The sequence below is a fragment of the Diceros bicornis genome, unplaced genomic scaffold, assembly GCF_020826845.1.
Source record: "Diceros bicornis minor isolate mBicDic1 unplaced genomic scaffold, mDicBic1.mat.cur scaffold_61_ctg1, whole genome shotgun sequence".
Taxonomy (NCBI): Eukaryota; Metazoa; Chordata; class Mammalia; order Perissodactyla; family Rhinocerotidae; genus Diceros; species Diceros bicornis.
Window position 1 is genome coordinate 2,642,441 of NW_026691491.1, and position 60,948 is coordinate 2,703,388.

Here is a 60,948-nt window from a genome sequence, read left to right on the forward strand (position 1 = left end):
ATATTTTTTCTTTTCATTCTGTTGCTTATATATTTTAAAGCTGTGTTATTAACTGCATACAAATTTAGTATTGTCATGTCTTCCTGTTGGATTGAACATTTTGTCGTTATGAAATGTTCCCCTTTATCTCATAATTTCTCATTCTTAAAGTCTATTTTGTCTGATATTAATGTAGCTATACCAGGTCTCTTTTTGTTAGTGTTTGCATGGTGTATTTTCCCAGAGTTTTATTTTCAACAATTCTGTGTCCTATTAGTAAAACTGTGTCACATTTAAGTAGCATATCATTGAATTTTTAATGCAATATGACAGTCTTGATTTTTAATTAAGACATTAGCCTGTTCGTATTTAACATATACACTAATATATATGGGTTTAAATCTACCGTCTTACTATTTGTTTTCTATTTGTCCTATCAATTCTTTGTGCTTTTTCTCTTCTTTCTTGCCCTTTTTGGGATTAATCAAATATCTTTATTATTCCATTTTTGCTCTCTGTTAGTAAGTTATACATTTTTTTATCATTCTTTTAGTGTCTGCCCTAGAGATTACAACTTGAACCTTGATTTATTAGATCTACTATAAATTAGTGCTGTTACCATTTCTTAGGCAGTTCAAAGATTTTAGAACACTTTACGTCCATTTATTCTCTCTGATTTTTTGTGCTACTATTAACTTTTATTTTTAATTAAGTATTTTAACACTATAAGACAATATTTTAGTTGTTCAATACAATCAATATTCATTTAAATCAGAGTTTCTCAATCTTGGCACTCAAATTTGATATTTTGGGTTGGTAATTCTTTGTTGTGGGGGGCTCACCAATGCATTATAAGATGCTTAGCAACATCCTTGGTCTGTACCTACTAGATGCCAGTAGCACTCCTCTCTGTTGTGAAAACCAAAAATGTTTCCACACAGCGCTAAATGTCCCCCAGAAGACAAAATTGCCTTCAGCTAAGAAGCACCAATTTACATTTCACATATATTTACCATTTCCAGTGCTCTTAATTTCTGTGTTTCTGTGCTTTTCTTTGGGATAATTTTTCTCTGCCTTCATTTTTTTTTTTTAAATATGATTCGTCTGGCAACAAATTATCTCCGTTTTTGCTTCCCTGAAAACATTACCTTTTCACATTCACTGTTAAGGATATTCTCACTGGGTACAAATTTGAGATAGGCAATTGTTTTCTTTTAGTGCTTTACCTTCAAAGGAGCAACAATTAAACTTATAGTTAATTTTTCAACAGAAACTGTGGAATGGTATTGTTAATGTATCTTCTCCCACCCTACTCCCGATCTACTTTCAAGATTTTCTCTTGGTTTTTAGTTTTCTTCAATTTTAGCATGATATCTGTAGGTATGGTTTCTTTGTATTCATTGTGCCTGACGTTCATAGGGCTTCTTAAATCTGTGGCCTGCTATCACTTATCAGCTTTGGAATATTCTCAGCCACAATCTCTTCAAATATTGCCTCTGCCCATCTTTCCCCCACTCCTCTGGGACTCCAAATCCACATGTTTAGAACTTTTTACTGTGTCCTATTTTGCATATTGCTTTATATGGGGCTTTTTGATTTTCAGCCTTACTTCTGGGTGATCGGGTGGGCTCTTTGTTTAGGATTTCTGCATTTATGTTCAAAACTTCAATATCCATATCTTTGAATATTTCCTTTGGGCCTGTTCAGATTTCCAGGAATGTAGTCTTCTAGTCTTCTATCTGGATGGAGAAGATTTGACTTATAGCTTTCTGGAAAGCTCCAAAAGAGGAGTGAGAATTTCAACATGTAGAACTTATAGGAATTTGATCAACAAATTCCTCTTTTCATTATGGTAATATTGTATTAATTGTACCTGGCATCCTCCAGCCCAGTGATCCCATTTTACACTCTCAAACAATGGCTTTATACTGAAGAAAATGAATTTAAAGTCTCCATCAAGTATAATGATTGCTGCAACTTTTGGTGTAAAATTTTTATCAACTCAAAGAAGTTCCCTTATGTTCCCAACTTGTTAAATTTATTATAAATAGGTGTCGAAACTTATCAAATGCTTTTTCTTCATTAATTAAGAAAACCCTATGATTTTCCCCTTCATTTTATTATTATAGTGAATGTACCATCCTTACTTTCCTAGGATAAATCCTACTTGATCCTGAAATATTTTAATTAACTATTGGATTCAGTTAACTGCTATTTTATTTAGGATTTCTGCATTTATGTTCATAAATGAAATGGACCTATGATCTTTCTTTGTACTGTCCTCCTTAAGTCTTAGAACCAAAATGATGCCATAAAAGGGATCAGGCAGGCTTTATTCTTTCCACTATTTTTCTGGAACACTTGTTTATACGAGAACTAGCTTCTCCTTGAAATTTTTTTCTTTTTTTTTTTTTTTGTGAGGAAGATCAGCCCTGAGCTAATATCCATGCCAATCCTCCTCTTTTTGCTGAGGAAGACTGGCCCTGAGCTAACATCTGTGCCTATCTTCCTCCACTTTATGTGGGATGCTGCCACAGCTTGGCCTGACAAGAGGTGCTTCGGTGCGCGCCCGGGATCTGAACCCGGGCCACCAGCAGCAGAGTGCACGCGCTTAACCACTACGCCACAGGGCCGGCCCCTGAAATTTTTTTTAAGAATTTGCTTTAACCATCTAGGCATGTGAGGTTTAGAAAAAAAGAGGTCTTTAACCATGATTTCAATTTATTTAATATTTATTGGTTATTCAAATTATTTCTTTTTATTTCTTTTTAAATTATTTCTATTCAAACAATTTTCTCTTAAAATTATTCAATTTGGGGATATTATACTTTGTCTAGGAATTTAACCATTTCAACATAGAATTTTAGGCCATTAAAATGATGAATTATTCATTAATGATGAATAATTAAAAATATTCTTCTACTTTATGTAAATTTCTGGTGTTTCTATAGTTGTTTGCATTTCATCATCATTTATTTGCAGAGGTCAGAGGTTGGCCTATCTTATCAACCTTTTCAAATAACTAGTTTTTAGTTTAAAACTCTTATGCATTTTTTTCTGTATTTCATGAATGTCTGCTATTTATTCCTTTCTTCTTTTGGACTTGTCCTGTTATGTTTTTTCCCCAAATTTTTTAGTTAAATATTTATTTATTATTAAACTTGCTGATTTCCTACTTAATGTATTTAAAAGCTTGAAAAACTCCTTGTAAGTGCCATGTTTAGCTATGAACCACAAATTTTGATAAGTAAGGTTTAATTATCATTCAATTCTAAATATTTTTTCATTTCTTTACTAATTTTTAACTCAAGGTTAATTAGCGATATGTTTTTAACATATAGACCTATCAGATTTTTTAGCTATCATCTGTTCTTCATTTCTAATTGATTCTATTATAGCAGAGAAAACAGCCATATACAGAAAATAAAAATGTTGGTTATTTGGAATGTATTGAGGTTTCCTTTATGACCTAATACATGGTTTGTTTTCAAAAATGTTCCATGTGCAATCAAGAAAAATCAATCTCTCTCTCTCTCTCTCTCTCTCTCTCTCTCTCTCTCTCTCACTCTCACTATAGAGCTCTATATATGTCTATGAACTCAAGCCGTACTGTACTGTTCAGATTTTTATATCTCTGCTTACTTTTGAACTACTCAGTCTAATAGTTTCTGAAAGGGCTGTATTGCAGCCCCAAAAACTACTGATAGTTTATCTAATTCTCTCTGCAGTTCTAGCAGTTGTTACTTGGTATATAAGGGCCATATGTAGTTAAGATGGATTTATATTTTTGTCTTATTATTCCTCTATAATTATATAACATTTTGTTTTGTTGTTAATGATATTTTGCCTTAAATTTTATTTTGTTGAATATTAAGATTGCTACATCAACTTTCTTTTTTTATTGAAGTATAATAGACATATAACCTTATATTAGTTTCAGATGTATAACATAATGATTCAATATTTGTATATATTATGAAATGATCATAATAAGTCTAGTTAGCATGTGTCATATACATAGTTACAGAACTTGTTTTTCTTGTGCTGAGAACTTTTAAGATTTACTCTCTTAGCAACTTTCAAATATGTAGTATAGTAGTATTAAGTATAGTTGCCATGCTGTACATTACATCCCCATGACTTATTTATTTTCACCAACTTTCTTTTGATTCACATTTTCCTGGTACAGCTTTTTCATCCTATTATTTTCTTTACCTTTCCATTTTAAGAGTGTCTTTTGTATATATCATTGGATTTTTAAACCAGTCTGAGGGTCTGTTTTTAAGTCACATAAATTTATTACAATTACTAATATATTAGAAGTTAGTCTATCTTTTTATTTTATATCTTCTAATTAGTGCTTTTTCTTTTCTTCTTTTTTTTTTCCTTTCTATCCAACAGATTAAATTTACTTCTGCTGATTTAAAATGAAATCTCTTCATTCTTTTTTATGGCTGCATATTATTCCATTGTGTGAATATGCTGTAATTTATTTAATTCATCCATTATTGATAGACATTCAAGTTGTTTCCAACTGTATTCCAGTTCTATTCTATTCTAAATAATGAAAAATCTTGTTCGTACTTCCCAATTGCAGCTTGTTTTTCAGGTTTACCTCTCCGAGTGCCTTTGGCTCCAAGAATTCATAGACCCTTTCATAGGTTCTGTCTTAGGCTTGGTTCTCCAGAAGCAGTCCCTAAGATGAGCATTCCTGTGAACATGGCTTATTAAGAACACAGCCCAGGAAAAACTGGTGGGAGAGTGGGGAAGGAGGACAGGGAAGGATGCCAGCCCAGGTACATATCAAGCAAACTACCTGAGAAGGTGACTTGGTTCAGTCCAACGGGGAGCTCTGGGGACAGTATAGGTCCCTCCTCAGCGTGTCCTGACCAGTGCAAGCATGCTCCTCCCATCTGACATCGTTACGGGCTGCCCCTAAGGAGACATAAATTCTAGCACCTCCACTGGCATCAGAGTAGAAGAGCCCTGAGGGCAGCCTGTGGACAAAAAGATACAAGCAATGGCTTTGGGGAGCTAGTGTGCACAAGACTGCCTGGGCAGACATGATGTCTGCCAGGGTGTCCTGGCCCTTGACTCAGTGCAGGCCAATGAAGAATCTGGAGGAGACACAAGGGAAGCACCCTAATCTCTGATTTTCAGCTTCAAAATAAACAATGGCCTTTAAAGCAAGGTGTGTCTAGGTTGACTCTTGTTTCCACCACTTATAGGTCATGTGACCTCAGGCAAGCCACCACTCAACCTTTTTAAGTCACATTTCCTCATCTGTAACTGTAAGAACTGACAGTTCTTACAACATAAAGCTTAGCACAGTGCCTGGTACAGAGTAAGTGGTGATCTGAGTTCCTGTCATTATTATTATTCAGCAGAACTTCTCTCAAACAATACCTGAGAGACTTTGAGCTGGTTAAACAACCACTAGAAAGCACCTTACAAAGCAAAGACGCCAGTTAATTTATTATTTATATAAAATACATAAATGGGAGGAAATCACATAAATCCTAAGTTGCTATTTTCCTTGGGGTCTATTATGTTATGAAAAACTGGATCATATTAAATTATTCAGGCCTTGGAAATTTGTAAACCTGTAAATTCCACATTGGAAATAACCATTTATATGTACTGTCACTTAAAGCACAAATTATGGTTTGTATAAAAGATTTTAATTCACCATAAATAACCCAGTAAAAACTGCATACCAGGAGAGTACTACTCAGGGCTTGCCACACGTATAAAGAGGCTACTGGAAGTTATCACAGTTGGTTAGAGTGATGAAGTATTGGGAATGGATGGTAAAAAGGGAAGGTTTTTTTTGTTGAGTTCCTCCAAAAGCAGACCCTGAGGCAAGGGCTTGGGTGTGGGCAGTTTATTTGGGAGGTGTATTAGTCAAGATTCTCCAGAGAAACAGAACCAATAGGAGATTATATGTATATAATAAGGAATTGGATCACAGGATTACAGAGGCTGAGAAGTCCCACGACTTGCTGCCTGCAAGCTAGAGATCCAGGAAGTCCGGTGGCATAATTCAGTCTTGAGTCCAAGGGCAGGAGAAGATGTGATGTCCCAGCTTAACAGCAAGGCAGGAAAAAAGGGGGCAAATTCCGTCTTCCTCCACCTTTTGTTTTGTTCAGGCCCTCAATGAGTTGGATGATGCCCACCCACATTGGGGAGGGCAATCCACTTTACTGAGTCCACCAATTCAAATGCTAATCCCATCAAAAACACCCTCACAAACACATCCAGAAATAATGTTTAGTCTGGGCACCCACCAGCCAGTCAACTTGACACGTAAAATTAAGCATCATAGGAGGTGAGCCCAGGAAACACAAGTGAGGGAGTCAAGAAGGGAGACAGGGAAGGGAGAAAAACCAATAAAGATAGCATTAACAAGCAGGTTACACTACAAACAAATGGTACTCCGTAGTGCTGGGGACCCTCTGTGAAACTGTGTGGAACGTACCCTCAGAATTGTCTATCCAAAAGATGGGGAAGCTGGGGTATTTCTCCACCACCTCCGCCTTTGGTTGAGACTTACCCCAGAGTTGTTGAATCCTTGACTCTTACAGGTTGCCCTACGAGTGGCTTGACCAAGCTTATGGGGGTGCTAAAGAAAGCATTTGGGAAGAAAAGCAGAGAGGTAAAGATGCTTGGGGGTGGGAAGTTGACAGTATATACAGGAACTGTCCACTGCAGCTGCAGGTGAACTAAGTGACCCAGGGAACACAGGGTGGGACATCCATAGCATTTGCTATAAATGTCTTGAAAATCTATCGTGACTCAGGACACAGTGAAACATATTATCATGTGAATCCATTTTAGAACCAAACTTTTATTACAGGAAGCAAAATGTCACTAAAATGTTATTGCTTCTAAAACTTCGTTCCATAAAAATGAACTCCAAAACTGTGCTCTTAGAGGGCTCTGGGAAATTATAAATAGTCATCTTTTCTCTTATAAAGAACTATTTCTTAATCCAATTCTCCTTAGCTGCATGAGAAAATCACTATATATATTTCAGTATATAATATACCCTGAGTCAATAGTCAAATGTATCATAAATTAATGCCAGCACCAGAAGAACATTTTGGTCACCGTATCTGTTACAGAAAAATCTAAATGTTAATACCATCCAATAATTCTGCCCTCAAGTTTTCCAGGCCATTTAATTATTAAATTTCTTTTTTGAAAGGGATCCCTATTGTAAGCAATTCAGCTTTTGGTGGATGGCAGGGTTTTTTTCCTGAGGTCACCAGAGCTTTTAACCACTGCCTAAAGTACATCCTGTGCTGATTACCATACCCCGGATTAACTAGATGTAGCATGCGGCAATCACACTCCATTCAGTAGGGCCCATCTCTGGTGAATCGTAGACATTAATGACAGTTGCAAGAGCTCAAATATTATATAATCACTAATTACATTCTGTGCAATTAGTGAAGCCTCATCAGTGTGAATCACTAATGGCTGATCACCCTGTTCTCTCTGGGAAGGAGTAGACAGCCTGCATAATTTTCTGATTGTATTAGCATAGACACAAATGCCATTAACAAAGTTGGGCGATCATGAAGAAGCTCAACGTCTGTGGTGGACAAAGGCAAGTGGCTCGGGCTGATGGGCATGGACCCTTCATTTTAAACCTCAAAGCCACGTGTGTGTGGTTTGTTGATGTGACTCATTCACTCTCCACTCCAAACGGAAAACAACATCCTGTCCAACCAATCACTAAAGACCTTGCATGCAAGGCCAGTTTTAAAAACACCCTGTGGATATTTCTTTTTCTTAAAATGGTTTTTGGAGAGCCAAGCTCTAAGGATTTGTGGAACATTAAAATATGAAGCAGGTGACAAAATAGAAGGCACACATCTGAAATGATGAAGAGCTTATCTGAATTTTTTTTTAACCCTCTATGTGCTGGGCCAGTGTTTTAGTCAGCTGAGGCTGCCAAAACAAAATACCACAGACTGGGGGGCTTAAACAACAGAAATTTATTTCCTCACACTTCTGGAGGCCGGAAGTCCGAGATCTAAAGAAGTATAAGAATGGTTTTCTGTTAAAAACAATTTTATTGTTTTAGTAGGGATACATTTCACATATTGAAAATTTAGTATCTCAATTGAGATATGCTATAAGTATGAAATATATACTGAAATTTGATACTTAGGATAGAAATATGTAAAATATATCATTAATAATTTTATATTGATTAGAATATTTTGAATATATTGGGTTAAATGAAATACATTATTAAAATTAATTTCACCTGTTTCTTTTTACTTTTATAATTTGGCTATAAGAAAATGTAAAATTACATGTCTGGCTTGCACTATATTTCTATTGGACAGCATTGAATTAGAACTTTAGTCCTCCAACATCTCTTTGCTCACCAAAGTTGAGTCAGTGGGTAAACTGAAAGATAAATTCCTTTTGCCAGAATGATTCAAGTTCCAGGTCCTTTTGTGTCCTCTGTACTCAGATTAAGATAACTGAAACCAACCATTCCTTCTTGGATACTAATATATTATTAAATGTCCCATTACTTGTCTCAATAATATTGTAAGTTTTCTCAATAATATTTTCAACACTAAAATCTTGTTAACACATGCCTATATTTAGGATTCTGGAATAATTTTTTTTCGTAATGAAAAGATTCTTATAAATTAATCCTGCTGTCCTGGTACCTCTGGCTTTTCCCCACAACACCCTGACTTCATTTGTCCTCCCATCCCTCTCTCTTTTTGTTCTGTCCTCCTGCCTCGGTTGCTAGGAAATCCTTGGGTAAGGAATCTGATATCCTTTCCGTATTTCTATTTAACACTTGCTGAAAACCCACTCTAACTTCTTCATCTGCAGTTGGGAAGAGCCATATTGTATAGTATTAAAAGTTAAAGAATTAAAAGTTAAAAATTCAAACAAAGCAATTATTTGATATTAGGTCAGAATAACTGGTTGGTTGTCTCTAACCCTCTTTAAGCAGTTTAATCCCCAAGTGTCAGAAAGAACAACTAACAAACAGCACACAGAACTTCTGAAAACCTGACCCCATGGTACAGTTTTCCTTAACCCACTCACCAGCCTGTCTTAGCCCCCAACAGGAGATGTTTAAAATTCCCTAAATGACCACAGAATTTGTCCAATATCACATCCTCATTCTAAAATACTGGATGGGGGGGGCAATAAAAGAGATGGGTTTTGCCTTATCTCTTTGTTCTTTCTGGCATCAATCAGCCTTTGGAAATAATGAAATCAATGCAAACATTTGTTGGAAGGATGCCCACTTTGAAGATCATTTGCTACCTGTCTTGGTCCTTTACACGGATCCCAGGGAGGATTTCAAAGAGTCTCTCACCCTTGTTACCCAGATAAAAGGAAGAATCAGGTGTTGAGTTTGGTTTTGTGTGTGTGTATGTGTGTGTGTGTGTGGTTTAATATTTGATGAGGCTTCCATTTCATACACACAAGGATTCCAATGTGAGTTTTATTTTTCTGTCGTTTAATGGAAGTGATGCAGATTGAATTAAAGATGAAAAATAAATTCAGATCTAAAATGGAAAGAATTTTTACAGCCATAAAAGTGACATATAAGTGTCTCTCTCATATACATAAAGCAAATGTTGTTTTTTCTGTGTATGCAGTAGCAGCAATACATGGCAGAGGGGCTTAAATTAGAAATAGGGAAAGAAAGATTGGTAAAGGTAACCAGCAGACAAATACAAAAGAACAACTTACCAAAACTAAGGGAGGGAAGAGAAGGAAAGCTCATACATGAACCAAATCCTCATGTAGAAGTTCAGTAGAAAATGGGAAAAGATCAAAAAAATCAAGAACTAGTTGGAGGCCATGTTATTATAGTTATGTAGACAACTACAGGAAGACAGAAAGTCAAAAAAAAAATCTTTGACCTCTTGGTTGGTTGTTCTGGAGTGTCTTGTTTAATTTCCACATATTTGTGAATTTTCCAGTTTTCCTCCTATTATTGATTTCTAGTTTCAATACCATTGTGATCAGAAAAGATACTTGGTATAATTTCAGTCTTTTTAAATTTGCTGAGACTTGTGTTGTGACCTAACATGATCTATCCTGGAGAACGCTCCATGTGCACTTGAGAAGAATGTGTATCCTGCTGCTGTTGAATGAAATGTTCTGTATGTGTCTGTTAGGTTCATTTGGTGTAAAGTATAGTTCAAGTCCAATGTTGCCTTACTGATTTTCTGTCTGGATGATCTATCCATTGTTGAAAGTGGGATGTTGAAGTCCCCTGCTATTATTGTATTGTTGTCTCTTTCTCCCCTCAGATCTGTTAGTATTTGTTTAATATATTTAGGTGTCCCAATGTTGGATGCATATATATTTACAATTGTTATATCCTCTTGATAAGTCAACCCCTTTGTCATTATATAATGACCTTCTTTGTCTCTTCTTACAGTTTTTGACTTAAAGCCTATTTTGTCTACACATAGCTACCCCTGCTTTCTTTTGGTTTCTCTTTGCATGGAATGTCTTTCTCTATCCCTTCACTTTGAGCCTATGTGTGTCCTTAAAGCTGAAGTGAATCTCTTGTAAGCAGCATATAGTTCGTTCTTGTTTTGTTTTTTTTTAATCCATTCAGCCACTCTATGCCTTTTGATTGGAGCATTTAATCCCTTTACACTTAAAGTAATTATTGATAAGTAAGGACTTACTATTGCCATCTTGTTCATTGTTTTTTGACTATTTTATAGTTTCTTTGTTCCTTTATTCCTCTCTTGCTGTCTTCCTTTCTGATTTGATGATTTTCCCTACTAGAATACTTTGGCTCTTTTCTCTTAATCTTGTGTGTATCTACTATAGGTTTTGGTTTTGCAGTTAGCCTGAGGCTTACTTGAAACATCTTATAGATATATCAGTCTATTTTAACCTGATGACAAATTAACTTTGTTCATACACAAAAACTCTACACTTTTATTGCCCCAAGGCACACATTTTATGTTTTTGATGTCACACTTTACATCTTTTTACATTGTGTATCCATTAACAAATCATCGTAATGGTAGCTATTTTTAATACTTTTGTCCTTCAACCTTTATACTAGAGTTAAGTGGTTAATACACCACCATGTTACAGTATTAGAGTATTCTGAAGCTTACTATATACTTGCCTTTATCAGCGTGTTGTTTATTTTCATATGTTTTCATGTTACTAAAAAAAAGTGGTCTTTCATTTCCACTTAAAGAATGCTTTTTAGCATTTATTGTAAGGCAGGTCCAACGGTGATAAACTCCCTCAACTTTTGCTTGCTTAGGAAAGTCTTTATCGAGACTTCATTTATGAAGGATAACTGCTAGGTACAGTATTCTTGGTTAGCAGTTCTTTCTTTCAGCATTTTGAATATATCATCTCGAGAAATCTGTATTTTAAAAAAATGAACCTTGACCCCTACCTTACACCATCCACAAAAATTAAGTCAAGATGGATCATAGAACTAAATGTGAAAGCTAAAATTATAAAGGACCTAAAAGAAAACATAGGAGACTATCATCATGAACTTGGGATAGGCAAAGATTCTTAAACAGGACACAAAAACTATAGACCACAGAAGAACAAAAGTGATAAATTGGACCTCATCAAATGTAAACCTATACTCATCAGGAGATATCATTAAGAAAGTGAAAAGGCAAGCCATACACTGGGAGGAAATATTCTCAACCTATATAACTGTCTTAGTCCATTTGGGCTGCTATAACAGACTGAGTAGCTTATAAACAACAGAAATTTATTTCTCACAGTTCTAGAGTCTGGGAAGTCCAAGTTCAAGGTGCTGGCATATTCACTGTCTGGTGAGGGCCCACTTTCTGGCTCATAGATGATGCTTTCTCACTGTGCCCTCACAAGGTAAAAGGGGGAGCTCTGTGGGACCTCTTTCACAAGGTCACTAATCTCAATCATGAGGGCCCCACCCTTGTCACCTACTAACCTCCCAAAGGCCCCACCTCCTAATATCATCAACTTGAGGTTAGGATTTCAACATATGAATTTGGGGGAGTGCAAACATTCAGAACATACCAATATCTAACAAAGGACTCATATACAGAATTTATAAATAACTCCTATAAATCAAGAAAAGAAAGTCAAATAACCCAATTTCTTAATGGACAAAATACTTGAACAGGCATTTTCAAAAGAATATATTCAAACAGAAAACAAGCATATAAATAGGAGCTCAATATAACTACTCACCAGGGAAATGTAACTGAGAACCACAATGATATACCTTGAGCCAGACTGCTCTATTCAGCTAAAGACAATTCCTAGTGAGGGACTCAGCTAAGAACTCCCAGCAACTGAGGACGGAGTGCCTCCATCTTGAAAGAGGGATCTGGGCAGTACAACACAGCATCCATTCTTAATCTTAAAATCTCAAAAACATTCTGTTGAGTAAAACAGCCAGATACAAAAGAATGAATTACTGTATGATTACATTTAGATGAAGTTCAAAAGTAGGCAAAACTAATCTATGGTAATAGAAGTTTGTAGTGGTTACCTCAGAGAAGGGGTATTGACTGGAAAGAGAGAACTTTCTGGGGTGGCAAAATGTTCTGTATATTGATTGGCAGTTACATGTACACACATATAAAATTCTATCAAGCTGCATACTTATGATTTGTGCATTTTACACTATGTAAATTATTTCTCCATTGAAATAAAAAGCAAAGCCTGTGAGATTGGATTATAAAATCCAGCTAGGGCAATTAGGCAAGAAAAAGAAACAAAAGGCATCCAGATTGGAAAGGAAGCAGTAAAACTATCTCCATTTGCAAACAACATGATGTTATATATAGAAAATCCTAAGGAATCCACAAAAACACTATTAGAACTAATAAACAAGTTCAGCAAGGTTGCAGAATGCAAGATCAATATATAAATGTCAGTTGTATTCTCTACATTAGCAGTGAAAATCCAAAAATGAAATTAAGAAAACAATTCCATTTACAACAGCATCAACAAAAATAAAATATTTAGTAATAAACTTAACAAAAGAAATATGACTTATACACTGAAAACTATAAGACAGTGTTGAAAGACATTAAGGAAGACCTAAATAAATGAAAAGACGTCCCATGTTTATGGATTGGAAGGCTTAATATTATTAAGATGGCAATACTCTTCAAACTGGTTTACAGATTCAACACTTTCCCTATCAAAATCCCAGCTGGCTTTTTTATGGAAAGTGACAGGTTGATTTTAAAGTTCATATGAAAATTCAAAGGACCAAAAATAGCCAAAACCACCTTGAGAAAGAAAAATAAATTTGAAAGACTCACACTTCCCAATTTCAAAACTTACTACAAAGCTAGAGATTACTCTAGACTGTGTGCTGCCAGCATAAGGATAGACATACAGATCAGTAGAACAGAATTTAGAGTCCAAAAATAAATCCCTACTTTTATGGTCAATTGATTTTTGAGAAGGGTGTAAGACCATTCAATGAGAGAAAGAATCATCTTTTGAATAAATGGTGATGGGGCGACTGGATAGCCACATGCAAAACAATGAATTTAGAGTCCTACCTCACACCATATACAAAAACTATCTCAAAATGGATCATAGGTCTAAATATAAGAATTAAAACTATAAAACTCTTAGAAAAAAACATTTGTGTAACATTGGATTGGGCAATGGTTTCTTAGCAATGACACCAAAAGCATGAACAATCAAATTAAAAACACATACATTGAACTTTATCAAAATTAAAAACTTCTGTGCTTCAAAGTACACTATCAGAAAAATAAAAAGATAACCCACAGAATGGGAGAAAATACTTGCAAATCATGTATCAGCTATGAGTCTAGTACCCAAAATATATAAAGACCTCCTACAACTCAACAAAAAAAGACAAGTAACCCAGATTTAAAAAATCTATATATACATATAGATATCTATATCTGGATTATTAAATAACATTGAATATATATACATTTTTAAACTGAATTCAAAATCTGAATTGAATTCAAAAATTGAATATACATATATATTCCTATAATAAGACACAATGCAAAGCAAACAACACAGGAAGTTTGCAAATAATGGGAATGAAAATATATATTATCTAAATGTAGTAAGGAAGGGAGGAGGGTTGGGTTGGGAGGGAGGAAAGAAAAGGACAGTAGAAATATTATTAGACCAAATATGATTAGAAAACTATATAAATAAAAAAACAAATAAGAAAAAGGTGTGTCCCATACCAATAACAGACAAAATCCATTCAGAAGACAATAGTTATAAACGTGTATATAACTCATAACAACTTCACAATACTTATAGGAAAACTCATAGAAACATAAGGAGATGGACTTAGCAGTTATTTTGACCAACTACCCTGAATAACATTCTGCTGCAAAGTAAGAATTCAGATAAACTTTCTAAAAACTTTTTCAAAGATGATGTATTAGTTTGCTAGGGCTGCCATAACAAAATACCACAGAGTAGTTGGCTTAAACAAAAGAAATTTATTTTCTCACACTTCTGGAGGCTGGCAGTCCGAGATCAGCATGTCGGTAGGTCTGGTTTCTCCTGTGGCCTCTCTCCTGGGCTTGCAGACGGCCACCTTCTCACTGCATCCTCACGTGGTCATTCCTCTGTGCACGTGCATCCCTGGTGTCTCTCCACGTGTCTAAGTTTCCCTTATAAGGATACTGGCCAGGTTGGATTAGGGCTGGATTAGCCCTACAGGCTTTATTTTACCTTATACCTCTTTAAAGGTCTGGTTTCTAAGTACAGTCACATCCTGAGGTACTTGGGGTTAGGGCTTCAACATATTGATTTGGGAGGGAAACAGTTCAGCCCATAACACACGAGTAAGAAAGCAACCAAAATCCTCAGGGGCCAAAACAAAGTGAAATCAGGAATCCAGAGTGATAAGTGAGCTTTGAAACCATCAGCTCACCTGAAGCCAGATGCCACCACCTGGTAGCACAAAGCTTTCATTTTGATAACTTGCCCACACAGACAGACAGCAGGGCCCACACGAGGTGGGGAATTAGAAATACCTCACATAAAACAGCATCTCCCAGGGGCTGGCCTGCCAAGTTCACACGTTCAGCTTCGGTGGCCAGGGGTTCGCAGGTTCGGATTCTGGGAGTGGACCAACGCACTGCTTGTCAAGCCATGCTGTGGTGGCATCCCACATAAAGCGGAGGAAGATGGGCACAGATGTTAGCCCGGCGCCAACCTTCCTCAACAAAAAGAAGAGTATTGGCAACGGATGCTGGCTCGGGGCTAATCTTCCTCACACAATACAAAAACAAAACAAAACAAAAAACAGCATGTCCCAAAAAGCCACACTTAGTAAAAGTAAATCAGAAAAGAAAATCTGCCCCATGTAAGTGGAAAGCAAAAAAATTACCTGTCTCAATATGGACAAAGGGCAGGAAAAAAAAAAAAACCTCCCCTGAAAATCCTTCCACAACCCAGCCTTAACCTAAATTTACACTTCTTTGAGAAGGGTTAATGTGTCCACAGCTGATCCCCGGAAGGTTGGCTTTCCAGAAGAGAGATTGCCTCCCAAACATTTTTAGGGCCCTTGGACTAACGTGACTTTGATACCCAAGGAACCAAAGCATCATTATGGAATCCCTATTAGATTGGAGCAGGTATAAGTAGAGTCCCGGCCAGGCTCTCAGTGGGTCCACTGCATCCATGGACTTATCTAATGGCATACAATGGATATATTTGGTAGTTAGCATAATCCCCACATTAGTTCCTCTGTCTATGGTGTAAGAGCTATCATATTGGGGAAAGCCAAGTCAAATGGCCCCTTCTGAAATAGCTCGCTCTGCTCTTAGTCAAGAGGTTACGTCAAAAACAATATCATATTCTAGGAGAATGACAAAAATTGTCGTCACTCTTAAAGATCTGAAGGAAGGAGGAGTTTTCTCCACTACGTCTTCATCTAATTCACCACTGTGGCCCTACAAAACCAAGACAGACACTGGAGGATGATTGTGAACTAAGTGCAAATGGAAGCAAGTCATAGCTGCAGTCACAGCTGGGCTGCATGTGGCATCTGCACAGCAGATCAACGTGCTTCAGGTGAGTGTCGTGCAGCCATTGCCTCGGAGGGTGTTTTCTTTCCCATGCTTATCAGGAATGAGGACCAGAAGCAGTTTCTATCTACCCACGATGGACAACGGCAGCCATCTGCAGTCTTGCCCCAAGGCTGTGTAAACTCTCCCTCCCTTAGACCCATGGACTAAGTACTCTATGGTCCATGGAGACTTTTACTGGTTGGATATCTAGCAGAACATCACATTGGTCCATGTGTATCCATGACATTAAGTTAATAGGACTAACTGAGCAAGAAATGGTAAAACAGAGAATGGGAGATGAACCCTATGAAGATTCAGGAAACTACCCATCATTGAAGTTTTTAGTGGGCTGAGGCATGACAGAACATCTTCTCCAAAGGAAAAAACAAATTATTGAATCTCAAGCAATGCCTGGTAAACTTATTCAGGTTCTGGTGGGAAATACTCGGGAATTCTTCTCCAACCCATCTACCAAGTGATGCAAAAGACTGCCAGCTTTGATGGGGCTCAGAGTAGCAAAGGGTTCTACAACAGGTCAGGCCTGCCTCTTGGGCCATACAATCTGACAGACCTTGTGGTATTAGAGGCATATGTGGTGGGAAGAGATGCCCAGTGGAGTTTATGTATCTCCCAGGAAAAGAATCACGATGTTAGACTCTAGAGTTCTAGAATAAGTCCATGACATCAGCAGTACAGAATTTTATACCATTCAAAAAAACACTTCCCCTCAAAATGTGATATACATATATAATAGAATATCATTCAGCCTTAAAAAGGAAGGAAATTCTGACATATACTGTAACATGAATGAACCTTGAGGACATTATGCTAAGTGAAATAAGCCAGATACAAAAGGACAAATACTATATGATTACACTTATATGAGGTACTTAGAGTAGTCAAATTCATAGAGACAGAAAGTAGAATTGTGGTTGCCAGGGACAGTGGGGAAGGGAGAATGGGAAAATCATTTAATGAGTACAGAATTTCGATTTTGCAGAATGAAAAGAGTTCTGGAGATGGATGGTGGGGATGGCTGCACAGCAATATAAATGTAGTTAATACCACTGAACTCACCACTTAAAAATGGTTAAGATGGTTAATTTTATGGTTTGCGTTTTTTATCAAAAAAAAAAAAAAGTAGGGTGGAAAAATTGCTCCTAATGGGAGCAATTTTTGGGCCCAGGCAAAAATTGCATACCCGACAGTGAAGCAGCAAGTGACTCTGCAGCCAGAATAGCCCATCATAAGCTGGATTCTGTCAGACCTGTAGAGTTTTAAGGAAGGGTGGACCCAATGGTAATCCCTTGTAAGATGGATGTGGTAGATCCAGGATGGAGCATGAGCAGGTTCACAAGGGGCAAGTAATTACATAACCAAGTGGCCAGACTTCCATGCGACCCACTACCAGTTTCTTTCCCTAAGGTAATATCTGAACCACACGGGTGGGTCCCTTGTGACCAGCTGACAGGGAAGGAAAAACACCAGTCTTTGTTCACAGATGGAGTGACTCAGTAGATGGGTGGAAGCAGAAAATGCACTACGGCCCCACTGAGGGGTAGCCCTAATAGTCAGAAAGTCCTCCCAATGAGCAGAGTTTTGGGGCAGTGCAAATGATCATCCACTTTGTGTAGAAAGAGAAGTGGCCCAAGGGAAGACTATATAAAAACTCACAGACAGAGGCAAATGACTTAGGTGGTTGATCAAAGGCCTGGAAGGAGCAAGATAAGAAGATGAAGATAGAGATAGAGGCACATGGATAGACATAATGAAGTTAGTATGAAGTATAAAGATCTTCATATCTCATGTTAATGCCCACCACAGAAAAGACACTAAAAAATCAAGTAAAGAAAATGACTCAGCCCTCCTCTATCATCAGCTATCTCAATGCTGGCAAAATAGGTGTATGTACTGAATGGGCATAATGGTAGGTATGGGGGTCATGCATAGGCCCAACAGCATGAGCTGTCACTCACCAGGGCTAATGCTGCTACTGAATGTCTAATATGCCAACCACAGAAACGAATGGTCCTATTACGGCACCATCCCTCAAGGAGACCAACCACTCACTTGATAGCAGGTTAATTACACTGGACCCCTTCCGCCCTGGAAGGAGTGGCCATTCCTCTTGACTGGAGTCAATATATATTCCAAGTATGAGTCTGCCTGTCCTGCCCTCAGGGTCTCAGACAGCACCACGCTTAAAGGGCTGACGGAGTATTTGATCCACCAACACAAGATCCCACATTATGTGACATTGGACTGAAGGGCGTACTTTATAGCAAACGTGGTCCACCAGTGGTCTCATGTCCATGGGGTGTACTAGTTCTGCTGCACTCAACACCACAAAGAAACTGCCAGCCTGGGCCTGCCCCGTGGCTTAGTGGTTAAGCGCGCGCGCTCCGCTGCCAGTGGCCTGGGTTCGGATCCCAGGCGCGCACCGATGCACCGCTTCTCCAGCCATGCTGAGGCCGCGTCCCACATACAGCAACTAGAAGGATGTGCAAATATGACATACAACTATCTACTGGGGCTTTGGGGGAAAAATAAATAAATAAAATTATAAAAAAAAAAAAAAAGAAACTGCCAGCCTGATAGAGTAAACAACCCATTCAAGGCACAGCCAATGTGCCAGCTAAGATATAATATCATGCAAAGATGGGCCTTTATCCTCCAGAATGTGGCGCACATTGTAAATCGATGACCATTACATGGTACTGAGTTCACAGTAGGTGAAATAAATAGGTCTGGGAACCAAGGAGTGAACATAGATGTGGCCCCACACACTATCATTTCCAGTGATTTATTGAAGAATCTGCACTTTCTATCTCTGCAGTTCTAGTTTCTGTGGTTCTAGACATCCTGGTTCCCAAGAAGGGGAAGACTTTCTCCAGGGGATGCAAGTGTCCCATTAAACTCTAAATTATAAAGGCCGGCTTTGGGCTTCTCCTGTCAAGAGACCAGCAAGCCAGGAGAGGAGTCACCATCCTGGCAGGGTAATTGACCCTGATCACTAGGAAGAGGTTGGGCTGCTGTTACACAATGGAGGCAGGGAGGAAAGTGTGTGGCACACAGGTGACCCATTAGCTGCCTCTTGGTCTTCCCCCGACCAGTTTGGATGGCAAATAGACAAGTGCAGCAGCCACAGTCTGCAAAGGGCAAGGAGACCAGAGGCTCAGACTCCTCAAGGATGACTCCCCCTGGGTCATCCCAACAGGTAAGCCACTTAGGCCAGGAGAGGTGCTGGCTGAGACTTAGGGAAGTGAAGAACAGATAGCAGGGGAGGGAGAAGATGAGTATCAACTGCAGTCCCAAGACAGCTGCAGCATCAGGTTCATCCCACTAACTTCCTCTTCTAATTATAGTTTCCCCAGGCAAAAACAAGGAGAATCCCAAAGGGGCGAATTGACATGCAGCAAGTGCACCTGAGAGACACAGGGACATTCTATGGTGGACGCTGTGAGACCACCCAGAGTCCCCCTTCAGGACAGAGGCACTCACTGCAGGTTGCATGGCAGGTTGCCTACTTAGGACTCACTGTTGAGTCCCTCCCCAGAAACAGTCCTTAGCTAAAGGGAGCTTCCTGGCCCAAGGTTCCACCCCTCCCTGGGGGCAGTCTACTTCCATTGACTGGTAACTGCAGGGGTACAACTTAAAAGATAGTTGGTCTTGAATCTAAGCATATTCCTTTGAGATAGCATCAATAAATTTAGATTTACAGAAGCAAATATTTATTAAGCATATACCGTGTATCTGAACTATTCCGGGAACTTGGTATACATCAGTGAACTAAACACACAAGCATTCCTGTCCTCACAGAGTTTACCTTCTAGTGGGAGGACACAGATCATAAACAACACACATGTTAAGGGAGTAAATTATATGGTATGCTATGAAAAAACAAGAGAGAGTAAGGTAAGAGAGATGAGTACAGGTGATACCGGCTCAATACAGGGTTGACATAAGGGAAGCCATATTGTAGAGGGGAAATCATATTGTGACTTGGAATGACCTCTGACTAACTCTGGACTTTATGGCCCCTCCCAGCTGCTATAAGTTGATAACTTTGTTCTTTTGAGATCCTTAGGAATGTGATGTGATGACCCCTGGGCAGAGAATCTATGCTGATAGCCATCATCAATGACAACAGAAAGATCAGGGCATAGGGTGTTGCTCCAGTCTCTGATGCATATCAAGTAAAACAGAAGACTGCCAGGAACTAAGACCGGATGGATGCCCCCACCCTGAGACCAGATGCCTCCACCCAGTAATCAGATGGATGCCCCCACCCTAGGACCAGATGACTCCCCTACTTGGAGACCAGCCCTCTATGTAACTGGCCTGTAGTCTTTGTTCTGTAAGATGGTTCTTTGAGACGTTAGTCGGCCATCTTCCCCCTTGCTAGCAAGCTGTAATAAACTGCCCTTTCTTTTCCACCATCTTGCCTCTTGACAATTGGCTTTTGTCTCTCGGCCAGCAGATCATGCCCTTTGTGCAGTAACACAGGGATGTGGAGAATAGTTGCAATTTTAAATAGCACCATCCAGTTAGACCTCCTTGAGAAGGTGACTCTGAGCAAACTTGAAGGAGGTGAGGGAGGGATCTATGCAATTATCTGGAGAAACGTACCCCAGACAGAGGGATCAACAGGCTCAGCCCTGGTGTGCTCAGGAGACAGCAAGGAGACCAGTGCAGCTGGAGGGAGTGAGTGACAGGGTGTGTAGGAGGAGATGAGGTCAAGTTGTAAACATGTGGGAGGCAGGGAACCAAGCATGGACTTGTGGGCCATTGTGTAAGGATCTTGACTTTTACTCTGAGGAAAATGGGAGAGCCATTAAAAGGTTTTGCTCAGAGGATTAACATGGTAACTTCCATTTTAAAAGGACTTTTCTTGTTGCTTTGCTGTGAAGAGACTGATGGGGGGAAGGTAGAAGGGTAGACACCTGGAGACAAACCAGGAAGCTCTGGCAGTAATTCAAGTGACACATGATGGTGGCTCAGGGGGGTAGCAGTGAGATGATGAGAATATTCTAGGTACATTTTAAAGGTAGAGCCAACCTATTCTCTAATGTATTGACAGGAATGTGACACGGAAAAAGAGGAGTCATGGATGACTCCAGTGTGTTTTGTGTAAGTCACGGGAAGGATGTACTTTGAGGATGGGAGTCAGGGGGAAGAGTGTCAGAAGTTTTGGACATGTTAAGTTTAAGATATGTACTAGACTCAGTAGCAGACTCTGCTGGTGATCCACTGCCAAGCTGGAAGCGCCTGGGAGTTTGTGTCCCCCAGAGAGCCACTCTTGGACAATGACTGATGAGTGCAGAAATATAATAGCCCAGCTCCAATTTCTTGCACTGGGACAAATTTCAAGGCATAACTCACACTCCAGAGCACCTTTTGTGGGGTCCAGTTGAAGCCACCCTCTGTGGAACTTTGCCTGATATTGCACTTTGCTTGATTTCCTCACCTTCTCTGTCTATCCTGCTTCCCCCAACTCCTTACTAGCATCTCCTAAGAGTAGCTCGTTATAGATTCTCTGTACACAAACCCTCATCTAAGGTCTGCTTCTGAGAAACCAGACCTAAAATGACATCCATGCAGAGATGTCAAGGAGGCAGATGGATATATGAATCTGGAGTTCATCAGAGGGGTTTTGCTTAGAAAAATAAACTTGGATGTCAACCAGATATAGATGGTACTTAAAGGTATGCAGCCGAATAAGGTCACCATGAGACTGAGCTGATGTTATTCTTTCATCATAGAGATGCTTTCATCTTGAAAGTAATTCAAGGGGGCAAAACGTTGGCCTATTTCTTTGTAAATATTATTAAATTGTAATTTAATTATAATTGCAATTACAATTAATAGATTGTAACTATAATGTAATTAGATATAAAATATATAATTTTATAAATAATTTAATTATAATGAAACGTCAGAAGTTGATACTTGTTAAAACTGGGCCATGGGTATATAGGGGATCATTATATCATTCTTTTTACTTGCATGCATGTTTGAAAATTTCTATAATAAAAATCACACAAGTAATATACAAATATGCTCTCCTTTAAAAAAGGAAATAACTGGGAGAATTGGAGGAAGGTGGTCAAAAGGTACAAGCTTCCAGTTATAAGATAAGGAAGTACTAGGGATATAATGCACTGTACGATGACTGTCGTTAACATTGCTGTATGATATACAGGAAAGTTGTTAAGAGAGCAAATCCTGAGAGTTCTCTTCACAAGGAAAAAAAATTTTTTCTTTTTCTGCTTTTTCTTTTTAATGTATCTATATGAGATGATGGATGCTAACTAAATTTTCTATGTAATCGCTTCACAATATATGTAAGTCAAACCATTATGCTATACCCCTTAAACTTACACAGTGATGTATGCAATTATATCTCAATAAAACTAGGGAAAAGAAGAAATCATTACATAGTAAAATACCTGAAATAATGCAATGTCCATCAACAATAGAATAGATATATAAATTGTGGTTTATTGACGGAGCACTGATTATGATGAACTACAACAATCTGTGATAATATCGATGAATCTTATAAGCATAATGTTGCAAGAAAGAATCCAGACACAAAAGAGTACGGATTGCATGATTCAATTTATGTAAAGTTCAAAAATAGGCAAAACTAACCCATGCTGCTAGCACGAGTGTGTTATCCTTGGGAGGGTATTGACTGAGGGAGACATCAATGAGATTTCTGTGACTCTGGTAACACTCTTTTTCTGGATCTGGTGCTAGTTACATGTATGAGTCCACTTTGTGAAAATTCATCAAACTGTCCTCTTAACGATACGTGTTCTTTTCAATACCTATGTTACATTTATGAGAACTGTGAAGGGGCTGAGAACTTAGCCTGCCATGATCTCACTGATGCTGGCAGAAAACAAGAGACTCCTGGATCAGAGACAAAGGACTTCATTATTCACAGGAATCATGAGCTTCACATTTGCATCAGTTCCCTTTGACTCTCAAGGACCATGGGGGTGACACGAAGGCGGGCCCAGGTGGATGCTACGCACACACTGGGTTTGCATCAGACATGAGGAACTCTGAGCTGAGGAAATCTCAGTCTTTAAAGGGCTGCAAGCAAATACTGCTCAAACTTGGTCCTTTAGGTGGACATTATCTTTATTATACTGGACAGCAACCAAACCCGCCCTTGCCTCAGAGGGAGACCCTCTCTCTGCCTTTGAAAGCTGTTGGCTGTGCAAACATCCTTGAACAGATATTCTGGAAGAAAAGCTGTCAGTGCCTCTGCTCACAAGACATGCAGTATAAATATGAGACCCATGGAGAATTGCCTCCCAACAATATTGCAATAAAAATGTACATTTAAAAAATCATTTAGATAAATCGTTATAGAGAAGGCCAAAGATAAAATTCTTTTGACCATTCCCCTGCTCTGAGTCCAGAGGTGATCATTATTTATTGTGTGCATTTCTTTCTAGATCATTAGCTATACAATTACAAGTATCTATATCTATCTATCTGTCTACATTTTTTTTTCAACCAAAAGATGAATACTGGCAAAAATCCTGAGAATGAGGATTGGACCAACTTGAATTAGGAACCTCTCTCTGAACAAATCCCCATGGCTGTCAGAACCTGGTGGATTGGTGGGACAAGCCCTGCTCAACTTCATGAATAAAATTTAGGGAAGATGCCAGAAGTATATACATACTTAACAAAAAGATGATTTTTGTTTAATCTGGAATTCTCTTTGCATATACATATACACAGAGAGAGACAGACAGACAGAGACAGAGAGAGAAAGAGTGATTTAGAGTACAGTGTGGAGTATGAGTTAAATATATGATATCACAGCCTACATGTCATCCTGCAGCTTATCGTTTTCACATAACAAGGTCTTGATATCTCTTCCCTTTCTTCTTTCCTTATCTCTACGTACACACAGATCTTCCTCATTCTTCTAATCTTCTGCATAATAAGCCATGGCATGGATGTACTATGGTTTAATTAAACATTCCTCTTTTGGATATTTTCAGTTTTTGTTGCTTTTGGATTTTTTCCTATTACAAGCAGTGCTTCAATTACCATCGTCAGACAGATCTTTTTATACATTTATGCAAATATTTCCCTACAGTGGATTCCAAGGAGAAGGATTGCTGCCAAATTGCCCTCCAAAAACACTGTCCCAGTAATCTCACTAGTAGTTTATGAGCGTGCTCATTTCCCCATGAACTTGCCAACATCGTACACTATTATTTATTTTAATTTTTGTCAGTTGGAAGGGAGAGAAAAAGGATATCCGTTTCGGGGTTTTAATTTGCATTTCCCTAATCTCTAGTAAGGCTGAGTATATTTTCATACCTCATTTTAGGTACCTTACCACATCTTAACATTTTCGTGCCAGAGACTGTAATGGGCACTTTACGTGAAACGCTTCATTTTATTCTCACAACCCTGGTATGGTAGTGAGGAAGGGGCCACTATTTTTTCCCATGTGAGAGATGAGTAAAGTGAGACTTAAAGAAGTTAGATAACTAGCTTGGATTCACACATCTAGTCAGTGTTTGTGGCAGCAAATTCTTCCTCCAATTAATTACACAATATCTGTTCTCTTCTTCCTTAGTAAGAGAACTCAGATTGTGGAGGCAGCAACAACATGTCAGCTTCAAATCTGCACTTCCCAGCCTTCTTTGCAAGTAGAAATAGCCATAGGAAAGTTCTTACCAATGAGCTGTAGACACAAGTTGAGGGGTAGAGCTGCCTCCTGCAAAGCTGCTTGGAAGGACAATGACTCACCTGGCTCTTTGCCTTGCCCTCCTCTTTTCCGCCTCCTTAAGATGAGACGACTGAAACTGCACAGCCATCATATGCCCATGAAGTGACCTGGAGATGAAATCGGTGTTCTAAAAAAGGTGGAATAGAAAAACAAATGGAACCTGGGACACTAAAAGCATCATGGGGCCTGTTTTCTTCCACCCTAGACTTCCTGAATTCCCATTACATGAGCGAGAAATGACCCACTCTCCTTTTCTGTTATTGCTGACACAGTGATAGAGCCAAGATTTGAACCAAAGCCAAGCCCAGGTTCTTGACCCTTAAATTATACTGAATCACTGCTTCTTATCCAGGCAACACTCTCCACACAATAAGGATGCTATTACTATAGTAGTCACCACCAGTGGCCATTAAAGAGTGGAAAAAATCTTGCTCTTGGCTATTCTTCCTCAGGACAATTGGAGTTGCACTTCCTGCTTCCAAGTCAGAACAATTTCAACCTCGTAACAGCAACAGAAGAGGTAGTACTTGTGAAGGATAAAAGTAGAAATAGCCTAATACTGCATAACTTTATCAAAAGTATCTACACAGGAGAATGTGGATTTATAGAAAAGAACACGATGGCAAATGTTTAAAACAGAAAGTTCTGATTCTGGCTTTACCACTGTATTTACTGTGTGACATCAGAAAAATCACATCATTTCTATCCCCTCCCATTTCTTACATGTTAATAAAATAGACTTTTGTGCCATAGGCTTGTGATGAGAGTCCAGTGAGGAAATACACATGAAAGCTTTTCAAAAAACTCAATACTGCACTGGACACAGAAGGAATCACTATATAAATACTGAATTCCTAGTGTACGTGTACATCATGCACAGACAGCCTGAGATTACCATTATTGCATTTTAGTGACCCCAATTTTCTCCCTCTTTTTTAGCCATTATGTCATGGGAGACCCCACGAGACACAGGAATAAAGTCAGAATGGAGCAACATTGTCACAGCGAGGGGTAGGTGTGCCTCTGTGTGTGTGTGTGTGTTTAAGATTTAACCTGTTTCTCACTGAGTTTCATTTATGTCATGCAAAAGATTGCTGAATATTCATTGACCTACCCAGTATCCACAAGTATCCACGCTATTAGAAATGCATTGCTTATCTATATTTTTGAAATGTTGAAATAATTCAGTGTTGATCCTCTGCAAGATAGGTTTGCTACCTTTAAACTGAAGTGACAATAACACCCCAGCCGTCTTCGGTTTCTCTCAAGTTGTGCTGATATCCTTGATGTCGCTAACAAACCAAAGACTGGCTGTGAGAATCCCGTATGTCGCCATTAAATTGAAAAAGGCCCAAAATATCGAAATCTCACTTCTGGTAGGGAAGAGAAGAGAGAAAAGAGCAAACTGAGGGTTATTCAGGAATCACTCCGGCCTGCCACGATAAATGCCACTGGCCTTGTTCTCCTCTTCTCCAGGCTTGTAATTTTCTTCCTGAAGGTGTTTCACCTGCACAGAAAGAACTGGGCTGGAGGGATGTCTAGTAAAAATGATTTTTAAAGCCTCTTAAAACACAAAAGGCTGTGTATGGGTTACGAGCCCTTCTTTTTGCATACGCAACACAACGTCCAATTAATCTCAGCAGACTGAAGAGAAGGGACTAAACCATTTATCGTGTTTGGTCTGGGGTTTTTTGACAACCCAGTAATGTTAAGAGAAAATGAAATAAATGCATGACGAAGAACTCTTTTAAAAGATTACAAGTGAATGGGTTCAGATTTGGGCTTCTATAGCAACATTAAACAGATTCACCATCCAAATATAGATTCTGCATGTAATGTAGGGAATATTCATGCCATTTCCACAGAAAAGGCCAGGATGGCATATTATTTGGAATGAAATACAGCAGTGCAAAAAGAACCAGGGAAAGCGTGGCTCCGGGGTGTTTTATTGTGGACTTCCGAATGTCCTTTCATTGTTTCAACAGGGAGTTGTCGTTGTCGCTGGCGCTGATGGGCAACGCTATGTGATGTGTTGGCAAACAATTTTACTGTTTCCCTCTCTCTCCTTATGAATGATCTTTATAGACTAAGAATTGCATTTGGTTCCGCTTGCCGAAACAGTTATCTTTCTGGGCGTGGATTAAATGTAGATCTGGGTGTTGAAAGACATTTACATAAGTGCTGTTTGTGAACAGGGAGGCCAGTTCTTCTATTATCGCCAGAACATTTAAATCTTAATGACTGGCATTGTTGTCTAAAAGACGATGTTTTTCCTGCTGAGAAACTGCATTAGATTCAAGAAACGGAGCTCATTTCCATTCTCTCAGCAGTCTCTCTAGAAATGACATGCAGTGCTTGAAACTGTTTATTTCCAAATTCAGGCCTCCCTCGCATCAGTCATCAGCTTCAATTACCAGTTTTCCGGAGCCGAGCCAACAGGCGGTCTGACACTGGGGTCCGGCCTAATTCCCACCTTCTCCAGAGTCAAGAGCATAATGTGCGGATGAAAAGGTGCAAAGTAGCCTGGACTTCATTAGCATGCAGGGCCTGGCTGTTCTTTTGCTGGCTGCGAGTGGAAGTTCTGACACTCGGAGCTGGCTGCAAAATGAGAAAAGTCCTCTTCAGGGGAGATGGGGTCCTCCGTGGTAAGGAAGGTCATCAAAAAGACAGCCACTGCCCTTGCTCCCTGCTCTCCAGGACTGCTTATTGATTCCAGGGACACCTCATTACACGCCGGATCAACATATTATTGCCATGTTCTGGGACTGAATTGTTTACAAGTGTCTTTATCACCGGCAAAGGCCTGCCCGGCAATGCATGACTACACTCATTTGGCTGTGACCCGCCAATTATGTGTTATCCGATATGTTGCTGGGTATCTTGATCTTTGCCCGGGTCTTCTCCCAGCATCAACACAGTCCCATTTACTACTTCTTTCTAACCACTCTTTGGGAAAGTAGCCATTAGCCTGTCAGTGTGTAAGTGTGTGTGTGTGTGTGTGTGTGTGTGTGTGTGTGTGTGTCCTCTGCTACAGGAAATCTGAGCATCGTTTCTCCATTGCTTGCTATGTATAAGGTTCATAATCAGTTGGGAGAATGAAATTCTCTATTTCTCTCTCTCTCTCTCTCTCTCTCTCTCTCTCTCACACACACACACACACACACACACACACACACACAAACACCTTGTTTTTATTATGGCATCGAGGAGAACCCACACAATTTGCAATCAGTATGCACAGCCGAAAGCATAATGCGGCTTGTTACCGAGCTCCCTCTGCTGACATACAGGCCCTAGGAGAGAGCTGTCATATTTTATTTGGGCACAGCCATTGCAAACCACTGCACAGAACCGTTTTAATCTTGCATTACAGACACTTCTACGGCTCCATAAAAGAAAGAGTGGAATAGCAACTTGGTTAAAAACTCAGTAAAGGGATTGTGCAGCCTCTCCTCGCTCCCCAAAGAGTGGAGGTGAAGCCATAGTTGTCAACAGAGAGCATTCTGCAATGCAGACCTGATTCCCATTCCCCTCCAACGGTGACTACTGACATCAATTTAATGATGTTGCATATTCACAACTTCGGTTTATTTTTATGAATACTGCTTGGAGAAAGTTTAATGACAGCCAAACATTTGGGCCATCTCAACCAAATACTAAAAGGGGGTGCATTTCATTTACATCTCCAGTTGCCATCAGGAATGGCTCTTTAATGAGTTTTCCAATGGGAGATATAGCAAAGCAAATGCCAAGAAATTTGCCTTTACTTTTCCTGGAAGAATACATCCTTGACAATGGGCACCGACTATAATGAGTGAAATAAAACTCAAGAATCTGACTGCCTTCAGAAAGGTGACATCAGTAAGTACATTCATTTCCAGCAATTTCTCAGATATATCTGGTATTTATCTTTAAATTAATTTGCTCCAGGCAATTTTTTTCTTCTTTCCAATTTTTGGAGAGGAGTTTTGTAAAGTTATCAAGTTCTTTTTGTTCTTTCTGAAATCCCTGGGTCCTGGCTTCCTGACAAATAGCTAAATAAAGACCCCTTGTCAGGGTGCTTCAGCTCAATTAAAGAGTTAATGCAAAGATGTTTGCTCCACCAAGCGTTTGAGGACACTGCAAATTCTTGGTGTCATCAACCAACAAATAGCCTTTGGAAGAGAAGATGATGATGGGAAGGATTGTTCTTAATTTTTTTTTTTTTTTTGAGACATGATTGCATGTGGAGAAGTTTGGTCAAGGGATAAAGATAGAACAAGTGGGACTGTTTACCAAGGCTCCCATCTGAGGAGCAAGTCTCAATGTGTTTGGGATTCAGAGAATGCAGAAAAGGATGACTCTCAAGATCTAGGGGTCATCCAAAAGGACAAGGGTTTCTTTACACATTTGTAAGAGATTTTAATAACGAAGCAGTGGGAAAGCCCAGTCAACAGGCAATTAGGGGTTGAATGTTCTAGGCAGAAGGAAGAGTTCCATCCAGGGGCTTCTGCCAATTTTTATAACCGGGTCATCTGTCATTTCAACCATAAAAAAGAATTTGTTTCTGTGATGGCTCTAAAATTTCATCTTCTTTATGAATCCCCCAAATTTGTGCCAAAAGGTTCTCTTCAATTAACAGGATGGCCAGTGATCCTAGATCCTCTGGATTTCTTCCCTGTCTTTAGGAATCACATATGCCTATGTATCTTTTCTGATGGTAAATGGAAAATGCATACATACTCTGCAAGCACAGTAGTATGGTGAAATGATCAGATGGTAAGTAACAAAAAAGAACCTTGTTTTAAAAGTCATTTATTATATATAACTTTGTGCCATGGAACTTTCTAGAAACTTAGCATATATTTACTTATTTATTACTCACAACAACCCTGTGACTTAGGTATTACTATTCCCACTTTCCAGATGAGGAAATCTTTTGACACATCTAATAGAATTTTCAAATGTTCTCAAGGTCACAAGGCTAGTGACAGAGGCAGAATTTAAACACAGATGTGACCCATGGCAGAGTCTATGCTCTGTTCTGCCTCTCCTAGAGCCAGCGTCCATTACAAATTTCCAAGAATCCAGTAAAGCACATTTTCTGCATGCCAGTCAACATCAGTGCACAAAAAGTTGCCAGTCCTGATAATGTGTTGAAACCGTCATCTTTTACACATCGATATCCTTAGCCATGAGGTGGGCTGAAACAAGCCTTTTTTGATTGATATAATAAAGACAGTTTTGATCCAAAAGGGCAATTCAGGACATTTAATAAAAAAGCGGGATGGGAGTTGCATGCTCAGGGAGCTTTAGAAGTGCCCCCACGAGTCACTAGGAGCAACAGAGGAAGTCTTGTCAATCTTTAGCACTTAGACTCATCCCAGTTGTCTGCTGATCTTCCTTTGCTGGTTCTACTAAAACACAACAACGATACTTATTCCACTTCCTGTGGACACCATGGGCCAGTTTTCCCACAGGCTTACTCTCCCTGTGGAAACCTAGTGACTAAAGACACAGTCACAACATAGATTAGATCCCAGAGTTTGGAGGGATGTCCATCCTCTGACTGCAAACCCACACAAACCTGCTCATAAGTTCTGGAATCCTCCTTTGGCTCATGTTTCCACTTTTCTCTGCTGTCCATGAGAATGCTACCCACTTTCTAATGCCCGGGACAATGCATTGTTCAGAATGTCCCCTCCTGGACAACTGGCCCTTCTGACATGAAGGGAGATGACTTGTCCACAGGTATCCTTCCTCTTCAGTTCTCCTTCCTTTAGCATCAGTAATCTCTAATCTTCCAGCACATTCATGCTGCCCCAGTTTCTTCTATGAGAGAAAAATAAACACTGCTCTTATCAGTTAATTTTGCACTATCAAAGATTCAAATTTCCACATCCCTCCTCCACTTCCCATTCCCTCTCCAACGGGTAGTACTTGCATTTTCAAAGATAGTACTTGCATTTTCAAAGAGGGCAATGCTTGACACAAGGGAACAGTACATCATGGAGAAGTGGTGTCTAAGAAGGGGAATTCTTCCAGGCACCTTTCGGGTGATCCATTCCAGTCACAAACACCGCTATTCCTGCATGTAGAGGTGTGTGTCACCTAAGCCTCCTGTAGGCTGGGAGGATTTCAGACTTACTTGATTTTCAGAATAAGCAGTTGATGACTCTAGCTAAATCTACTAGAAATGAGGTTGACTGATCTAGATCTCAGCCCAAAGGCATATGCATGCTGGTCACTCCCTCCACCCAGCCCTTACTTCTGTGTCCTCCCTTTGTCTTTGCACAGACACACATCGAGAGTCCGCTGTGTGCTCCCACTGTACAAATGTTCTGAAGTCTAACCTGCATTTTCTGCCCTCAAAGAGTCAGCAATAAGCAGCAGCAAAAAGTGTCACAAGACAGTAAATGACTAAGGACAAAACAACAAGTGTGTATAATAAGAGGTGCCCTAGGATTGCAGACAGGGCTAGACCCCAAAGGACTAGCATAATAGGAAAGGCCTCTTATATGAGGTAGGATAGGAGTATGTCTTAGAGATTTGAATAAGTGGAAAAGAACGGGTAGGCAAGATATAGTATCCAAATACGGCCATCTCAGTTCTTCCATTCCTTTACCACATGCAGCTCCTCTCTTCAGAGGAGGAGCCCATTTTCCATCCCCACCTTGTGACTGGCTTTAACCAACAGAATGAGATGGGAATGACATTTTGAGACTTCCAGTGGCACAGGCCTTAAAAGGACTAGTAGCTTCCACTTCTTCCCTCTTGGACCCCAGCTGCCATGTTGTGGGGAAGTCCAGGCTGGGCTACTGAATGATGAGAGTCCATGTGAAGAGAGGCCCTGGAAGATGAGAAGCCATCTTGGTCATTCTACATGAATAAGCCCAACTGACACTCCATGGAGAAGAAGTACCCAGCAAGTCTTGCCCAAATTCCTGACTCATGGAATTGTGAAAAATAATGAACCGTTGTTGTTTTAAGCCACTAAGTTTTAGGGTGGTTAGTTAAACAGCAATAGATAACTGATTCAATGGGGATAAAGGGGAGTACACGAGCATTGAGATGCTTTCCACGTGAAAGGATGGCGTAAATAAAATGAGAACGCATGCACATGGTATTTGGGGAGCCCTAAATTAAGCAAACCTATCTGGCTAGAGCGGACATTTCAGATTAGCAACTAGAAGAATACAGATTCATAAACTGGGCCCAGAGAACTTTAATGTGGGAAGGAGATCTTCAAGACTATTCATCAATGCCCTCTGTAGCAGATGCAGTCAGTGTCCTGTCCGGAGACCCTTGCCCTTATACTTCAGTGCGTACCAGCTCAATATCCAACCACCAGTACCTGCTTCTCATTGTCTGGGTGCTTTTTTTGGCCCCTGCAGCCCACTCTACCTATGCAACAGGCCAGAAGTGCTGGGGAAATAATGCCCATGAAGAGGAACCCTCAGCCAGTGACTAATGGGAACTGGGGTAGAAATACTCCAGCTCAGGTGGACTTACTCTAAGGCAGGTGTTCTACACAGTTCCCCAGAGTTTTCTCAGTAGAATCAAATCCCAGTTGCCCACAATGGTAACTTGCTTTATAATGCACTTTAATGGCCACCTCCCTTTCCCTGTCTCTCAACCCCACTCTTTTACTGGCGTTTCCTGAGATCACCTCCCAATAAACTGCTTGCTTTTGGGGAAACCCAAACTAAGATACTCTCATTTTACAGTTAAGAAAAATAAAACCAAGATGCAGATTTGGGGTGAGTGCTGTAACAAAGTGAACAAAAATACGCAGTTTTTCAAACACAATAGAAATTTATTTCTCCCCATTAAGAGAGGGTGAGAGGGTAGACTCTGCTCCAGGAAGTCATCTTGCAAACCCAGGTCATTGGAGGAGCTTTGTCATCCTCAATTTGTGGCCTCCATTAGCATCATTCCCAGACAGCAAGAAAGAACAGGAAGGTGCAAGGATGAGATGACAATTACACCCACCATTTCTGCTTGCAATCCATTGGTGAGAACTTAGTCACATGGGCTAAATGTAGCTGCAAGGGAGGCTGGGAAATGTAGTCCAGCTGGGCAGCCATGTGCCCAGCAAAAAGAGAATAAATTGGTGAGAAGTAGCATACAGGAGTCTCTGACACAGGAAGATTAGGTGATTGCCCAAGAGCTTGCAGCTAGTTAGTGGGCAACTAGAACTATAAGCCTTCTGCCTACCATTTTTTTTCTTTCTACCCCCACTGTGGCAAGTCTCAAATGTCACGCTTAAGAGTCTGATATTCTGGGGCCAGCCCGGTGGCAGAGTTGTTAAGTTCATGTGCTCCGCTTCAGCAGCCAGGGATTCACAGGCCCGGATCCCGGGTACAGACCTAGGCACCACTTATTGAGCCATGCTTTGGCAGGCGTCCCACATATAAAATGGAGGAAGATGGGCAGAGATGTTAGCTCAAGGCCAATCTTCCTCAGCAAAAAAAGGGGAGGATTGGCAACAGATGTTAGCTCAAGGCTAATCTTCCTCACCAAAAAAAAAAAAAAAAGCATCTGATAGTCTGCAGGATTCATCTCCCCTTATAAGAGAGCCAGCAAAGCAGAATAAGCCCTTGGAAACCCTCTCAAGTTCAGTCTACACGAGGGTGCTAGATTGGACTTTCTGGCCAAAGCAAATGGCATAGTCACTACTGCCCATGATCTTCCCCTTTAAGCAGAGCCAACCAGCCTCACTTGTAGCCCATGTTGCCCCTTGGTGAGTATTTTTTAAAACATAATAATGGCCCTCCTCCTCAAGGAACTTTACTGCCATACACCAGAACAGTGTCTTAAAAACCATACAAATCTACAATAACAGCAATGTGAAGGGTGCCCCTGGAGTCAGGTGAAGCTCGATCTGTCAGTACTAATCACAACTCCTGGCCAGGGGAGGGAGAGACAAGAACCATCAGACTGGCTGACATCCATGATGATCAGAGACATTTTACAGTCATCGTTGAAGAATCTGGACTTACTCTGTGGCTTGCAATTATCCACAGGCTAATAAGTGCTGAAGCTCTTTTTTTTTTTTTTTTTGAACCCCATATCAGGAATGGAGATGCTCACCTGGCATCAGCACCCAGCAAAGCTTATTTAAATATTGAAGTAGAGGAAAATGAGAGCAGACAGGTTTATCTAAGTGAATCCTGCTTATCTCTTATATGCTGACCCATATTTTTCAAATTCAGTTTTTGACTAGATTTGGGTTTAAGCTGGTCATATATGTAGAACTTGTCTTTTTTTTTTTGAAGAGCAATGGAAGCAAATGAATTGAAAGAATTTCTTCATTGGAAAAATTTGTTTAGTAGCTCTGCCCTGTTTTCCTCTCTCAAATTAAAAAAATAAAATCCTTTAACCTCGATAGAGATAGCACTGAGTTTTTAAATCATTATTCTGCCCCTTGGCCATTCTTCAACTTTTCCCAAGATAGAAGGTATATTTCTTTCATAATTAGGTTGGAAATAACCAGGGTATGTGTTGCTTAAGTTATTGAACATCACCTTTGTAGAGATTTGAACTCTACAAAGTAAGGTGGTACTCTAGATTTTTTCCCCAACAATTTTCTGTTATGCACAGCAAACCTCCCTCCAAACGCAGACCTCAGTCTCATTTAAGAGACCATGTTGAAAATATGTGTCTAATCACCAAGAGGCCCACCATTTATCAGGATAATCTTTCCAAACTCATCAACTTTAATGGTATCCAGACGGCTTTTCTGGAGAGGGCTCATCAGTAAAAAAAAAATCTCAAAATTTCAGTGTTCTGTGGCTTTACTTACATAGTCAAAAACATAATCAGAGTTCCCTGCCTTCTTGCTTAATAGTCATTTTCTGCCCATATACTACCTTGAAAAATAGTCAAACAAATGTAAAGAAGATAAATATCAAGCATAAAAGAACCACAGCCCAAGGAGATGGGTTGTGTGCATAAAAATGAGTAACATCAGAGCTGCAGATTAAGAAATGGAATATGTTGGTGTTTAAAATTAGAATGGTTCCCAAAAGAATTGATAATGTTCCATTTAAGAAAAGAAATGTTTCCAAATCAGCCCACTGAATAGAGAAGTCTGAATCAAAGTCAGAAATTAATAAAAAAGATGCAGACAGAGACCCCCCATCATAAAGAACAGAGACGATTTGTGTGCTTATAAAAGCCTGCAAGGCCCGGCGGTGTCCATAGTTCTAAGGGAAAAAAATATAATGAAATGCAAGAAGAAAATGTTAAAAACAGAAATGAATGTACCTGGTAGAAAAGCTATTGTCCTATTCTTGTGACACAATGACTTGTTTTCTGGAAAAGTAATTCTTCAATTGAGCCCAGGCAAGCACTGCATTCAGTGTAAAGTCGTATATTTAGACCTGAAGTCTGAAGGGTGTGCCTGTATTTAAAGCTCACTGCTACCCCAGGCTCATTAGAGTACAAGGACAAGGCTCTATCATATTACTGCTTCGACACTATTCAGAACTATGGGGTAGTTTACAGTGGCTTCAAGTACTTAGATTGTCAGCAGCGTAGGAAATAGAAAGTAGAATATTGAATAGGTGAGGTGTATACATCAGACATGAAGGAATGTATAGACAAAGATAAGAATCCTAGTGGAACAACCTACTATAGTGAAGTCCTGGCAGAACAATTCCAGGGTAAAAACAGACTTCTAGTAAATAGAGCTGCATTGCACAGGTTGCAAAAATTAGAGCAATCTGAGTCTCATTCAAGATCAAATGGTTCCTTTCTAGACTTTATATGAGGAACAGGGCTCTGCTATGGGTGGCGGAAAGATAAAGGAAGATAATCAGAGCCATGAAATCTTTAGTGCAGAGACAGGGACAGCAAAGGAAAAGTGTCTAAATTCAAGTCTGTTTTGACAACAGGATAGCATCCTTCTGCAAGTGCTTCCTTGCAAATTCGGGCCAACCCAAGGTTTAGGCTGACATACCTGTGCTTTGTGGGAAGCTGCCAGGAGGCTGGGGGGCACTGGCTGGTGGGGGAAGGTAGGAAGGAGGAAGTGTGGTCAGGAGAAGGAATGGGGAGAAGTCGCTTAAGGACTATATCCAGCCAAAATAATCCACCCCTGTTTTCTGGTGAGAATTTGTTTTTTATGTATTCATTTTTGGAATAAATAATATCTGCGTGTAGGGAGAACAGCGAAAGGGACAGAAGCAATACAGCAAAGAGCTGGTCTCCCTCTCACCTACCTACCCGGTTCCCCTTCCAGTAGCAATCACCAAGACCCTTCCTTACCTTGTAAATATTTCCATTACACAAGTCCAGTCACTCAATTTCAATCCGTGATATCAAAGAAAAAAAGCTCCCCACCCCATCCAGTCGCTCCCCAACACCCACGTCTTTCCCTCCCCTTCAGGTTGTTCTTCGCTCAGTCCCCCTCTCCAGCAAGTCTGTTCATCTCACGGTCTTTAATAGACGACCTGCCGACACTGTGATGACCCAGGCGTTTTTATTTTTTTTTTAAAGGGCAGGGTTATTACTTAATGATAATGACTTATTTTCACATTGTCGACTGCTGATGTTTAAAAGATAAGAAGACATTTGTCTGGGCGGACGCCTGAGGCCCTCGGACACCGGGAGACCCTGCCAAAACGTTTCCAAACTGAATAGTCACTGGGCTGCCAGATAATTCAGAAACTATTTGTATGAGGTGTTTATCAAATTATTAACCGCACAGATGTTGTTTGGCTGAAGAGCAGCTGAATCCCCTCTCTGGCAGCCACCGAGACAAAGGTCTCCGGGAATAATTGGAGATGTGCATGGAATATTAAATTAATTTACTGCTCTTAATTCTTATGCAAATTCTGACCTCCGGTGGCGCCTATCAATTACTCCGCTCGCAGAGAAAGCGAAGGCGACAGTTTCTTTTCTTCTCTTTGCTTTTTTTTTTTTAACGACTCAAAAAAGGAAATATTTGCAATAAGCAGGCGGTAGGAGCATCACGTAACTGGAATTATTTAATTGAATCGCCAAGTTTTCGGGGACGTCCGTAGAGGATAAAACCCCAGGACGCAGGGGAGAGGGCGGGAGGGGTGCGGAGGGCGGAGGAATTTGTTGGTTTGACTGCACACCTGTGGGCAGCGGGAAAACACAGCCAAGACCAGGGCCCCGTGCTGGCAAATGAAACGCTGGCCTGCAGGCGGCCGTGGGCCTTAGCAATGCTGCGAGGTCGGCGTTAGCGCCCGGCCGCGCCGCCGCCACCGACTCCCTGTAAGCGCTCCACGCTTCCGCACCCCCGGGTCAGGCTTGGACGCACCACTGCGCTGCTTGCCTCCCCCGCTGCCTGCAAGGTCTCCATCTGAGCTCTGGCTGCCTTTCATTTATCTTTTAAGGGTGTTAACCCGACTTTACAACGCCCGACCGGAAAAAAAATAAAGATTTTATTCTTTGTTTGAAAAACCAAAGCACAACGCTGCGCACCCATGTTCAAGTCCCACCGATAGCCCGGGTGGGCCGAAACGCGATGTGTCTCCCGCGTGGAGAAGTGACACCCACTCTTTTCTCTGAATTGAGCAAACGCCCGGCTTTGCGCTTGTGGCTTAAACTCCGTGCGGTTTCTGCGCCCCGGTGGTGGGTAAACTAGGGTCTCTGAGTCTTTCATCATCTTTTTAATAAGGAAAACCAAATCGGGCGCTTAATGTCATCAGCCCCGGCTCGACCTCGCCGGGACCTCGGCAGCCCGATGCTGTCGCCAGCGGCCCCCGGCGCAGTCACAACGTGCCGCCTTTCAGCTCCTCGCGGCCCCCACAAAAGCCAGACAACAATATCAATTAATCATGCAGCCGGCAAACAAGATTTATCCCGCGACAAACAGCCCCACCGAGAGCCGCTGAATTGGCGTGATTAGCATGTGAAAAGGCGAGCAAAACTCCGCGCTTCAACAGCTAAAGAGCGATTTGATGGGGCTGGGATGGGGAAATTACTTGATTAGCGTCCGTCGGAGGAGAGCACGGTTACAGCCCCTCGGCCCGGAATCCGACGGGGGAACAAAACTCGCTGGTAAATGCGGCAACATGGAGGGAGAGCGGGCCAGGGAGGGTAGCGCGGGGCCGCACTGCGGAGACGTGACCCCGGTGGAGGCGGGAATAGAGAGCCAAGGGGATGACCTGCTGGCCACGGCCAAAGCCCGAGGCCGCAGCCCACAGGAGCCGCGACAGCTGGTTCTCACTGCTCTCACCTGGGGCTCCCAGGCCGGGACAGGGCGGACACAAGACTCCCCCACCCAGTGCTGGAGGTCGGACTTGAAGCGCTGCCCGGCTCTGGTCCGAAAGAGAGAGGGAGGCGTGTGTGGTGGAAGAGGCCCACCCACGCCGGCCCTGGAGTCCCCTGCGGCCCAGCCTCTGCCAGCTCTGGGGCTCCAATGTCAGTCGCGATGCCCGCGGTGCAGCCGTTCCACGTCTGCGCGTCTGCAGTTCCACTCGCGCGGACAGAGAAGATTGAAGCCGGGCAAGACGTGTGTTCCGGCTCCTCCGAATTTAATCACCCTGTTCTGACTCCTCGAAAACTTGTCGTGTTTGGGCTTGGCGTTTGACCAAAAAATGGTTCCGTGGCTGCACCCGTGGGGAGGACTTGGGGAATTGGGAGGGAGCGCCCTGAGCTGGGGGGGCGGGGGGCGGGCTGGAGGCTCGCAGAGGCACTCGGGGCAGGAGCAGTGTGCCGCTCGGGGTGCGGGCGCGAGAGCCTTAGGGTAGGGACCTGGATGGAGCAGGCCCTGGGGCTCTCCCTGGGCTTGGGTGGGCAACCCCGGCCTGCCTCGGATCAGGATACACAGGGCCAGAGCTGGCGGCTTGCGAGGCTGCTCTTCCCGGCCTCCTCCCAGACTCGGAGGGCCGCTCTGAAGGCCCGCCGCCCAACCCGGCCCAGGGTTTGGTTTGGGTATACTCGGGCCTCGTAGATGGCGCTGTTACTTGGGGGAGAGAAGAATGGGCAAAACGCTAAGGGACAGCGTGGCTCAGGGTCCGCAGGGCAAGGCCAAATGGAGGGTGCAGGCACGCTCAGGCCTCCATCACCCCATCTTGGGCAGAGGCCCACGCCTTCCCCGCAAACCCCCCCCACCCCCGACACTGCTCCTGAGCTAAAGTCTGCGCCGACCCCAGAGAGAGAAATTCAGTTGCCCGCTCTCGGCCCGCCTGTAACCTCCCCTCTGGGCGCCTCCCCACACCCCCCTGCTCCCTGGCTCCTCCCAGTGCGGGGGAAGGGGAAAGGCTCCCACCCTGTCCCCAAAGGCTCAGATGAACTCCCTCCGGGTCTCAGGACCCACTAAAAGGGTCCTTCCAGTTCACGCTTCAAATCGAGTGCACAGGTGAGTCTCCGGTAGGCGGACCTCAATTTACCTGGGGGAGAGAATCTAATTCGGCCTTCGTGAAGTACGTTAACACAAATGTAATAAAGACTTCAACAGACAGGTTCGCCAAGGCCCCGCTCGTCTTCAGTTACCCTGCTCCTTGGCACAAATGAACCAAGCACCAAGGAGTCAAATCTTCTTTTATATCAAAGGGGGGGGGAGTGGATCGTCCCCATCGAGCTGAACAATTGCCACCCAGTTGAACAGGGTGTCAATTAACAAACCGCTGCTCGTGGCCGACTTCAAAAAGGTTAATACTTTCTGAAACCTCTCTGGTGGCGAGTGTGCAGCGAACAGGAGTTCGCCCCTCTCCTCCCTTTCTCCTTCGCCCTCTCCCTCTGGACTCCGCGCTGAAGCCGCAATGAGGCTCCCTCCTCTTCCTGTCCCCAGTCAGACTCCGCGAGCCACGGCCCGGGCTAGGCGCCCGTGCAGAGGTCAGAGAGGGGCGCCGCGGCCGCAGGCCTGCAGGGCGCACCGGTAAGCAGGGCGCGGCAGCAGCGGAACGCTCTAGCTGGGAACCCAAGACCCGCCAACTTGGAGAGCGCACACGCCGGCCGCAGAGCCCCAGACCCGCGGCAGTCTCCAAACGCGCAAGCCCCGCAGGCAGCGCGGCGGGACACACGGAAATCTGCGCCTTGCACACCCGCCCATCTTTCTCCGTGGGACACTAACGCGCCGTGTGGCCGGAAGCGCTTTCTCCCGGTGGCTGGGGCTGTGCATTTTAATTCCCAAGCCCAGTGGTTGAGTCATCTCTAAATTGGCGAGCGAAGGGGGCGGTGGCAGGAAACCGGGTAGCTGAATGCCTTTGCCTGCGGGGTGGCAGAGCCCTTCCCACCAATAGCGACGGCTCAGGGCTGGCTTTGTAGTTATTTTTACAGGTTCTGCCCGGTGCCCAACATATTGCCCTGAAAAGCAAGAGGCTGCTGCAATTTATTCCAATGGGCGGGTTTTAAGAAGCTGGCAATTTGAACCGGCTGGGTGTTATTTAGTGCAACATGAAATCAAATGATCCTATTTCTCAAATAACAGTGTCTGTGAGGAGACGTGAATCCTCTGAAAGGGTAATTGTCTGCTGATGGTGTTTTCTATTATACCCGATCTTGGCCTAAATGATGCGCGGCAGCAGGGCTGAGAGCGAGGGGTGAGATCAGTGCGCGAACTCGCGCTCTGGAGGCAGGAAAAGGCAGCCCCGCTCGCGTCTTGGCAAGTCGAATGAACAATGCCACCCAAAGCGCCACCAATTTGACGTCATTTTGCAAGTGTCTGACATCATTAGACATGAGTGATCTTGTGCATAAGAGAATAAAACTAACTCTCCTTTCGAAACGTTGGGAATCGTTAGAGATTGGAGACTGCCATCACCCTCACTGTATCCTGGCGTCGTTCAGTCAGACAACAGATCGACGATAATCTGGAAAATAAAACCTACCTGGGCTCCCCTCTTGCCCCCATGTTAATATTGAGAATGCCAAGTCCTTCTGTCCAAGGACACACTTCTGTCTAGGATCTTTCCAGTCCTGTTTCTGGAACCCAAATTCAATTTCTGGGAAAGATATTGTATCCACGAGGCGCCTATTAGTTACGCGGCATGTGGCACCTTTTGGAGGAAAAAGTTGGCCCTGAGCTTTTAAATTGTCCTCCGTGGGCCCAGCCACTGTTTTGGGTGGAAACCAGATATAGGAGTTCAGCTTGTGTCTGAGAGAAGCACCGACGAGGAGCAAATTTAAGAAATGAGCTTAAGAACAGGGACAAAAGTGGCAGGCCGCGACCTGCGCGTCTGGCCTCGGGGCGTGTCGGTACCCGCGGTTCGAGCGCCAGCGCGCACACTACTGATATCTGGGGCTACCTGTCTGCAGAATTATTCCCGGTTGCAGAGATGGTCGCAGGCAACAGCCTTGCCCATAAACCCTTTTTACTTATTACTCAGGCACCTTGAGGGGAGTGACCTCCTCTTCACACTAGCCTTCCGGCCTGGACAGAAGCGGGTTCGGCCATTCCGGAGAAAGTCACCTCCAGGACCACACCCAGACCAAGGACAAGACAAGGCTCTGAGCATTTCCTCCATCCCCACCACCCCTGCCCTTCAAACTTTTTTCCTAAGGGGGATTTTGTATGTTCCGAATATCCTGGAATTGTAGGCACAGCCTACACCTTCCGCTAACTTGCAGCATTTCAGGCTGATCCTCCAAGAACGAATTAGTAGCTTGTTTCTGCTCTGGCTTGGCAAGTTTATTTTTATATTCTCTTTGGATATTTTGAGATTATATATGTATTTTTTCCCATACTGTGATCTCTGTTTACAAGTCCATTTGGTTGTTCATGATCTTTCCCCCTTCCTTGGCGCTACTTCCCAATATCTAGAGAAGCCGAGGAAGAAATGGTAATTCCCGCATATCCGAGGAACCCGGCCTAGGATCTTCTATCCCTTTCTCAGAGGGAGGTTCAGCCACCGCACCTGGAGCCCAGGCACCGGACACCAGGCACGCCGTTCCTGGAGCTCTCTCGGACCTCTCTAGCTTAAGGAAAGCGGGTAGCCTGGGTTCAGTTCGCGGCGTCCCCCCCAGGATGTCATTGCTCGGCTGAGCAGCTGTTCTCCTGCCAGGCCCGGGGCACCGCTGGACACCGGGCCTCCGGAGCCCGGGTGTGGCCCTCTCATTGTCACCCTCCCGCTCTGCATCTGAACAGCCCGGGCTGCAGTTTCCTAGGGTCTTCCGGGGACATCCTCGCCTCTCCTTGCTGAAAGTTAAGCCCTTCGATGCGATCATGAAGTAAGAGGTGACCCTCCCTCTGGCCCGCGAGTGGCCTCTCAGGGACCCCTCCGAGGCTGCCGCCCCCCGCGCAGACCGGGAGCTCTGCTTTTCTGCGTTGCAGCAAAAGCATCCACCTGCCTCTTTGGGACAGAACTGCGCCAAGGCGGCGGGGTACAGTGTGAGGGCAGCCGGCCCCTTTACCCACGAGGACCAGTGCGGGGCGCCACCTCCAAACCCGCACTCACACCTCTCCCAGAGGAAGGGGTGGACACGCCGGAGCCTGTCCTCGGCCCCTTAAGGAAAAGAGAGTGACAGCAAGGAGTCCCCCTAGTAACCCCAAAGGGGCTTAGATCGGCTCCCCGCGCCTCCTCCCCCATCAATCAAGCTGGGCACCCCGGAGACTCTGCGCCTCGAGTGTCGTTAGCGTCTCTCCGCCGTCCCGAGGCTCCAGGCTCTTGCGAGGCTTCATACTCCCTCCCCCCGCCTGGCGTGCCTGCCCCTGGGTTGGCATGGACCCCCCCCCCCCCGGACACGGGACAGGGCTGGGGTCCGTGGGCTGGGGAAGAGAAGGGGCTTGGGGTGGCTCGACCCGGCCGCCACATCCCCGCCTGCAGGGAAACCCTCTCCAAGTGCAGGCGCGAGGGGTTGGGGGCTGGGAGGAGACCCAGCGGGGCCAGGGCTCCCCTCCTCCCAGGGGTCTCGGGTCCCTGGAACTCTCTAAGCCCCTGTGGCGCAGAGACAGAGGATTCAAGGGAGAGCTCTTCCTTCGCCCGGGGCTGTTTCCCGGGCCCTACACCCCTTTGCAGGGGGAGGAGCCGGCCTCGCCCAGCTCTTCGGCTCAGACCCAAGCTGCCCGGTGCCCATACCTCCCCGCTCTGCTCTCCAAGCCACGCTTTCCTCCAACCCCCACCCCCGCCGCCCTGCCCTTCCGGGACCCACTGACCCTGGGGGCGCGGAGCGGCCGCCCGCGGAGCCTGGCCGGGCGCCGCGCGGAGGAGGAGCCCGCAGCCCAGACCCGCAGCGCGGCGCGGTCGGCCCTCGGCGAGGGAGCGCAGAGCTCCCTCCCCCACGCCCTATAATTTAATCACACGAGACGTTAAATCATCAGGCCGCTCATTAATCATCACGCGAGTTATTGGGACTGAACGAGCCGCCGCGTGTTTTGACAGCCCAGACCCGTTGGCGGGGTCGGGGTGTGTCTGGTTTGGGGGTTGAAGAGGGTGTCGAACCACTCTTGGGAAACACTGCGAGCCCCGAGCGGGCTGAGGGGGTCTCTTGCCTGGGAAAAAGATTCGCCAAAGTGCAGGCTGGGCGTCTGAGTTTGGTCGAGGGTTTGTCAAAATCCCAAACGCATCCCTCCCGGGACCCTCTCCTTACTATTTGGATTTTGATCACGACGCTTAAGACAGCCTGCGGCGTATCCGTCAACAGCATCTTAATTTGCAGTTTTTCCGGAGGGCGAATTTGACCCGAACTTGTGCATCTTCATTACCTACTGCGGACGGTGTGAAATTAATGCGTTTGAAATACAGATGAAATCATATCACTGAAGTCATTTCAAAGGACAACTTTTCCCCCAACTCAAATGGGCTGTGTGGTCTTTTCCATACTATAGATACGAAGAAAGGAAAATAAAGGATTTTTTTTTCAATTAAATCCTTAATTTGAGGTTTTCTTTTTTAAAATAATACGTGTGTTTCACTTTAAAGTCGTTAGAAACTGGTTTTATTTTCTAGTTTTTTTCCTTTTCCTATTTCTATTAGATGGATTTTTCAAATGAATAAACAAATTAAATGAAAATTCATATGATTTGATTCCATACAATGGAAGAAGCAAGTGAAGTGCTGTAAAGAGTTGTCTTAGTGGCACAAGGAGGGTAATTAGTTCTCAGCATTTAGGATCTAACTCACCAGCAGAACAATGAACAAAAGAAAGAATATCTCCCCTCTGGTGGGGGTGGTGTAGATAGGAATCTGTTAACCAACTGTATTTTTTGTAAATATCCAGTATGAAATTAGTATCTGGAAGAAATGTAACTCCCAGATTAAGTCCTTTCCCTCTTTAGCATAAGCCAAGGCTAGTGTGTAGCAAGAGAAGGCCAGTTCCTGTTCTGGTAGGAAATGGCTGTGAATTTAGTTAAGCTGGCAAGTAGATTAAATCAAATTATTTCCCTTTTAAAAATATAACATAAAAACGAATGTCAACTCAAGACATGTTCAAATGCAGCTAAATTGCATTTTACCTTTTTGACTAGAAAGTGTGATCAATCTAGTAAGCAAATAAGTACATAAATCTTGACCCTGTGTTTATGTTTTATCACAGAATATGATCGATATTATTAAATGTGTCCAAGACCATTCTTGAGATATTTTCTCCCCTATTTATCTGTTGTCTGCATTTTTCTACCCTACTCACTAACACACAAAGAGATAGGTATCAAAAACTCAACATACACAAACACTGCTAGGTGAAATTCATAAATCCTACAGAAGCTAGTGAAGGGGGGAAAAAGCCATAATATGAGGTGAATTTTTTTTTTTAAATAAACCAATGGAAAAAAATATCTTGGCTAGCTTTATCTGTGCCTAAGTATGTTCTGCAGTTGCAGGGACATTTGTTGACCAGACTGAGAGATGACTTTCTATCCTAGCAGCTCTTTCTAGTTAAAGTGGCCATTGGTAACTGCCTGCTAAAAATCCTATGTGAAGACTCTGTTTTAAAACTGGATATTTTCAGGCAGGCCCGTGGCTTAGTGGTTAAGTGCACGCGCTCCGCTACTGGCGGCCCGGGGTTCGGATCCTGGGCGCGCACCAAGGCACCGCTTGTCCAGCCATGCTGAGGCGGCGCCCCACATACAGCAACTAGAAGGATGTGCAACTATGGCATACAACTATCTGCTGGGGCTTTGGGGGGAAAAAGGAGGAGGAGGATTGGCAATAGATGTTAGCTCAGAGCCAGTCTTCCTCAGCAAAATGAGGAGGATTAGCACGGATGTTAGCTCAGGGCTGATCATCCTCACACGCGCGCGCACGCACACACACACACACACACACAAAAACTGGATACTTTCGACATAACCTGCTCTATCCAGACAGCATGAATTGGTGAACTGGGCAGTTGTCTACTTCTCAAATGTAGAATGAGGATCAAGACCACATGAGATGCTTGTGAAAAAAATTAAACACACAATGTTTTGTTGAATGGAGCCACCAAAAATGAGAAAAATTAATTCCTTCCGTTCATTTGCTATTTTTCATCATGATACTGCTTTTGCAGACATCATGCATTTGACTCTCATGGGAACACCAGAGGTCTGATTCCAGGAGATTTTAACCTCTCTCGCTCTGCTTGGGGAAGTTACACAACTTGTTCACGACAGAGCAAAAGTGAGAACCCACATTTTCTGACTCCCAGTCCAGTGCTCTTTCCAAACATCTGTTTAAGATAGCTAACACACACACTTTGAATTTTTCTCTTTTGAAAGCCCTCCCTCCATCACTCAGTAAAGCTAAGTGCTAGAATATTCTGCTAGAATATTCTGAACCTCTTTCAGAGTGTAACAAATATGGAAAGTACTCTTGACTGGGGCTCAGCTCAGACCCTAGTTTTAGCTCTGACCACGGACCAGTTACTCTGTAACTTGAGTTGGGTTCCCCCAGAAGCTGACATTGAGACAAAGATTCAAGGGCAAGTAAATTTTTCAGCGGTTGCTCTCAAGAAGCAACATAGAGGGAGCAGGGAAGAGAAACAAGGAAGGGAAGAGCAATAAACTGAGTTATCAGGCAAGTTACCATTGTTTGCAGCTGCAGCTTAATCCTGCCAGAGGAGCTCTGAGAGGCAAGGGAATTGTAGTACCCAACTCTTGTCAGTCATTGCTTGGCTGTTAATTTCCCGTGGCTGGAGACCTGTCCCACAAGAGGCAGCAGAGGGCCGGCCCGTGGCTTAGTGGTTGAGTGCGCACACGCTGCTGCTGGCGGCCCGGGTTCAGATCCCGGGTGCGCACCCACGCACTGCTTGTCTGGCCACGCTGAGGCCACGTCCCACATACAGCAACTAGAAGGATGTGCAGCTATGACATACAACTATCTACTGGGGCTTTGGGGGAAAAAAATAAAATAAATAAATAAATAAAAATTAAAAAAAAAAAAAAAAGAGGCAGCAGACTCTGGCCATCAGTGAAAGCCCTGAGGCAGAGTTGCAGGTGCTGGCAGTTGGATGGTGAGCCAGTGAGCATGGAAGTAGCGAGAGCCATTATATTTTCAAAAAATGTCCACAACTAAATTTCCCAGCCCATACGTTCTACAGTGTGGCTTGCCACTCTCCAATCAAGAGGTGGACTCTATTTCTCCACTCTCTTGAATCTGAGTGAGCCAATGACTGCTTTGACTAATAGAACACAGTGGAAGTGACACTGTACTGGCTCCAGGCATAGGCTCTAACTGGCCTAGCAGCCTCCATTTCCTGTTCCTTGGCATGCTGGCTCCCTCTCAGAACCCAACCACCTGCTGAGAGAACTGCCAACCAGCAGAGAGGGATCAGGTGGGCATGCTGGCCAACAGCCCCAGCTGAACTCCAAAGCCGATGGCCAGCATCAACCACCAGCCACGGAAGTAAGCCATCTTGGACATCCAGCCTAATTGAGCCTTCCGAAGACATCTGACTGTAACAATATAAGAGACCCCGTCATGGTTAGTTTTATGTGTCAGCTTGGCTAGGCTATAGTACTCAGTTATTTAATCGAACACTAATCTAGATGTTGCTGGGAAAGTATTTTGTAGATGTAGGTAACATCTAAAGTCAGTTGACTTGAAGTAAGGAGATTATCCTCAATGAAGTGGGTGGGCCTCATCCAATCAATGAAGGCCTTTAAGAGCAAAAACTGAGGTTTCCTGGAGAAGAAGAAATTCTGCCTCAAGATTGCTGCATCAACTCCTGCTGAAGTTTCCAGCCAATTTTTTTAAAAAAAGAAAGATGGAAAGAAAAAAACCCATATATATATAATATATTTGTGTCTATATGTAGTTCTATTTCTCGGGAGAACCCTGACTGATACAGACCCAAAGCAAGAACCACCCAGCCGTGCCCAGTCAACCCATAGAACGACAAAAGGTAATAAAAATCATTTATTGTGCAACAACAGATAACCAGAACAGAATACAACATTGATATATCCTGCTTTTCAGGGCCTCAGGTTCATCATCTCTACAGTGAATATCTTTTCTAGATTTACCTTTTAGGTCTTTTTCAACTTTCTTGTACTCAGAATCCCAAGACTCATTAATGAAATGGAATATTTTGCTGTCATTAAATTGATAATACATGTTTTACTAATACTGAAACAAGCAAAATATGAAATAATTAATAAAAAATGAAATAAGATAATATGGACCAATTACTAAACTATAAAAATTGGAGGACTTGGAGAGGTTATAGAGTTAATTAAATAGTTGGTAGGTTAAGGTGAAAGAGGCTTTATATCTGCTTTCTCTATAAGGTTGCTTAAATAAACCTTAAAATATTTCTGTGGTTTTATTATGAGGGAGATTTTATCTGACGCTTTTATAAAACACAATGACGCTGACCTTGTCTACAGGCTTTCCACAGAACAAGAGGTAATCATTTTCTTCAATGACGTAGCCAAAATATTCTGGAGATGTAGTTGACTATCTTATTGGAAATGACATGATGTCCAATTATTCTCCTACTCTTGGAATGCCCAGGTACATTCTCTGAGATTTGAGAGGTCATGGGTAATCTTGTATTTCTGTTTCACGCCCATAGCAGATAATATTTTCTCTTTTTGTCTTTTTTTTTTTTTGAGGAAGATTGGCCCTGCACTAACATCTGTTGCCAATCTTCCTCTTTTTCTTTCTTTCTTTTTTTTTCTCCCTAAAGCCCCAGTACATAGTTGTATATCATAGTTGTAGAGTTGTAGCTCTTCTATGTGGGACCTGTCTCAGCACGGCTTGATGAGTGGTGAGTAGGCCCGTGCCCAGGATCTGAACCGGCAAACCCCAGGCTGCTGAAGCTGAATGCGTGAACTTAACTGCTACCACCCAGCAGGCCCCTCTTTTTGTCCTTTTATTACCCAAAGATAATGATGTCATAATTTCCAACATGTCCATTGGAAATATACTCATAAAGAGAAATTCAGCTTTGAAATAGTCAAGGAAGCTTAAGAAAGGTAAGCGATTTAGAGAATGTTGGAGAAGGAATCTCACGGGGTGTTGAAAATGGAGACATGATAGAGAACTTTGCCTTCACGCTCTAGGATATCTTAGTTTCTCTATACACCTTTCAATATCCAGTTGGGCTGAGGCTCTTTCTTCATTTCATATCGTCAGTTATAGACCACTGAATTATTTCATCTCCTCTACTTTTTACTTAAAATTCATTCCATTGATTTACAGTTCCTGCTCAGTGATGTAGGGAGCTGGAAAGACTGTTGTTCCCAATCTTGCAACAATAAAAGCCAGAAAATCAGCAAGTACTCTACAGTAGTTCCTCCTTATCCATGGTTTCAGTTACCCTCAGTCAACCTCAGTCTGAAAATATTAAATGGAAGATTCCAGAAATAAACAATTCATAAATTTTAAATTTCCCACCATACTGAGTAGCGTGATGAAGCCTCATGTTGTCCTGCTCTGTCCTGCTCTGGACGTGACTCATCCTCTTGTCCAGAGTATCCATACCATATATGCTACCCACCAGTTAGTCATTTGTTAGCTCTCAGGGTTATCAGATCGACTGTTGCAGTACTGCAGTGCTTGTGTTCACGCAACCCTTATTTTACTTACTAATGGCCCCAAAGCGCAAGACTAGTGATGCTGGCAATTTGAATATGCCAAAAAGAAGCTGTCAAGTGCTTCCTTTAAGTGAAAAGGTGAGAGTTCTCAACTTAGTAAGGAAAGAAAAAAAGTCATATGCTGAGGTTGCTAAGATCTACGGTAACTTTTATTACAATATATTGTTATAATTTTTCTATTTTATTATTAGTTATCATTAATCTCTTTCTGTGCCTAATTTATAAATTAAGCTTTATTATAGGTATGTATGTATAGGAAAAAACATAATATATATATAGGGTTTGGTACTATCCATGGTTTCAGGCATCCAATGGGGATCTTAGAACATGTCCCCCACAGATAAGGGGAGACAACTGTGTAATCAGCAAGTAAAAAAGTCATTTTCATGAACATATTGGAGTTGCTAATGTCACAAGGCAACAAACTGGCCCAAGACTTAGGCTCAGGGTTGCTCATGCCAATCTCATCCATCTTCCAGTTTCTGAGTGCGTCCACCTAGTTGTTCAACCCAAATCATGCAGGGGCAGTTGAACAGTTTCCTTTTGAGCAAGGTAGTAGATTACCATAGCACTGTAATAAATCTTAAAGTCAGTCTTCTCCAACTGTCTTGTTTTTTTAGAGTTGTTTTATCTATTCTAGGTCCTTTGCATTTCCATATGAATTTTAGAATTAGCTTGCCAATTTCTACAAAAAAGCCTGCTTGGATTCTGATTGGGATTCCATTGAATCTATAGATCCGTCTGGGAGAACCGACATCTTAACAATGTTGAGTTCCTGAGCCATATTTCTCTCCATTTATTTAGATCTTTAGTTTCCTTCAGCAATATTCACAGTTTTCAGTGTACAGAACTTTCACATCTTCTGTCAGATTTATCCCTAAGTATTTTATATTTTTTAATGCTATTATAAACAGAATTTTTAAAACTTTGATTTCCTATTGTTTGTTGCTGGTATAGAGAAATACAATCAATTTTTTATATTGATCTTTTATCCTACAACCTTAATAAGCTCACTTATTAGTTCTTAGCAAGGCGATAGAAACCAGAGGTCAGACACAGCCTGGTCTCCCTGCTCCCCTTTAGCCAGCTGAGAGGACATTTGTTATCTAGAGGACCATGAATTGGTTTCTATTTCTCCATCTGCTGTGGGACCTTGAACAAGAGAATCAAGCTCTCAGAGCCTCACGATCATAATGCTTACCTTGCCACACTATATCAGGACTGACGGGATCGGGTATTTTAAAGGCCTACCCAGGGCAAACACTCAGTACATGTCACTGCCCTTTGCCTTATATTCTAAGCTCCTTATGGAAACTTCTTTTGTGCCCCCAAATGCTAAACACCCTTTAGGCCCAGAGTAAGTGCTCAAAAAGGCCTTATTTGTTGAACTATCATGGAGTACTCAATTAAGGAGCCAAAGTCTATGTTCTTAGCTAACGTATATGCTGTTTCTAAAGATAGCAGATTCTGTCAGAGTCCATTTCTCCTTGGTCCAACCCTGGAAGTTACCTTCACGGTTTCTGTTCAGCCAAGGGCAGCCTGCTTCTCTCTGCCTGAGGATGTTCTGTGGTCCTAGGGTGCACTGGGAAGAGAGCATGGAAGATGAAAACCACTAGGGAGTTAAGACTCCAGGAGCAACTCTCCACTAATGAGTGATGGGACTACGTAGATAATAAAAACCCTACCTTCTCATCCCTCAATTCTGTTCTAGTCTACATCGGCCCTTCGAGGTCCCCGTTGAATTGAGCCACAGTTGCACACAGTGGTAACCTGCTGCTCAAGATGCCTTATATGTGCTTCCTCCCTTCCCTGTCTCTCATCCCCTCTTTCTCAACCACTTCCTGGGATCACCTCCTAAATAAACTAATTGTGCCCAGAAATCTTATCTTGAGGTCTGCCTTTGGGAATCAAACCAAGGCAGGTCAAAATGATCAAGCTAGTTAGTAGCAGATCTATAGGTAGAACCCAGGTCTTCTGACTCTAGACTATGTCCTTTAGTCTCACTGGATACGGGAGTAATACACGTGAAGCCATGATGACACGATGTTGAGTAGTATAAACCTGGACACTAACAGTGCAGTACTGAGTTGTCTCCTAAGAATGGTGTTATGAAGGACAGATCTGACTGTCTGGTTCTAAGCAGCAATATAAACAGCTAATGATTGAAGGAGGGGCTCAGGTGCAGGTCACTGAAGCCAAGAAGGGATAATTTCTCTAAAATAATGGAATAGTAGTAGTATGGGGTATTAAAAAAATCTAATGGAAATTGGGGAGAGGGGATTTAAAGCAGAGGAGCACATCTGTGGATAAGAGTTAATGATGCAAGTTTTAAAAAGCCCAGAGGTATGTGTCAGCAGCATTTCCTGTACCACATGTTTCCATAAGCATGACACATGCACGCATTTCATGAATGACCCACTAGTAGTACTACAGTGGGGTGGTGCTGTGATATACCAGAAAGATGCCTACCCCCATGACATTATTAAGTCAATTAAAGAAAAACAAATAGAAGTCACTGCATTAAATGCCACCACTGTCAGTATCATAGTATATGAAATAAAAACAAGTCTATCCTTGGGCCGGCCCCGTGGCTTAGCAGTTAAGTGCACATGCTCCACTGCTGGCGGCCCGGGTTCGGATCCCGGGCTCGGATCCCAGGCACGCACCGACGCACCGCTTCTCCAGCCATGCTGAAGCCACGTCCCACATACAGCAACTAGAAGGACATGCAACTATGACATACAACTATCTACTGGGGCTTTGGGGGGAAAAAAAAAGGAGGAGGATTGGCAATGGATGTTAGCTCAGAGCCGGTCTTCCACAGCAGAAAAAGAGGAGGATGAGCGTGAATGTTAGCTCAAGGCTGATCTTCCTCACAAAAACAAAAAACAAAAAAAAAACAAGTCTATCCAGAGAGGACTGATTAAATTGTTTCACATAACATCCATAAAAGGAAACATTATATAGCTGTTAAAAAAGAATGAGGTAGAGCTATAGCTCTCCATATACTGATATACAAAAATCTCCAGGATATGGTAAGCAAAAACACAAGAATCAGAAACGTGTAAAGAATACTACCATTTTTATTTAAAATGATATAATAGCTATAGATATAGAAATGTAGAGATATACATATGCATATAGACATAGACATAGATGTATGCTCAGAATAATCGGGAAGGCTAATTAAGAAAGTGGTAACTGGATACCTCTGGGAAAAAAAAATTGAGGGCTGGTGGCAGGGATAAGAGGGATATTTCTCACTGAATATCTTATTCACAGTTGAATTTTGCATGACGTATTGCTTTAAAAATAAGGAAATAGGGGCCGGCCCAGTAGCGTAGCAGTTAAGTTCGCGCATTCCACTTTGGCCGCCCGGGGTTCGCCGGTTCAGATCCTGGTTTCAGATCCTGGGCGCAGACCTATTCACCACTCATCAAGCCATGCTGAGGTGGTGTCCCACATAGAAGAGCTACAACTCTACAACTATGATACACAACTATGTACTGGGGCTTTGGGGAGAAAAAAGAGGAAGATTGGCAACAGATGTTAGCACAGGGCCAATCTTCCTAAAAAAAAAAAAACTTGAGCTTTAAAAGAAAAAATAATGAAATATATGAGATCTCTCTTAGAAGCCAGCCATCAGAGAAAGAAGCTAGACTATTGAATGATGCAGGACCGTGTGAAAAGAGAGGTTCAGCCAATAGCTATACCAAGGCCCAGCTCGAAGAGTGAAGACATCTTGGACATTCCAGCCTCGGCTGAACTCCTAGTTGAATGCAGCCCAGTATATAACCCAGGTCACCCAGCCGAGCCCAGCCACCTACAGATTTGTGAGACATAATAAATCATTTTTGTTGAAGACCCTGACACACACATACACACACACACAAGAAAAAAGAAAGGAAAGAAATGTATAAGAGAAAAAAAACAGAAGGAAATGTTGAATGCAAAAGGGTAACTTTTCCAAAGTAGATTCCAAGGTAAGTATGAGGTGCATTTGGGGTCACTCTTGTTGCTGCTAAGTGATAGCAAGTAATTGTGTTCACAACAGCAGTCCTGGTTGAGGGCATCCTACAGCAATGGTTCAGTGATACAGTAGAAAGCACGTAGATTTAAACCTTGGGCAAGTTCCTGAACCTCCCGAGCCTCAGTGAAACAGTGATAATAACACACATTTTACAGAGCTCTTGTGAGGCTTGAAGATAATTCCCACAGATGATTCTATGGCTAAAAGATAGTGGGTATATAATAATCATTGACTTCTTCAACCACTACCATCCCACTCAGCTGTGTCAGTTATCTAATGCTGCATAACAAATCACCCCAAAACTCAATGACTTAAAATAGCAAGGATCATTTATTATCTCATGGTTTCTGTGGATCAGAATTCAAGAGCAGCTCGGCAGGCCAGTTCTCTCTTGAGATCTCTCACGAGGTTGCAGTCAGATGTTGGCTAGAGCTGCAGTCATCAGGAGGTTAGACAGGGCTGGAGTATCCACTCACACTCCCTCACATGGCTGGTAAGTTGGTACTGGCTGTTAGCAGGAAGACTCAATTACTCTCCAAATGTCCCTTACCTCAAGACTGCTCAGGTGTCCTCACAACATGGTGGCTAGTTTACCTCCAAGTGAGCCATCCTTGAATGTCACTCACTGTCACATGAGTTAGCCCTGACTCAATGTGGGAGGGGACTACACAAGGGCATGAGTTCCTGGTGGAAAGGAATATTGGGGGAATGTTATGGGCTGAGTTTGTCCCCCAAAATTTATATGTTGAAGCCCTGACCCCCAGTACCACAGAATGTGGCTATATTTGAAGGTAGGACATTTAAAAAGGCAATTAAGTTAAAATGAGGTCACTAGGGTGGGGCTAATCCAATAATTGCTGTCCTTATATGAAGAGGAGATTAGGACACGACTAGAGGGAAGATCATGTGAGGACACAGGGAGAAGGTGGCCATTTGCAGGCCAAGGAGAGAGGCCTCAGAAAAAACCAACCCTGCTAACACCTTGATATTGGACTTCTGGCCTCCAGAACTATGAGAAAATAAATTTCTATTGTTTAAGCCGTCCAGTCTGTGGTTCTTTGTTATGGTAGCCCTAGCAAACTAATGCAGGGGCCATTGTGGAAGCTAGCTTCCACAGTGACTATCCTATTGCATTTAAAAAATAATGGCTTCCTCAGACACAAGGCTACCTATTGTATAACTATATTTATATGAAATTTCCAGGATAGGCAAATCCATAGAGACAGAAGGTAGATTAGTGGTATCCAGGGACTGGGGGCCCAGGAGAATGGATAGTGACTGCTAATGAGTATAGGGTTTCTTTTCAGGGTGATAAAAATGTTCTGGAATTAGGTACTGGTGATAGTTACACGACTTGGTGAATATACTAAAACAACTGAATTGTACACTTTCTAAGAGAGTGCATTTTATGATATGTCAACTATACCTCAATTTTTAAAAATGGCTTCTTATTGCTACATCTTCCCGTCAGCTAGTATTTTTGGGTGGTCTTCTGGGCTGGGTTCTGATCCTAGAGCTGGGCTGAAGAACACCAAAGAAACATATGCCAGTCTTCCTCCCTGCAGAAGACTTATGATTGAGTTATGGTAACGAAACATGGCTTCAAAATACTCTCAATGCATTATTTAAGTAGCTGAAAAGATTCTAGCTTGAGTCCAACCCAAAAAAGGTCTACCATTGCGAAGAAGCACTGTCTCTGTCTCACCTTCACAGGCCACACTCCAATGTCTGCTCCAACTGCAGTGGCCTGCCCTGGACAGGACACAGCCTCTCATGCCTCAGTTTCCCTGCTGTAACAAACACTTGCCATTGTGAAAAGCAGTAGAAGACAGTAGTTGAGAGTTCGGGCTCTGTGCTACATAATGTGGGTTATAATACCACTCCTCCTCTTATGAGATGTGCCGCCTTGGTTTGATGGCTTAACCTTGATGTGCCCTCAAATTCCTCTTGTAAAAAATGGGGATAATACATGTAAAGAGCTAGGAACAAAGTAAGGCTCTGCTAATATTAGCTATTTATTGGTGCACATGAGCGTGCACACACATAACAACCATTAACACAATGAATCAGTTGCCATTCCTCTTCGGTTACACGTAAAAGTCCTAGGAAATTAGGAATGCTCCTAATTCTCAGGGAGAAGTTGGAACCATTTGTTTATTGAATGTTTTCTATGGGCCAGGCCTGTGCTAAGAGCTTCTCAAATGTTACCTCATTCACAACTCACAATAATTTCATAAATAAAAATATCATTACCCTCATTTAGAAATGAGCAAAATGAAGCATTCAAGATGTTAAGAAATGTGCTCAGAGCCACACACCTGATATGAGGCAGAGTCAGGATTTGAACTCGGGTCTTCTGATTCCAAAGCATGTGATCTTTTGACAACATGGTGCTGTGTGCTCCCTTCCGTGTCCTGGTTTTCTGTTCCTGAGGGGTGGTGGGCTGGGATCCATACAACTGCCAGGGTTGACACAAAAGGACTGAAAATGAGTCTGGGATTGAGGTTCCCAACTGATGTCAGCTACTGAGTCAGCAGCAATGAGTTCAGGTGACCTGACCCCTTTGAGTGGGCATGTGAGTGCAGGGCCAGCAGCGTTGATAAAGAAGGACAGAGAGGACGCTTAGGAAATGACTCTGAGAGACAGACAAATAGTAAGAAGCAGAACAGGGGCCCTTACCTCTGATGACTCTCTTCGTCTCCCAAAGGGATATTCTTCTTGCTCTCTGAAGAAGTGATGCCAGCTTGTGTTTACCGAGGGCTAACTCTACCAGGCATGATTCTAAGTGCATCACACAGACGACCACATTTAATCTTCTCAACAAGCCTGAAAGGAAGACACTATTACTATCACCATTTTACAGGTGAGGAATTTGAGACACAGCAAGGTTAAGTAATCTGCCCAAGGTCATACAGCTTCTAAGAGGAAGTAGTAGTATACCACGCAGAGGGGCACTTGAGCCAAAATTCTCAACCTCTGTGTTCTACACTTCTCTAGGACACAATGGCAAATGTTTGTTGGAGCCGGGAGGGTGTTCTCTGTGGTGGACACCACCCAGGTGCCCCAGGAATGAATGAAGCCAACATTTCTACACAGACACAGGCCATGGATAATTGCAGACAATAAGAAGTGGAATGTTCTACACCTGGTGCCCTGTCACCTTGTAAGCATAAACACATAGCCATCAAATTAAATGGTATTTATTATGCAAGACCCTTGGTTTCAGTCTGCTTGTGAGTTGTAAGAGCAGGCCTAGAGCATCCCTTTGTTTCCAATCCTTGTAGTTAGGAGTACTTGTTGAACCCTGATGAGAAGTGCATCTAAGTGGCAAACAATTATGAAATCCACCAAATGATTTTTGAGGAGAATCTCAGCATTCAAAGATTGCTCATGCATGACATCAGCACCTACAGGGATGCAAGGATGTTGCCCACGCACCAGGAGTCCAAGGCTGTGGAGTAGTCCCTCCCAGGCAGAACCAAGACACCATCCAGGGAGACACCACGCACGGAGAAAAGAGTACAAGGACTTGAGTGTGTGGAATTTATCACTTCTGAGGATTCCGCTTTGTCAACAAATGAATAATCCTGGAGACCTCGTGGAAGCACAAATTCAAGGACTTCAGTGGAAATAGGCATGCAAGAGCTGTGAGACAGAGGGAGCCCATCTCACTGAATTAGTGAGGCTCTCGCTGGAGCCATTCAACTACTCTATTGTTCTATCGTTTGGCTGTTATTTAGCTTTCATAGAGCTGGTGTATTTTAGAGACCCACACATTAGTTGTTGGTTTACACGATATGAAATAAAATGAGGGAATCTATGATTTCATTTTATTTATTGGAATTTGCACCTGATTCTTATTGTTTTAAATTAGCTATTACGAATACATTTGAGCAAAATGTTCTTAGTAACCTCATGCCCTCCTGTATTAGTCAGGGTTCTCAAGAGAAACAGAACCAGTTAAGATAGATAGATAACTATATCTATATCTAGATCTAGATCTATATCCATATCTATATCTATATCTATATCTATATCTATATCTATATCTATATCTATATCTACATCTACATCTATATCTATATCTATATCTATATCTGGAGAGAGAAAGAGAGAGATTGATTAATTTTAAGGAATTGGCTTATGCAATTGTGGGGGTTTGGAAGTCCAAAGTCCACAGGGCAGTCCTGCAGGCTGGACATTTCAGCAGGAGTTGATTTTGCAGTCTTGAGTCTGAAAGCGGTCTGGAGGCAGAATTCCTTCCTCTTTTGGGAACCTCAGTCTTTTCTCTTAAGGCCTTCAACTGATTGGATGAGGCCCACCCACATTATGGAGGGAACTCTGCTTTACTCAAAGTCCACTGATTTAAATGTTAATCACATTTTAAAAATACCTTCACAGCAACATCTAAACTGGTGTTTGACCAAACAATTGGGCACCATGGCCTAGCCAAGTTGACACATAAAATTAACCATCGTACCTCTCCTCTTGACCATCATCACCTCCCACCAAGGATGACATCTTACCTTCCAGTTCCTGCCTTTCCACTTCCAAGTAATTTATGACCTCCCCTCTTTCCCCACCATGCTAATCCATCTTTCCACTTTATCTCTATATCTGCACTGTCCCATACATAGCCACTAGATACACATGTCCTCTAAAATTTAAATTTTAATTAAAATTAAATGAAATAAAAAATTCAATTCCTCAGTAGCACTAGCCACATTCACATGCTCAATAGCCACATGTGGCTTGCAGCTACCGTATTGGACAGCGCAGAATAGAATATTTCCATCATTGCTGAAAGTCTATTGGCCAGAGCTGCTCTAGATGGTTCTTCATTGTAACTTTGCCTTCACTATCTAGGCTTCTCTTCTCAGACATTGACTCCTTTTTTAAAAATTTATTTTTTTATTAAGGTAACAATGGTTTATAACATTATATAAATTTCAGGTGTAGATCATTCTATTTCGACTTCTTTATAGACTACATTGTGTTCACCACCAAAAGTCTAGTTTCCATTCATCACCATACAACTGTGCCCTTTTACTCCTTTCACTCTCCCCCCACCACCCTTCCCATCTGGTAACTACCAGTCTATTCTCTGTGTCTATGTGTTTGTTTGTTTTTGTTGTTTTTTTAAATCTTCCACATGTGAGTGAAATCATATGGTATTTGTCTTTCTCCATCTGACTTATTTCATTTAGCATAATATCCTCAAGGTCCATCCATGTTGCAAATGGCAAGATTTCATCTTTTTTTTGACTGAGTAGTATTCCATTGTCAGACATCAACTCTTAATCTCAGAGTTCCAGGTTTTCAGTCTCCTTCACCATCTGGATAGTCACATAAATCCATTGAGAACGTTGTAGAAAGTTGTTTTGGTGCATTTGCGTAATTGTTGCATGGAATGTTTGTGTATTAGTCAGGATAAGTGTGCCAGCTGCTGAAACAAACAACCTCAAAACATCAGTGGCTCAATATAGTGAAGGTTTAGTTCTGGCCCAAGACACAGTTCTGTGCTCGATGCTTTGCAATCATCCACTCTTCTTCCAGGGCCTCAGAGTTCTCCATTGGATCCTCTGCATCTAGCTGGCCAACTAAGGAAAAATAAGGAAGAGAGTGCAGGATGTTTGGAGGCCAGGCCTGGAAGTGGCTATATCACTTCTGCTCATACTTCATTGCCAGACTGGGTCATATAGACCCATCTAACCACTAGAAAGGATGAGAAACATAGTCTTACTGAGTGCTAAGGAGGAAAATTAACAGAATGGTGAACACATAGTGTTATATCACAGCATGTAAAAAATGCATTCTATGTCAATGAATACTATTCCTCAAATAATGAACCATGTATATGTGTAAACCCTTCTGGGTCACACAACTTCTGGGTCACACAACTCATACAAGGAAAATAAAAAATATCAGTAGCTGTCAAATGATGAGTTTCAAGGCCATATAGAATGGAGGATAAGAAAGGATAGACTTTGGATTTGGAAAAGATCTGTTTGAATTCTAGCTCTACCACTAGCTGGTCAAGAACATACTGGCAGCATGATCTTAGGCCAGGTGCCCTCAAAGGACTGTTATTGGGTTTAAATAAGGCAATAAATGCTTATACTGGTGTAAATGCTCAATGGGTGGAGGGGTTCCATATACATATTCATGTGGCATCACAGCCTTTCTCCCTACTTTCTACTTTTGAGTCATCTCTACTTAAAAGTGAATTTTCTAATAGCATAGGATGCAATGTCAAATATTTCTGAATAGTGATTGCAAAATGAAATACTTTCCATGTTCATGTCTGTTACAGGTTGAATTGTGTACCCCCTAAATTCGTATGTTGAAGTCCTAATTCCCAGCACTCCAGAATGTGACCTTATTTGGAAATAGGGTCATTGTGATATAATTAATTAAGATAAGGTCATACTGGAGGAAGGTGGGCCCCTAATCCAATATAACTGGTTTCCTTATAAAAGGGGAAATTTGGAGACACACATGCACACAGGGAGAATGCCATGTGAAAATGACATCAGAGATCGGGGTGATGCACCTCAAGCCAAGGAATGCCAAAGATTGCTGGCAAACTACCAGAAGCTAGGCGAGAGGTACGGAGCAGAGTCTTCCTCAGAAGGAACCAACCCTGTCCACACCTTGATCTCAGACTTCTGGCCTCCAGAACTGTGACACAATAAATTTTTGTTGTTTAAGGCACCCAGTTTGTGGTACTTTGTTATGGCAGCCCTAGCAAACTACATAATATAATATCCAAGCAGTTATTGACTCAAATATACAGGATTTAATTTTAAAATTGTGTGGTGTTTACATTTTAAAATGTAAAATTCTAATTTCAACATATTTCCAAAACCAATCTTCCATTCATTGATCCAACTGTTTCTGAGCTACAAAAATGGCAATTTCATATGGTTCACCCAAAGAGCCATATGTCTACTGAGATGAAACACTGGCTTTCTTTCCTCTTTGCCTAATGGGGCCATTAGGGACCCATCTTTGGAACTAGACTCATTAACATTACACAGATTATCAGCTGTGACCCGGGCCAAGTCCCTTACCTGCCCTGAACCTTTTTCTCCTCTAAAAAAACAAGGGGGTGAAGCTAGATTCCCTCTAACTCGCAGCTAAGACATTCTGTAGCTTATAGGAAGACTTGTCCATCTAGGCAGACTTCATGGCCTGTGGTCCAGGAAGTACAATCAGAGCTGTTTACAGAAATCAGCTCTCCTAATATAAACGGATTTAAGAACAATATTAAAAGGGAGTGCTCCAGCAAATTAAATATTCAAAGTGAAAAACTCTGCATTTAATAAAAGTCTGTCACCATTTAGAATGCATAATTTTAGCATAAATACTCTAGAAATATTCAGTTTGCTATGTGTTATTGTTAATAAAGAGGGTCCTGCATTTAGATTTGTCATATGTCATTAATAAATCAACCATAGAATGCAAATTTTAATTTTGAATTATCTATTTACTGTTTAATTATATTTAATTTTAGACTCTCCTAAAATGGCCTAATAAAAATTTGGGATGCTAAACGATGCCTCACCTGGTTACTCTATGTATTTACTGAAAATAATTAATTACATTCATTGTTTGGGGGATTTTTTTCCCTTAGAAAACTCATCTGGGTGAGGGGAGACCTAAATAAAACATGCTAAAAAGATGCATTTTTTTTTTTGCCAGGGTTGTAGTACAGTAGTTGTTTGCACTAAAATCAGTAAAGTAAACCTTTGTACACTATGTGGAAATTAATAAACATAAACTTGACTAAAATGGAGTCAGGAGGCCAAAAAGGGGAGCTCTGACACCCTATGAAGATAGCAGAGCCCAATAGGAAGAAGAAAGACTTCCTCTTCTTGCCAGCAACAGCTCGGCCAATGATAGACTACCACAGCTCAGCCAATGAAAAGCCACTGCACTTTCAACTCCCAGTCTCCTCCTCTTTGGAGGACTCTTTGTTTACATTAGCCCTCCCAACTTCCTCTTCCCCTCTATAAGAGTTTCTCCTCCCTTTTCTGCAGGAGGACTTGCAGGTGGCTTGACAAGTTTGTAGACCTTAGATTGCAATTCTTTGCTGATCCCAAATAAACCTATTTGTGCTGGAGAAATAACTGGCTGTTTAAGGTCCACAACTACCATGGAATCAATTTGGTATAAT

The 60,948-nt window shown here is 42.2% G+C and overlaps 1 long non-coding RNA gene across 1 annotated transcript; it reads right to left on the reverse strand.

The window, feature by feature from the left end:
- Positions 1 to 30,873: 30,873 nt before the first annotated feature.
- On the reverse strand, positions 30,874 to 50,295 carry LOC131403260 (uncharacterized). The gene is made up of 4 exons (XR_009219345.1): positions 50,249 to 50,295; positions 43,312 to 43,429; positions 31,481 to 31,657; positions 30,874 to 30,934 (listed from the first exon to the last, which is right to left on the reverse strand). It is a non-coding gene; the product is annotated as an uncharacterized LOC131403260 (long non-coding RNA).
- Positions 50,296 to 60,948: the final 10,653 nt, after the last annotated feature.